The 72,089-nt window shown below is 38.6% G+C and overlaps 1 long non-coding RNA gene across 1 annotated transcript; it reads left to right on the top strand.

Annotated features, from left to right (window-relative positions):
- The first annotated feature begins 27,691 nt into the window (after window positions 1-27,691).
- On the top strand, window positions 27,692-58,726 carry LOC126948367 (uncharacterized). Its single transcript, XR_007723419.1, has 3 exons — window positions 27,692-27,975; window positions 29,180-29,271; window positions 58,682-58,726. It is a non-coding gene; the product is annotated as an uncharacterized LOC126948367 (long non-coding RNA).
- The last annotated feature ends 13,363 nt before the right edge of the window (window positions 58,727-72,089 follow it).

Below are 72,089 nucleotides of genomic sequence, written 5' to 3'. Positions count from 1 at the left end.
CAAGTGTGTGCCACAGTGTCTAACTGAGAATGTAATTCAAATTCTTTTCTTCCCCCGTGTGGAAGCCAGTTTACTGCTGCTATTTAGTTATCTGGGGGAGAAATCCATAGTTATTCTTCATTTAGGTTAGTGGTTCTCAATTCTGGCTGCACATTCAGATTACTGGGGGAGATTTTTTAGAAATCTCAATGCCCAGGCACCATCCCAGAATAATTAAATCAGAATCTCTAAGGATGGGGTCCAGACATATTATTTTTTTAAATTTAAATTTAATTTAATTTAATTTTTTATTTATTATTATTTTTCAAGACAGAGTCTTGCTGTCACCCAGGTTGGGGTGCAGTGGTGCAATCTCAGCTCACTGGAAACTCTGCCCCGCTGGTTTAAGTAATTCTCCTGCCTCAGCATCCGGAGTAGCTGGGATTACAGGTGTCCGTCACCACACCCAGCTAATTTTTGTATTTTTAGTAGAGACAGGGTTTCAGCATGTTGCCCAGGCTGGTCTTGCACGCCTGACCTCGTGATCTGCCCACCTTGACCTCCCAAAGTGCTGGGATTACAGGCGTGAGCCACCGGGCCCGGTCAGACACGTTACTTTTTAAAGCCTCAACCAATGATTTTAATGCATAGTCAGAGCCATGGAACAGTGCTTAAGAAATAAACTGTGTTTTCCTGCCTGGACTCTGTTTTGTTTTAAAGACAGAGTGGCCGGGCGCGGTGGCTCAAGCCTGTAATCCCAGCACTTTGGGAGGCCGAGACGGGCGGATCACAAGGTCAGGAGATCGAGACCATCCTGGCTAACATGGTGAAACCCCGTCTCTACTAAAAAAATACAAAAAACTAGCTGGGCGAGGTGGTGGACGCCTGTAGTCCCAGCTACTCGGCAGGCTGAGGCAGGAGAATGGCGTGAACCCGGGAGGTGGAGCTTGCAGTGAGCCGAGATCCAGCCACTGCACTCCAGCTTGGGTGACAGAGCAAGACTCCGTCTCAAAAAATAAAAATAAAAATAAAAAAAATAAAGATAGAGTGAAACTGTCTTTAAAACAAAACAAATTTCTTCTCTCTGTGTCCTCATGTGGTGGAAGGGGGAGGAGTCTTTCTGGGTCCTATTTTATAAAGACACTATTCCTATGATGGTGTTGCCTTCATGACTTACTCCCCTACCAAAGGCTCCACCTCAGAATGCCATAACGTCGGGGGTTAGGGTTCCACAAATGAATTTGGGGAGACAGAAACATTCAGTCTGTAGCACTGGAATTCTTGGATCCTCCCTCATATTTTTCCCCCCCCCCCCACCCCGCTTTTTTTTTCTTGAAACAGAATCTCTCTCTGTCACCCAGCTGGAGTGCAGTGACATAAAAATAGCTCACTGCAGCCTTAACCACCTGGGCTCAAGTGATGTTCCCACTTTAGCCTCCCAAGTAGCTAGGACTGCAGGTGTGTACCACCACACCTGGTTAATTTTTCATTTTCCTGTAGGGACTGGGTCACACTACGTTGCCCAGTCTGGTCTCAAACTCCTGTGTTGCCCAGGCTAGTCTCAAACTCCTGGGCTTAAGCAATCTTCCTGCCTTGGCCTCCCAAAGTGCAGAGATTACAAGTGTAAGCCACCATGCCTGGCTTATATTCTTATGTGTTAATTTTATTTTCTGTGGTTGTCAATCTGCTGTCTGTTGCCTTTGACAAGGTTTATAATTCTGTAGTTGTGTTTTCCATATAATCTCTTTCGTATTTCAGGATGTTTCTTTTTTGTGGGCACTTGCTCTAGTTTTATAAATATTTTATAAATTCAAATTTCCTTTGAATTTTGTTGAACATATAAATGAGAAATCTCTTACAATGTCTTGCTATTATTATCAGAACACATTTCTATTGATTAGCCATAAGGTAGTCTTTTGCATTTTACTGTAGTTTCACTTATGTTTAACAGAGGCTTGCCTTGACCACAATTTAGTTAGGCTCCAAACTCTCTTCTCCACCAGGTCCTGACTTTTGGGCTTCCGTGTCCCTCTCTGCATTGTCCAATTTTAGCAAGAATTCTGTTGTCAGTTTATTGAGGATCCTCTATTCTCAATAGGTGATGACCCATGATATCTGATTGGGTTCCTCATCTTCCACCATCTCCCAGGTGATATCTGATCATCTCGGCCTGCCTTTAGCAAGATTCCTGTTAGATTAGTTTTAGTCAGAATGTTCCCTTGCCTCTGATGTTTCCTCTTAGTAATCTTCTACCTACTCACCTGCACCGAGCTCCTTGGCTATACATTCCCACTTTTCCGTGTCATATTCTGATTTGAGCCAAATATCTCTTCCCTACTACAAAACTCCATTGTACAGCGCCCCCTTGAATAGATGATTCCTTATTGTTCTTTAGCAAGTGATATGAATAATTTTTTTCTGTAATATTTTCTCAGTTTGGGTGTTTATAAAGCAGTAAATATTGGTTCTGGGTCTTTTCTGGATTATAGACCCCGTTGAGAATTTGATTAATGGCCACATCGTAACATTTGCATATAACTTCATCGACAAACCGCTCAAAGCTCTGTGATGTCTACATGAAGGCCCATGGACCCCATGATAGACTCTTGATCTAAATTAACTTCTATCCTTGCTCAATATTGACTTATAATGAAATGGCAGGTGAGAGAGTGGCTCAGAAATTGGACGAGCGTTCCTGCTCACATCTTTCAAGTCCATGGTGTTATCGCCATTGTTCTGGCCTTGGTTTGGTGAAACCCTTCTAAGGTGAAGCATTTTAGTGGTATCCTGACAGGGTGTTTGTTAATTTCCAGTCACTCATTCTTGCTCTGTAGGTGTAATGGACTGTCTAATAGCTAGAAGAAGTCATTTGGATTTTCTAGCAAGTGGTCACATACCTCCATCTTCTAAGTTTTTACTTAGAAATTTAAGTGGCAATGACTATCAAGAAATTTAAGAATGTAACAATTCCATCAAGAAAGGAAGCATCACTCTTTTTCCTCGAGGTGCACAGCCCCCACCTCTAGACCCTGTGATGTCCGTGAGGTGATGTGCTCTTCCGTTCTTTTGCCTTTTTCATTCTGTAGATGCAGCTCCGTTGGATTTAGGGTTCTAATAAAGGAAGGAAGAAGTGTGAGACAAAATTATTTTCCTTCCTTTGCAGGTAAAAAAAAATTTTTTTTGTGCCTGGATTTTTACAGGAGACTTTCTTTTACCTTGAAATGCAGACTTTCCTCAGGATATGCCTAGGTGCAGAATTTTCATTCATTATTTTCTTGCTATCTAGAAAGCTATTTTGATCTGCAGAGTAAAAGGTATCTTCGGCTTATAAATGATTTCTTTATTTGTGGTCTTAAGTATTACTTCACTTCCATTTGTTCACTCTCTGTATTCTGCATCACATGTCTCTCCAACTGCATCTCTGTCTTATCTGGCTTCCCTTTTTAAAACAAATTTAATTTTTAATTTTTGTGGGTACATAGTAGGTATATATATTTATGGAGTACATGAGATATTTTGCTACACGTATACAATGCGTAAGAATCACATCCTGGAAAATAGAGAATCCATCATGTCCAACATTTATCCTTTGTGTTGCAAACAATCCGTACTTTTAGTTATTTTAATATGCACAATTAAATTATTATTGACTATAATCACTCTGTTGTGCTATCAAATACTGGATCTTATTTATTGTTAGATTTTTTCGAACCCGTTAGTCATCCCCACTTTCGTCCCACTCCCCTATTACCCTTCTCCAGCCTCTTAGTAACCATTTTTCTACTCTCTATTTTTAGCTCATACAAATAAGTGAGAACATGTGAAGTTCATCTTTCTATGCCTGACTTATTTCACTTAACATAATGACCTCCAGTTCCATCTATGTTGTTGCAAATGATAGAATCTCATTCTTTTTTCTTTTTTTGGGGGGTGGGTGGGAGACAGATACATATATATTATTAAAGGATTTAAAAAGACTTAAAATTTTTTTATTTCCGTGGATTTTTGGGGAACAGGTGATATTTGGTTACATGAGTAAGATCCTTAATGGTGATTTGATGCACCCATCACTCTAGCAATATACACTGAACCCAGTTTGTAGTCTTTTATCCCTCACCCCCTTCCCACCCTTTCCCGCTGAGTCCCCAAAGTCCATTGTATCATTCTAGGTCTTTCATCCTCATAGTTTATCTCCCACTTATGAGCAAGAACATACAATGTTTGGTTTTCCTTTCCTGAGTTACTTCACTTAGAATAATAGTCTCTGGTTCCATCCAGGTTGCTGCAAATGCCATTAATTCATTCCTTTTTATAGCTGAGTAGTATTCCATCCTATATATACACCACAGCTTTTTATCCACTTGTTGATTGATGGGCATTTGGGCTGGTTCCACCTTTTTTTTTTTTTTTTGAGATGGAGTCTGGCTCTGACACCAAGGCTGCAGTACAGTGGCATCATCTTGGCTCACTGCAACCTCCACCTCCTGGGTTTAAGCGATTCTCCTGCCTCAGCCTCCCACGTAGGTGGGATTACAGGCACCTGCCACCATGCCCAGATAATTTTTGCATTTTTAATAGAGACGGGGTTTCGCCATGTTGTCCAGGCTGGTCTCAAACTCCTGACCTCAGGTGATCCGCCCACCTCAGCTACCCATAGTGCTGGGATTACAGGCGTGAGCCACTGTGCATGGCCTTGGTTCCACATTATTGTAATTGTGAATTGTGCTCCTATAGACATGTATGAGCAAGTATCTTTTTCATATAATGACTTATTTTTCTTTGGGTAGATACCCAGTAGTGGGATTGCCAGATCAAATGGTAGTTCTACTTTTAGCTCTTTAAGGAATCTCCACAGTGTTTTCCATAGTGGTTGCACTAGTTTACATTCCCACCAGCAGTGTAGAAGTGTTCCCTTTCCACTGCATCCATGCCAATATCTATTATCTTTTGATTATTTGATTACAGCCATTTTTGTGGGAGTAAGGTGGTATTGCATTGTGGTTTTGATTTGCATTTCCCTGATCATAAGTGATATTGAGCATTTTTTCATATGTTTCTTGGCCATTTGTATATCTTCTTTTGAGAACGGTCTGTTCATGTCCTTAGCCTGCTTTTTGGTGGGATTGTTTGTTTGTTTGTTTTTCTTGTTAATTTGTTTGAGTTTTTTTGTAGATTCTGGATATTAATCCTTTGTCTGATGTATAGATTATGAAGATTTTCTCCCCTCTGTGGGTTGTTTGTTTATTCTGCTGACTGTTCCTTTTGCTGTGCAAAAGCTCTTTGGTTTAATTAAGTCCCACTTATTTTTGTTTTTGTTGCATTTGCTTTTGGGTTCTTGGCCACAAAATCTTTGCCAAGTCAAAGTCTAGAAGAGTTTTTCCAATGTTATCTTCTAGAATTTTTACAGTTTTAGGTCTTAGATTTAAGTCCTTGATCCATCTTGAGTTGATATTTGTATAAGATGAGAGATGAAGATTCAGTTTTATTCTCCTATATGGGACTTGCCAATTATCCCACTTGTTGAATAGGGTGTCCTTTCCCCACTTTATGCTTTTGTTTCCTTTTTCCAAGATCAGTTGCCTGTAAGTATTTGGGTTTATTTCTGGGTTCTCCATTCTGTTCCATTGGTCTATGTGCCTACTTTTATACCAGTACCATGCTGTTTTGATAACTACGGCTTAATAGTATAGTTTGAAATCAGGTAATGTGATGCCTTCAGATTTGTTCTTTTTGCCAAGTCTTGCTTTGGCTATGCAGGTTTTTTTTTGTTTCCGTATGAATTTTAGGATTCTTTTTACAGTTCTGTGAAGAATGGTGGTGGTATTTTGATGGGAATTGCATTAAATTTGTAGATTGCTTTTGGCAATATGGTCATTTTCACAGTATTGATTCTACCTATCCATGAGCATGGGATGTGTTTCCTTTTGTTTGTGTCATCTATTACTTCTTTCAGCACTGCTTTGTAGCTTTCCTTGTATAGGTCAATATACCTCCTTGGTTAGGTATATTCCTAAGTATTTTATTTTTTATTTTTGCAGCTACTGTAGAAGGGATTGAGTTCTTGATTTGTTTCTCAGCTTGGTCACTGTTGCTGTATAGCAGAGCTACTGATTTGTGTACATTAATTTTGTATCCTGAAACTTTGCTGAATTCATTTATCAGTTTAATGAGCTTTTTGGAGGAATCTTTAGGGTTTTCTAAGTGTACAATCATATTATCAGCAAACAGTAACAGTTTAACTTCCTCTTTACCAATTTGGTTGCCATTTATTTCTTTCTCTTGTCTGATTGCTCTGGCTAGCGCTTCCAGTACTATGTTGAATAGAAATGGTGAGAGTGGGCACCCTTGTCCTGTTCCAGTTCTCAGAGGGAATGCTTTCAACTTTTCCCCATTCTGTATTATGTTGGCTGTGGTTTTGTCATAGATGGCTTTTATCACATTGAGATATGTCCCTTATATGCTGATTTTGCTGAGGGTTTTACTCATAAAGGATTTTGTCAAATGCTTTTTCTCCATCTGTTGAGATGATCATGTGATTTTTGTTTTTAATTCTGTTTATGTTGTGTATCACATTTATTGAGTTACATATGTTAAACCATCCTTTCATCCTCGGTATGAAACCCACTTGATCATGGTGGATTATCTTTTTGATATGCTGTTGGATTCAGTTAGCTAGTATTTTGTTAAGGATTTTTGCATCTATGTTCATTAGGGATATTGGTCTGTAGTTTTCTTTTTTTGTTATATCCTTTCCTGATTTTGGTGTCAGAGTGATACTGGTTTTATAGAATGATCTAGGGAGGATTCTCTCTTTCTCTATCTTGTGGAATAGTGTCAATATGATTGGTACCAATTCTTCTTTGAGTGTGGTAGAATTCAGCTGTAAATCCATTGGTCCTGGAATTTTTTTTGTTGGCAATTTTTTTAGTAACAATTTCAATCTCACTGCTTGTTATTGGTCTGTTCAGGACTTCTGATGCTTTCTGATTTAAGCTAGGAGGATTGTACCTTTCCAGGAATTTATCCATCTCCTCAAGGTTGCCTAGTTTATGCACATAAAGGTGTTCGTAGTAGCCTTGAATTATCTTTTGTATTTCTGTGGTGTTGGTTGTAATATCTACTCTTTCGTTTCTAATTGAGCTTATTTGGGTCTTCTCTCTTCTTTTCTTGGTTAATCTTGCTAATGGTCTATCGATTTTACTTATCTTTCCAAAGAACCAGCTTTCCATTTAGTTTATCTTTTGCATTTTTTTTTTTTGTTGTTGTTGTTGTTGTTGTTGTTCATTTCAGCTTCATTTAATTCTGCTCTGGTCTTGGTTATTTCCTTTCTTCTGCTGGGTTTGGGCTTGGTTTTTGTTTCTCTAGTTCCTTGAGGCGTGACCTTAGATTGTCTGTTTGTGCTTTTTCAGACTTTTTGATGATGTAGGCATTTAAGGCTATGAAATTCCCTCTTAGCCCTGTCTTTGCTGTATCCCAGAGGTTTTGATGGGTTGTGTCACTATTATCACTTAAGTTTGAATAATTTTTAAATTTTCATTTTGATTTCATTGTTGACCCAGTGATCATTCAGGAGCAGGTTATTTAATTTCCATGGATTTTGCATGGTTTTGAAGGTTACTTTTGGTGTTGATTTCCAGTTTTAGTCCACTGTGGTCTGAGAGAGTACTTGATATAATTTAAACTTTCTTAAATTTATTGAGACTTGTTTCATGGCCTATCATATGGTCTCTCTTGGAGAAACTTCCATGCACTGATGAACAGAATGTATGTTCTGGGGTTGTTGGGGAGAATGTCCTGTAAATATCTGTTAAGTCCATTTGTTCCAGGGTATAGTTTAAATCCATTGCTTCTTTGTTGACTTTCTTCATGAAGACCTGTCTAGTACTGTCAGTAGAATACTGAAGTCTCTCACTGTTATTGTGTTGCTGTCTATCTCATTTCCTAGGTCTAGTAGTAACTATTTTATGTATTTTGGAGCTCCAGTGTTACAAGCATATGTATTTAGGATTGTGATATTTTCCTATTGGGCAAGGCCTTTTATCATTATATAATGTCCCTCTTTGTCTTTTTTAACTGCTGTTGCTTTAAAGTTTGTTTTGTCTGATATAAGAATAGCTAATCCTGCTTGCTTTTGGTGTCCATTTGCATGGAATGTCTTTTCCCAACCCTTTACCTTAAGTTTATGAGATAAGTGAGTCTCTTGAAGGCAGCAGATACTTGGTTGGTGAATTCTTATCCATTCTGCAATTCTGTATCTTTTAAGTGGAGCATTTAGACCATTTACATTCAATGTTCATATTAAGATGTGAGATACTATTCCATGCATTGTGCTATTTGTTGTCTATATACCTTGGGGTTTTTGTTGTTGTCGTTGTTGTTTGTGAGGTTTATGCTTTAAAGAGAGTCTGTTTTGATGTGTTTCCAGGATTTGTTTCAGGATTTAGAGCTTCTTTTAGCAGTTCTTGTAGTGCTGGCTTGGTAGTGGCAAATTCTCTCAGCATGTTTGTCTGCAAGACTGTATTTTTCCTTCATTTATGAAGCTTAGTCTTGCTGGATGCAAAATTCTTGGCTGATAACCATTTTGTTTAAGGAGGCTGAAGATAGGGCCCCAATACCTTCTAGCTTGTAGGGTTGCTACTGAGAAATCTGTTGTTAATCTGATAGGTTTTCCTTTATAGGTTACCTGGTGCTTTCGCCTCACAGCTCTTAAGATTCTTTTCTTTGTCTTAACTTTAGATTACCTGATGACAATGTGCCTAGGCAATGATCTTTTTGCGATGAATTTCCCAGGTGCTCTTTGAGCTTCTTCTTTTTTTTTTTTTTTTTTTCCCGAGGTGGAGTTTCACTTTGTTGTTGCCCATGGTCTTTGAGCTTCTTGTACTTGGATGTCTAGGTCTCTAGCAAGGCCAGGGAAGTTTTCCTTGATATTCTCCCAAATATGTCTTCCAAACTTTTAGATATCTCTTCTTCCTCAGGAATGCCAATTATTTTTAGGTTTGGTCATTTAACATAATCCCAGACTTCTTGGAGACTTTGTTCATTTTATTTTATTCTTTTTTTTTTTGTCTTTATTGGGTTGAGTTAATTCCAAAACCTTCCCTTTGAGTTCTGAAATTCTTTCTTCTGCTTGTTTGATTATATTGCTAAGACTTTCCAGAACATTTTGCATTTCTCTAAAAGTGTTCTCTACTTCCTGAAGTTGGGATTGTTTTTTATTTATGCTATCTATTTCACTGAAGATTTCTCCCCTAATTTCTTATATCATTTTTTTTTATTTCCTTAAATTGGAGTTCACCTTTCTCTGGTGCCTCCTTGATTAGCTCTATAATCAACCGTCAGAATTCTTTTTTTAGGAAATCAGATATTTCTTCTGGGTTTGAACCCATTGCTGGTGAGCTAGTGTGATTTTTTTGGGGGGGGGTTGTTAAAAAACCTTGTTTTGTCATATTACCAGAATTATTTTTCTGATTCCTTCTCATTTGGGTAGGCTATGTCAGAGGGGAGATCTGGGGCTCAAGGCTGCTATTCAGATTCTATTGTCCCACATTGTATTACCTTAATGTCTTCCCTTTTTCCTAGGGATGTAGCTTCCTGAGAGCTGAGCTGTAGTGATTGTTACTTCTTTTCTGGATCTAGCCACCTCGCAGGGCTACCAGGCTCTGAGCTGGCACTGGGGGTTGTCTGCACAGAGTGCTGTGATGTGAACTGGGGGTTGTCTGCACAGAGTGTTGTGATGTCTTCGCCATGGATACCAGCACAGTATTTGGGTCTGTAGGAGCAGTCCGCTTCCTTCAGAAGGTCTGTGGATTCTCTCGGCTCTCCTGCTATATTCCTGCAAGAGTTCTGGAGCAAAAGTTCACAATGCAAGTCCTCACACGCTGCTCTGTCCGTCTGAGTGGGAGCTGCAATCCAGTCATGCCTCCTATTCACCATTTTCCTTCGTTCAATTGATCTCATTCTTTTCTATAGCTGAATAATACTCCATTATGTATATGTACCACATTTTCTTTATCCTTTGATCTGTTGATGGACACTTAGGTTGCTTACAAATGTTGGCGATTGTGAATAGTGCTGCAATAAACATTGGGAGTGAAGATATCTCTTTGATATACTAATTTTCTTTCTTTGGGTTTTGTTTTCCCTTTCTTTTTCTTTTTACTTTTTTTTTTTTTTTTTTTTTGAGATGGATTCGTGCTTTGTTGCCCAGGCTGGAGTGCAATGGTGTGATCTGGACTCACTGACTGCAACCTCCGCCTCCCGGGTTCAAGTGATTTTCCTGCCTCAGCCTCCCAAGTAGCTGGGATTATAGATGCGCAACACCACACCCAGTTAATTTTTGTATTTTTAGTAGAGACATGGTTTCACCATGTTGGCCAGGCTGGTCTTAAACTCCTGACCTCGTGATCTGCCCGCCTTGGCCTCCCAAAGTGCTGGGATTACAGGCATGAGCCACTGTACCCAGCCTTGTTTTCCCTTTCTTATTTACTACAGGAAAATTAATTAAGATTGCCAACCATATTAATGATTCTGTTTTCTGCCTTGTTAATTCTGTTCTCCACTGCTTCTAGTTCAGCACACAGTCTCAGAATTGCATAATTATTTTGAAAATGTTCTTTCTTTAGTCACGTGGTTCTCCTTTCAGTCACCTGATTTCCCCTTCTAGCTTAGTTAATTCTTTTCTCAACTCTGCCTGTTATTGATTAATTTATCTTTTATCACTTATTTAAGAGTATACATGTATTTTGAAAATTAAGAGCACAATATAGATGCAATAAAAAATTTATGTTTCTAAAGTAGATGTGTTTCTACAGTCTGATCTTCCTCTACCTTTTGCATGCTGTGTTTTCTTTCCTTTATACTACAAATTCTCCTGTGGGGTTATGGCAGAATCTGCTAGTTGTCCCTGTGTGTTCCAGCCTCCTTGGTAGCTAGATGTGCTTATAAAACTAAGTTACAGGGGCTTACGCCTGTAATCCCAACACTTTGGGAGCCTGAGGCGGGCAGATCACTTGAGGTTTAGGAATTCAAGACCAGCCTGACCAAAATGGTGAAACCCAGTCTCTACTAAAAATACAAAAATTAGTTGGGCATGGTGGTTCACACCTGTAATCCCAGCTACTCAAGAGGCTGAGACAGGAGAGTAGCTTGAACCTGGGAGGCAGACATTGCAGTGAGCCAAGGTCATGCCACTGAACTCCAGCCTGGGCGACAGAGTGAGGCTCTTCCTCAAAACAAAAATCAAACAAAACAAAAACTAAGTTCCAGCCAAAGGGATATAAATGGATATGCTACATACAACTTCTGAGGAGTGTCTTTAAATAGAAGGAGGAGTGCCTCTTTGCCATATTTAATTGTAGCTGGAATTCAGATGTAATGACTATAGCTCAAGCAGCCTTCTTCCACAGTGAGGTAGAAGCCAACTGCCAAGGATGGCAGAATAGTAAAATAGAAGCATCCCAGGTCCTTGACACTACTGAGCACTGTAGCAGCCCTCAACTGCCTACTTTTGAACTTCTTTTAGATGACAGTGAACTAAATTTCATCTTGGTTAAGTTAGTATTATTTTGGGTGTTCTGTCACAGCTACACCTAGTCCTAGCTATGTGAGAGTTTTCTGTTTATTTATAATTAAGCAATGAAAATTTGTTCTAGTTGTCTCCCCCACAAAAGCAGGTGAAGGGATTTTTAAAAACCTCTTCTTCCTTTTTTGGGGGAATACTTTTAGGGATCCTTTAAATCTGAAAAGGAGGATTGTGACTAGTTTCTTAATGTAACAACTTCAGGGAGTCAGGACCATGTATAAACCTGGAGAGGCATCTCTTTCCTATATCTCTACCCGTTTTTAGCAAGAGTGTAACTTACATATCATAACTGTTAAGTGTATAGCTTATTGAATTTTAAAATATGTATATATTCATGTAATCACTATCCAGATATAGAAAGAAAATATTTTCTGCAATCCAACAGGGTCTCTCGCCCTCCATAGTCAAATCCCCATGCTCTTCTGACCTTTGTCACCTCTGTCAGATTATATGTGACAGCTTTAGACTTCATGTAAGGGCAATCAGAATGTACCTGTGCACAGAATGTACCTGTGGCAGTCATAGAGGAGTATCGTTCAGATCTCCTTCAAGAGAGAATCTGCTACAAGGGAGTGCATTTGGTTAACAGTCTCCAGATGTGTGAGCTTCAGCAGCTGTCTTGGCTTTTGAGACATGGCAATGCACTCTCTGGGTAGCAGCAGTCAATGATTGAGCATAGATATGGTATAAAGACTTCCCATTTCTGGCCAGTGAGTAATTCCTATATGGATAACTTTGTATTGAAGCTTCTCATTGCACTGGAAAAGACTTACCCAGAGCTTCACTGGAGGCTGAGGCCCTTTCTACCCAATTCTCCATCCTTCACCCTCTAAATGTCAGGCTTAACGGCTTTCCATGTCCACCTATATTCCCAGCAAATCTTTTGCACTTCTAACTCAAACTTGGCATCTGTTTCTTGAAGGACTCAATCATTATCCTAAGTTTTGAGTCTGTTTTCTCTTGCTCAACATTACGTTGATGAAATTCATCCATGGTTTTGCACATGCAGGAAGTTTGTTCTTGTTCTCATGTAATCTAAAAATGGTACACTTAGGCCAGGCGTGGTGGCTCACACCTGTAATCCCAGCACATTGGGAGGTCAAGGTGGGCGGATCACCTGAGGTCAGGAGTTCGAGACCAGCATGGCCAACATAGAGAAAACCCGTCTCTACTAAAAGTACAAAAATCAGCTAGGTGTGGCAGTGTCTGGCTGAGGCACTAGAATCACTTGAACCCAGGAGGCAGAGGTTGCAATGAGCTGAGATGATGCTACTGCATTCCAGTCTGGGCGACAAAGTGAGACTGTCTCTAAAAAAAAATAAGTATACTTGTTCTACTGTAAGCTTTTGACTTCATAAATAAAGCTCCTGTGACCATGCTTGTACATGTATTTTGATAGATTTAAACACTCGTTTTTGTAGGTTATATACCTGAAAGTGAAATTCTGGGTAATAGAGTGTACATATGTTTAGTTCTAGTCAAACATTTTTCCAAAGTTTTTAAAAAATCTGTTTACACTTTTATCAACAATTTTTGAGAATTCCAGTTGCCCTATGTCTTCGTCAGCACTTCTTACTGTCAGCTATTTGTCTTTCCCTGTGACTGGTGCTTATTCACTTATTGGTCATCCATCCATATGCTACCCACTTCTGTAAAGTGTCTGTTAAAGTTTTTTTTTTTTTTTTTTAACTCATTTTAAGTGGTTTTTAGTTATAGTCTTACTGATTTGTGGGAATTCTTTATATAGTCTGGGTATGAGTCCGTGGTTGGTTACATCTATTACAAATATCTTCTCCCAGTCTGTGGCTTGCCTTGTCACCCTCCCCATATTGTCTTTTGATAAACATAAATTATTCATTTTAATGAAGTTCAATTTTTTCAATCTTTTATTTTCTGGCTAGTGTTTTCGGTGTCCTATTTGAGAAACTTTGCCTAAACAAAGATCATAAAGACATTATGTTTTCTTCTAGAAGCCTTATTTATTTATGTTTTACGTACAAATCTATGGCCCATTTCAAATTAATTCTTATGTATTATGTGAGGAGGGGTCAATTATTTAAAAAAATATATTTATCTAAACTTCATCTTTATAGGGTTTTGTTTTTTTTTTTTTGAGATGGAGTCTCACTCTGTTGCCCAGGTTAGAGTGCAGTGGCATGATCTTGGCTCACTGCAACCTCTGCCTCCTGGGTTGGAGCAATTCTCCTGCCTCAGCTTCCCAAGTAGCTGGGATTACAGATGTATGCCATCACGCCTGGCTAATTTTTGTATTTTTAGTAGAGACAGGGTTTCGCCATGTTGTCCAGGCTGGTCTCGAACTTCTGACCTCGGGTGATCCACCCACCTCAGACTCCCAGAGTGCTGGGATTACAGGCGTGAACCACCATACCTGGCCTATAAGGTTTCTTTTTGTTTTTGGTGAAAGTGCTGGGCTAGTTGACAGATTTTGTGGTGAGCTTCCTATCTAGGGCTTCTAAGGGCCCCCAGGCTCATTTCTGGCATGTGATATAGCTGCCCTGCCCCTACTTCCCAGGCGAGGTCTCTAGCCAGGTGCCCACTGCCTCAGCATTCTTTGATGGCCCGCTACTTGGGGTAGCCACTTAGGCCTTGCCTTCAGGGCCTGCTCCACAGAGACTGAAAAATCTCCAAAGCTTTGGGAAATCATCCAATATTACAACTATTGCCACCATGCATGGGCTTTCTGCTTGAAATATTTACTACTGTTTTCCAACCCTAATACCATCACATTCTCACCATTTTCAAGAGCCGAAGGAATCACTGACGGGCTCCTGCTGTCGGCCTCCAGGCCTCATCCCTCCAGGTCAAGCTGCTCCTTTGGTGATGGCAAATTGGCCTTTGTTGTCCTTCTTTAATCAGGTCCAAACTGCACAGGATTTAAAAGAAATTCTTTGAAGTTTCTGGCATTTATATGGCTTCCTTCCCTAGCTTCCAGTACTGATTTAAGGTTTTACATATTTTAAATTTTCTAGGTCATTTTGGATGGAACTGGAAGCCAGGTGGTTCAAATATGTGCCCTCAGCCTCCAATATCTCCCTTAAAATGTAGTAAGATGTGTTTTACTTTAAGCCTTATGAGAATTGTGAAGAGAACAATGCTCTGTTAGTTCTAGGAGAAAATATTTATTATTAACAGTAAACATTATTCATTAATATTTTCAATTAGTAGTTAGTACTCATTTATTTATGTATTTATTATATATTACACTCTAGACTTTTTTCTTTTTTCTACTTTTGAAATGTAGTTGAGATCTTGCTGTAGTGTATCAAATTTTATGTTGCTTGTAAAACTTATTATTGTAAAGTGAACATTTCTCCATGCTATTGATAATTTTTCTTTTAAGTATGTGTTACAATCCGGTTTTTAAAAGTCTTCGTGTATCTGAATACATATCTGCATGTGTTTGTATAGACAAAGGAAAAATTATGGAAAGATACGCACCAGATTGGAAAGTCAGGGATATGGATCTAGAATAGGAGAGGAAGAGTATTACTTTCAGTTCATGAACTTCTATATTGTTTAAATTATTACCACAAAATGTTTTTTAATATAAAAATGCTCTCAATTTCTTGAGTTAATTTCTCAATTTCTTGAGTTAATTCAATTTCTTGATTTAATTTTTAAATTCCATGACTACATCATATTTTATTACCCATTCCATTATGCTGCATGTTTAGGTAGTTTCTATTTTTTTTCGTGACTTAAATGTCTTTATTCTGAAAGCTACACACACACACACACACTCTCACATACACACCACACACACACACACAATTTAGTTTTCTTAGAATTTATTCTTGGAAGTAGAATCACTCCAGTGAGAACATTACAAGACAAATGCTTAATCATCTTCCAAAATAATTTTTCTCCTTTTATTTTACTAGCAGAGCATCTGTTTAAATTATAATTAGATTTGGTAGCTTATAATAGAAAATTAGAACCAACAGCCTCTCAAATACCCAATTACAAAATTTCATATACAGTGCACAAAAAGCCCTTCGCAAAATTGTGAAGTCCAGAGGTAGCAATACAGGGGATATGGTGTCCTTTGAAATCAGTAGACACCTAGCTTCTCTTTGTTTCATCATGCTTCCATCCTCAAGGCCACAATATGATTGCTGAACTCTGACCATTACACCCCCATTCCAGGCTGTTGGAAGGAGAAACGGGGACACCAAAAGAGGAATACCTACTATTTGAGCCTAGTTTCTTAAAGAATCATATTTGGTGGTCCAGCAACATTGACATTTCAGTGGTTTTATCTTAGTCATATGGACATACCTTGCTACAAGAGAGGCTAGGAAATATACCTTCTGGTAGAGTACATTACTTCTTCAAATAAAAAAAGGATTATGTTACTGAGTAAAAAGAGGAGACGGACTTTATACAGAAAACTAACATGTTCTGCCACACCCAGTGGCTACCATCCTGTTCTCACCATAATTATGTTTTCTGGTTTAAATTGGAGCTATTGTTTGTCATTAGTGAGCTTTTGTATTTATATACCTATATATCACAAGCAGAATTCTCCAGAAAGCAGACTCTGAGATGGAGATATGTAAACAGAAAAGTCCCTGGGACCAATACTTGTGGGGCAAGGAATAAGCAGGACTGGACAACAGAGGACAGAGGAAAATGTTGGGCTGAGGGGCAGTCTCAACAAATGTCTCAACTAAACTATAGGGAACTCTGAAGCTGGGATGTCTCTTCAGAATTGTTCCAAGTTTGACTGAGGAGGTCAGACTTTTATACCCTGCATTGTCCAGTCACTGTATGAAGGTTGACTGGGTAAAGGAAGCATGCTAAGGCAATTCCTGAAGCTGAGGGGCGTAAGTTATTCAGTTCAGAAGGGTAATCTAGGTGGGGAAATTTTATTTCCTTTTGTGATTTGTCTGTTTATTTTCTTTGCTCATTATTATAACAACATTAAACTTTAAAAAGCCAATTTAAAACTTCAGTGTAAGGGCGGGCATGGTGGCTCATGCCTGTATTCCCAACACTTTTGGAGGCCGAGGCAGACTGATCACCTGAGGTCAGGAGTTTGAGACCAGCCTGGTCAACATGGTGAAACCCCGTCTCTACTAAAACTAGAAATATTAGCTGGGTGTGGTGGCGTGCACCTGTAATCCCCGCTACTGGGGAGGCTGAGGCAGAAGAATCACTTGAACCCAGGAAGCAGAGGTTGCAGAGGGGCGAGATTGTGCCACTGCACTCCAGCCTGTGTAACAGAGCGAGACTGAATAAAAAAAAAAAAAAAGTCAGTGTTACTTTTGTTTAAATATTTTGTTATTCTCTGTTCATTAAAATTTGACACTCAAGAATCTCTTACCCAGATTTCACACATTAACATTAATGGTATATTTGCTTCAAATCTCTGTGATCCTCTCTTTAATAAAAAAAACAAAACAAAACAAAACCAAATCTTTACCTACACAGCTAAAGTCTCACCTCTGATACTTTCTCACTCTTTCCCCCTCTAGAAATGGCTTTTATTTTACTTGTATCATTCCCATATATGTTTTTATACTTTTAGCACAAATATGTGGCCAATGATTAATTTTTACAACTTAATAGATTATTCACATTTTAATACATAAATAATTTGATTTTTTTTTTTTTTCTTTTTTGAGACAGTCTCACTCTGTCACCCAGGCTGGAGTGCAGTGGCACGATCTCGGCTTACTGCAATCTCCGCCTCCTGGGTTCAAGCAATTCTCCTGCCTCAGCCCCCCAAGTAGCTGGGAGTACAGGTACATGCCTCGACACTCTGCTAATTTTTTATTCTTAGTAGCGATGGGGTTTCACCACATCGGTCAGACTGGTCTCAAACTCCTGACCTCAGGTGATCCGCCTGCCTCAGCCTCCCAAAGTGCTGAGATTACAGGCATGAGCCACTGCGCCCAGCCAATTTGATATCTTTTAATGAGAATTCAAAATAAATAGAACATTATATTCATAAATATTATGCCTAAATTTTCTTGCAAATCATAATAAAAAGATATTTTTTCACAAAGCTGCCTTTGTTTATTGCATTCTTATTGTTATCCATATCTCTTTTTATTAGAAAATATTAAAAATCTTCACTTGGCAGAAGCACCAAAAGGAATGGAAGAAATCACTTTACAAGTCAATGAACAAATCATATTCAACCCCTTCCACAAAAATTCTTCTCAGTCAGACCAAGAGAAATTGGAATGAGGTGAAGTTCTGGGAGAACAAATTGTTCTGTATTTGTTGAAAAACAATGCCAAGTCTATGGCAAGGAAAAAAGAGACAATATTCAAATTACTAAAATCAGGAATGAAAAGGGGGACATTAATGTTGACTTTACGTAAGTATAAAGGGATTATAACAGAATACATTGAACACTCTTATGCCAACAAATTAGATAACCTAGATGAAATCAACAAATTCATAGAAAGACACACTTACCAAAATTGACCCAAAGAGAAACAGAAAATCTAAATAGACTTATAACAAGCAAAGAGATTGAATTAGTAATAAAAACGTTCCTCCCAAAACGTCTCAGGGCCAAATGGCTTCACTGGTAAATTCTACCGGATGTTTAAAGAATTAACACAAATCCTTCACAAACTCTTTCAAAAAGTAGAGGAGAAGGGAACACTTCCCAATTCATTCTATGAGGCTGATACTATCCTGATACCAAAACTAGGCAAAGATATCACAAGGAAAAAAGGATAAACATATCTTTTATGTATACAGATGCAAACATCCTCAATGATATACTAAGAAACAAAACTCAGCACATTTAAAAAGATGATACAACATGACTAAGTAGGTTTTATCCTAGGGGTGCAAGTTTGGCTCAACCTGTGAAAAGCAATTACTATAATATACCATATTAACAGAAAAAGTCAGATAATAATCACAATAATGAATAAAAGCATTTAATAAAATACCACACATTTCATAATTAAAACTAGGAATGGATGGGAACTTCTTCAACCTTACAAAGGACTTCTACAAAATATCCAAAGCTGACATTGTATGTAATGATGAAAGACTAAAAGCTTTCTTCCTAAGATCAAGAAGAAGATAAAGATATCTGTTTTTGCCAGTTCTATTCAGCATGGTACTTTAGGTTCTATCCAGAGCAATAAAGCAAGAAAAAGAAGGAAAAGAAGGCATTCATTAGAAAAAAGAAGCAAATCCATTTCTAATTGCAGATGACCTCAAATATAGAAAATCCTATAGGATCCACAAAAAAGCTATTAGTATTAATATAAACAAGCAATGTTGTAGATAGAAGATCAATACACAAAAATCAACTGTATTTTTATACACTGGCAATGGACAAAATGAAATGAAATGGAAATACTCAGAAACAAAGTTAACAAAAAACTGCAAGAGTTACATACTGAAAGCTACAGAACATCCTGAAAAAAAAATTTTTTTAAATCTAAATAAACAGAAAAATATCCCTGTTCCTAGACAGAAAAACTTAATATTGTTATGATAATATCTCCAAATTGATGTACAAATTCAGAGCAACGTCTTTCAAATTCTCAGCACTCTCTCTCTCTCTCTCTAAGGAAAAGCTGTGTAGTACTGGCATTAGGGTAAACATATAGATCATTGGTATAGGACTGAAGATTCAGAAATAAACTCACATTTATGATCAATTGATTTTTGGCTAGAGTGTCAAGATAATTCAATGGGGGAAAGATAAGTCTTTTCAATAAATGGTGCTGGTGCAACTAGAAATTCATGCACAAAAGAATAAAGTTGGATTCCTAACCTCACACCACATAAAACAATTAACTAAAAATAAATTAAAAATCTAAATGTAAAAGCTAAAACTCTTTAGAAACATAGCTGTAAAGCCAAAAGTGGTGGTGTATGCCTGTAGTCCCAGCTACTCAGGAGATGAGGCAGGAGGATCACTTGAGGCCAGAAGTTTTAGGCTGCAGGACACTTTGATGCTTGCACTTGTGAACAACTACTGTACTCCAATCTGAGCAAAATAGCAAGACCTTGTCAAAAGAAAAGAAAAGAAAACATAGGTGTAAATCTTTGTGACCTTTGATTAGGCAATGGTTTCTTAGATAAAATACCATAAGCATGAACAACCCTGCCCCTTATCCCCAAAAGGCAAGTTGAACTTAATCAAAATAAAAACTCTTGTGCTTCAAAGGAGATTATTAAGAAAGTGAGGTTGGGTGTAGTGACTCACACCTGTAATTCCAGTGCTTTGAGAGATGGAGGCAGGAAGATAGCTTAAGTCCAGGAGTTCAAGTCCAGCCTGGGCAATACAGTGAGACTCTGTCTCTACAAGAAAATAAAAAAAACTAACCAAGCATGGTGGCACACCTGTCATCCTAGCTACTCAGGAGGCTGAGGCAGGATTGCTTGAACCCAGGAATTCAAGGATGCAATGAGCTATGATGACACCTCTGTACTCCAATCTGGGTGACAGAGCAAGAACCTGTCTCTAAAATAATAATAATAATAATAAAAGTTTAAAAAAAGAAAGTGAGAAGAACATACAGAATGGAAAAAATATTTGCAAATCATATACATGATAAGAGTCTAGTGTCTAGAATATATAAAGAACTCTTACAACTCAACAAAAAGACAAATAGCCCAATTTAAAAATAAGCACAGCATCTGAATGGATACTTCCCCACAGAAGATATGTAAATGGCCAATAAAGTGTGAAGATGTTCATCATTAGCCCATCAGAGAAATGTAAATCAAACCCTTAATGATATACCACTTGGCAAATGCTATTTGATAGCTATAATAAAAAAGAAAGATACTACGAAGCCTTGGTAAGAATGTGGAGAAATTGGAACCCTCATACACTGCTGGTGCGACTTTAAAATGGTGCAGCTGCTTTGGAAAATAGGTTGAGAATTCCTTAAATGGTTACACATAGAGTTACAATATGATCCAGTAATTCTACTCCTAGGTAAACACCCAAGAGAAATGAAACATATGTTCATCCAGAAACTGGTACACAAATGTTTATAGCAGTATTATTCATAACAGCCCCAAATGGAAACAACACAAATGTTCATCAACTGATGAATGGATAAACAAAATTGATATATTCATACAGTGGAATATCACTCAGTCATAAAAAGGAATGAAGTACTCATAAATGGCTGAGCTTTGAAAACATTATGGTAAGTGAAAGAAGCCAGTCATAAAAGGCTGCATGTTGTGTGATTTCATTTGTATGATATATTTAAAGTAGGCAAATCCCTAGAGATTGAAAGTAGTTTAGTGTTTGCCAAGGGCTTACGGTAGAGGGGGTGGAGAGTGACTGCTATTAGGGATATGGAGTTTCTTTTTGGATCATGAAACTGTTCTGGAATCAGATAATAGTGATGGTTGCATAACTTTGGGAATATGCTAAAAACCACTGAATTTTACATTTTAAAAAGATAAATCTTATGGAATGTGAATTATATCGGAATTCAGATATAGTAGACTCCCTTGACCCTTGAGAGATGTTTCAAGACCTCCAGTGCATGCATGAAACTGCAGATAGTACTGAACCCTATGTATGCTATGCTTTTTCCTATGCATACATACATACCTATGGGAAAGTCTAATTTATAAAGTAGACATAGTAAGAAATTAACAGTAATAAATTAACAATGAAAATAGAATAATAATATACTGTAATAAAAGTTAGGTGAATGTAGTTTTTCTCTCTGAAAATATTATATGTAATATTTCTGCACTGGGTAACTAAAACACAGAAAGGGAAACTGGATAAGGAGGGAGTATTGTGAAAGCAAGCATCTAGCATCTAGGTGTTGTGAAAGGCATTCAGGAGCATTCTTTCCACAAGAAGCAGTCTTGTAATGCTCTATCCAATGGAATCCCAATTTTATTTAAAAATGGCATAGGAAAAATTAAAACTAGGACATAGTAAACAATGCTCACCTCTAGACTATTAATCATTTCATTTGTCCTTTTCACATTTATTCTTTATAATAGGTCAAGCTTAGATTACACGTCATGTAAAGAAATAGGAAAATAAAAATAAAAACAGACCAATTCCTAAATGTCATTGCTAGGAGCTTTTGCTAGCTGGTGGGAAGGGCAGTGGTAAGAAAATGTTTCACAGACCTTATTCCACTCACAGAGACAAATGGTGCAATAAAAATCCCTACCTAAAAATTCAAGTTGGCCTAAATCTAAACCTGTACATTCAAAGTGTCTGCCAGTATTTTTGTGTAGTTAAGGGTTAAGATCAGGGGTGAATGGGTTTTCTGTTTGAGCAGGACTTGTGATGGGCAGTGTCTTTATCATTAGCAAACCCTTAGGCCATAGTTTGGAAGGTGGAGTTTGAAGAAAGGAAAAGAAGAATGGCATTAGGTAATCATGTAAAGGTCTACTTTATTTTAGGATAAGTCTTTGTAGATTGTCAGAGCTGTTAGGAAGATTTTTCCATTTAATGTGATTTAGTTTAGACAGTATGATCTTTAAGAACTATTTGTCTTTCAGAAGTACGTGGGTGTGTGTTTTACCCACGGGGCACCTGCGTCAAGATCAGAAGATCTAAGTATATTCAGAAAGAGAATGAGGAGTCATGTCTCCACTTGACCCTGGCAGAGGGACCTTGAAAATTTTGGGAACTGGGTCACCAAAGGCCACTCTGGATTCACTTGTAATCTAGAGTGAATAGAAAATTCTGTAATTGCTATTCTAGATAAAATTATTCAGATTTGAGAAATGGATTCTTTTTAGTTATTATGTCCTATGGATTGTTCTGGTTGTTGAGACGAATTCTAGGGCAAGGCATGCCATTGTGGTGGTGAGGAGGTTGGGGTTTAAGTGAATGAAGATTCTCATTGTGAAGAATTGAAATATGACCCTGACTAGGAGAGGAAGGGACTAGAGGAGTTGTTCCAAGCCAAAAAAGCCAGCCCAAGCCGGGCACAGTGGCTCACGCCTGTAGTCCCTGCACTTTGGGAGGCTGAGGTGGGCGGATCATGAGGTCAGGAGATCAAGACCATCTTGGCTAACACGGTGAAACCCCATCTCTACTAAAAATACAAAAAATTAGCCAGGCGTGGTGGCGGGCGCCTATAGTCCCAGCTACTCTGGAGGCTGAGGCAGGAGAATGGTGTGAACCCGGGAGGCGAAGCTTGCAGTGAGCCAAGATTGTGCCACTGCACTCCAGCCTGGGCGACAGAGCGAGACTCCGTCTCAAAAAAAAAAAAAAAAAAAAGAATGAAGCTGAGCCACTGGGTAAGTGGCTCAAATCAAGATGGATCAAATCAAGAACCACTGGATCAAATTAAGAACCACTACACGTGGATTCTTGATCAAATCAAGTGGATCAAATCAAGAACCACTACACTCACCACAAACACATACAATAAGCATTTTTAAGCTGTTAGAGCCACGCAATTATTTGTTCCTATGACCTTTGACTTCTGTTGGATCTCCCTGTGCTGGTCCACTCTTCTTTCACCTCTTTCTCTAGGCTTCAACTCTGCCCCTTTATTAGGTCAACATGTGTACTTCCTGCATTATTGTATCATTTATCTTTACCACAAGAAGTATGTAATTTTAATAGAAAAGAGAGTTCTCATTTAACTCTCTAATGACACAATTTTGTGACTATTTAAAGCAAGTCATTTAGCCTTTCTGAACCTTAATTCTCACATCTGTAAAACTGATGACTACTTACGTATTTCCTAGGCTTGCTGAGTAAAGCAATTATAAAACACTCATCAATGTGAAAAATAACGTAGAAAGGTTCTGTTCTCCATGCTTCAAAAACCTTTGCTGCTAAGAAAGCTGCCAATACCTGCTTTGGGCATTGTGGGTGCTGCAGACTAGGAGCTCTAAGGCATGTTCCCCATGCAGAACAACCAGTCCCAGAGAAGATACACTATGGGAGATTCTGCTGGTCTTACAATAGAGGTGGAAGTCTAGAAGAGCCTCTTTCTTCCAAAAGAAAGAGAGAAAGAAAGAAAGAAAGAAAGAAAGAAAGAGAGAGAGAGAGAGAGAGAGAGAGAGGGAGGGAGGGAGGGAGGGAGGGAGGGAGGGAGGGAGGGAGGGAGGGAGGGAAATTAGTGCAGCCATTATGGAAAACAGTATGGCAGTTCCTCAAAAAACTAAAACCAGAACTACCACATGATCTAACCATCCCACCACCAAGTGTATTCAAAGAAAAAGAAATCAGTATGTCGAAGAGATCTTTACTCCCATGCTTAGCACAGCACTATTTGCAATAACCAAGATATGAAAACAACCAAAGTGGCCGTGATGTATATAACTGATATGGTTTGGGTCTGTGTCCCCGTCCAAATCTCATGTCAAATTGTAATCCCCAATGTTGGTGGTTTGGCCTGGTGGGAGGTGATTGGTTCAGGAGGCTAATTTCCCCCTCAATGTTTCTTTCATGATATGTAAGTGAGCGCTCGTGAGATTTGGTTGTTTAAAAGTGTGTGGCACCTCCCCCATCTCTCTTTTCCATCTGCTCCAACCATGTAAGACATGCCTGCTGCTTCTTCACCTTTCACCATGCTTGTTAAGTTTCCTGAGGCCTCTCCAGCCATGCTTCCTGTACAGCCTGCAGAACTGCAAGCCAATGAAACCTCTTTTCTTTATAAATTGCCCAATCTTAGGTATTGATAGCATGCAAGAATGGACTAATGCAATAATGGAACATTATTCAACCATAGAAAAGAATGAAATATTGTCATTTGTGGCAACATGGATGAACCTGGAGGACATTAAGTGAAAGAATCCAGGCACAGTAAGTCCCACATGTTCTCATTCATCTGCAGAAGCTCAAAAATTTGATCTCATAGAAGTAGAAGGAGAATAGTGGTAACTAGAGGCTGGAAACTAGTGACTGGGAGGGGAGATAGGGAGAGGTTGGTTAATAGGCATAAAATTATAGCTAGAAAACAGGATTAAGTTCTAGCGTTCTATTGCACTGTAGGGTGACTATAGTTAACAATAATTTATTACATACTTTCAGATAGCTAGAAGAGAGGGTTTTGTTTTTGTTTTTGTTTTTGTTTTGAGATAGAGTTTCACTCTTGTCACTCAAGCTGGAGTGCAGTGGCGCAATCTTGGCTCACTGCAACTTCCACTTCCTGGGTTGAAGAGATTCTCCTGCCTCAGCCTCCCAAGCAGTTGGCATTACAGGTACACACAACCACGCCCAGCTAATTTTTGTATATTTAGTAGAGACGAGATTTCACCATGTTGGCCAGGCTGGTCTTGAACTCCTGACCTCAGTTGATCCACCTGCCTCGGCCTTCCAAAGTGCTGGGATTACAGGCGTGAGTCTCTGTGTCTGGCCTAGTAGAGAGGATTTTGGATGTTCCCAACATGGAGAAATAATCAATTTTGAGGTGACGGATATGCTAATTACCCTGATTTGATCATTACATATTGTATACCAGTACTGAAATATCACTTAGGGACAGGTGCAGTGGCTCAAGCCTGTAATCCCAGCACTTTAGGAGGCCGAGGCGGGCGGATCACAAGGTCAGGAGATCCAGACCATCCTGGCTAACATGGTGAAACCCCATCTCTACTAAAAATACAAAAAAAAAATTGCCGAGCGGTGGTGGGCGCCTGCAGTCCCAGCTACTTGGGGGGCTGAGGCAGGAGAATTGCTTGAACCCAGGAGGCGGAGCTTGCAGTGAGCCGAGATCACGTCACTGCACTCCAGCCTGGGTGACAGAGCAAGACTCCGTCTCAAAAAAAAAAAAAAAAAAGAAATATCACTCAGTACCCCATAAATATATACAGTTTTATGTCAATTAAAATAATAATAATAATAAAAAGAAAATGGGGGAAAAGAGCTGAGGCCTTGAGGAGCAGGTCACTGGGAGGAGCAGAGCTACCTTGGGGTGGCTGCTGGTGGAAGCCAAGATTTGGATCTGGTCTGAGGTGGCGATGTGCAGCCAGGGATTCTGCACTGAGGCAATAGAAACAAATGCCTGACGATAGCCCGAGAACCCCTTTCCTGGAGTAACTGTGTGAGGTTAAAATCAAGGAACAAAAGTGGAAATCAAATCTGTACATTTGTAAATCACAATTTCATGTACTGCATAAACAACTTTTTATTGTGTATTTTAAATGTTCTATAGCGTGTTTGTATACTCAGAAAAAAATGACTTTAAAAAATAATTTGAAAATGAAAGAGATATAATAGCCCTAAACATAGAAATAGTAATATAATGATGGCACTTTAGGAATCATCAAAAAAGATACAATGAAGGCTGAAAATCAATATGAAAAATGGTATAATGATACCAAAAAAACAAGTGTGTGTATATATTGTACAATTAAAACTATATAAAATATATACAAGAAAACTAGAAGGGAATATATGAAAACACTGATAGTTGTGTTATGAAGGTTTTAAAAACGTTTGAGCAATTTTTAAAATTTTCCCCAATTTTTAAACCTTTAAGATTGTTTTATTAATTCAAATCTTTACAAATATCTCAGGGCTTTTGGGGACAAAGGACAGCTAGAAATAAAACAAACCCAGAATACAAATTATTCACACGGAATGCTGCGACTCTGGGGTGGTGAGATTTAGGGATGGCTTCTACCAACTGAAAGAAATGTGGGACCATGGATGGAAACTACAGGCTGTTCTCACTTCTTTCCGGGGGCTCACAAAGATGAGATGGGCCTTGTGATCTTCAGAGAGTGAGCTGTGTCTTAAGAGTTACCAGGATTCATGCTGCTCTCCAGATGTATTTACTTTGTGTAATCCTTGAGCCTTCAATAAACACTGGTTTGAACACACTGGTCTTGTTTCTGCTTGTTGTGGGCAAAAAGGGAAGATCATTGTGGCCATCTCACACTTCACTGGGACAGAATGTCGTGCAAGGGAATGGATTAGGAAATGGAGTCAGGGGCTCTGGACTCAGCTCTTCCCTTCCCAGTGAAGAGAGTGTCCTCCTAGTGACGCTCTGGAAGTTTCAGGGCTTTATTTGAGCTCTGGCTGGAGGCATTTCCCATCAGCTGTCAGGTGGCTTAGAGTAGAGGGAGTAGGTGGCTCAGAGCCACAGGACAGCTCGTCTGTGGCTGTTGCCCAAAGCTGCTTTGTGGTTGCTAAGTGGCCAACATTCATTAGCAGTCTTCGATTCTGTCCAGTTACAAAATGACACTCAAGATGCTTAATCTCCTCTTAAAACAGGAGCGCTTTCAAGCTGTGGCTGAAGATTGCATACATCAGGATAGTCTCAGCAATGATTTTTTTTTTTCTCTGAGAACCAATCATTAACTAAGTTGCTACCTCTTTAAAAATTTTGATCCACTCCTGCTTCTTCATCCCTGCTGCCGCTGCCTGGGTGCCCCCATGATTTTATGTCTATGTTACTGCAATTGTCTGGGAATTATTTCACTGCCTTTGTTCTTAGGAATCTCACTCCGAAATGACCAGAATGCTTTTAAACATAGATTTGACCATGTTACCCCAATATTTAAAACCCTTCCTTGATTACAGGATGCAGTCCACATGGCCCTTCATTGATTATAGGATACTGTCCACATTTCTTAGTCTGAAACTTTAGATGCTTTAAAATTTCTCCCCATTCACATTTCCAACCTCATTTTTTTTAAACCACTGGTAATATGTTCTAACTACACAATACTACTTAAAAGTCCTTTTTTCTTACTGTCTTTTTTCTTTCTTTACTTCCTTTTTTGCTCTGTCCTTTCTCTTCATCTTATTTCTTAAAACAACAGGAACAACAACAAAAATCTCCATAAACATGGGAAATAAAAATGAAAGAAAAATTTACAATCTAATGACCTCAACAAATAATTACTTTAATATATTAGATAGTAGTCTATTATTTCTTCTGCGCACACTAATTCTGGGTTCTAAACATTTTAATTATTCTTCTTTCGAAGAAGTGGAGGTTCAGAGAAATCCAGACAAATTTTCTTCATTTTTTTTATGTCACTCCTCATCTCTTGTTTTAATCACAGGTTAGGAGGTATAAAATTTAGTCCTTAAATGCAGAAAAGCAAAATACCTACTGCACTTTCCTCTGACTCCATACGTTGATTCCTGTTCCAAATTCCATTCTTGCCAAGCCTCCCCCACTTTTCCCTGAGTTGCATCAAATCCTCACCGTCCTCTAGCCACAGCGGCATCGGCTGAGACCTTCATCCTGATTGTTCCTTAGGTGCTGTTTAGTGCCAGCCACTGAAGAAAACCCCCTTGTTTCCACCCACGCGGCCCCATCTGGTTTCAGGGCCTCCTCTGTGCTATTTTGGGGTGTGAGGAGATCATTTTTCAACGCCCACAGTGTGCGGGGGCTGGGAACTCTGCATCCTCCCCAATACTTTTATTTCTTCTCAGAGGGGTCTTGCCTCCTTTCCCAAGCTCAGCCTGTGGAGTAAAGCGCAGACCCATCTCTCGGGTACCTAAAGACGCCACCGCCCTCTCTGCTTCTCCAACTCTCCTTTTCCAATCTTTTTCTAGTTTGAGTCTCCTAAGGAGACTAGGAGTTCTCCTAAGGAGCTAGACTTAAAAAACGTAGAAATCTGAAAAGATTCCTTTTTGGTGCTTGTTGCCATCCTGAGTTCTTCCTGAGATGAAGGTCTAATCTGGTGTTTGAATGAAGGCAAAGGTCAAGGCAGAAAACGAAACACTGGGGAGGCCTTTAATATTTCTAAAATACTCTTTTGACACAATAGCAGAGAGAAAATTTTGCTTTCTGCTTTTTTTAGTTGACCAAAAGTATCACCAAATATTATTACTTAGCCTTTAAAATAACTTTTAATACTTGCCTAATCATACATTGCCTAAATTCCAAGAGGCATGGGTTTTGGTTTTTTTGTTTGTTTGTTTGTTTGTTTTTGTGAAAGACTCTTGTTCCGTCGCCCAGGCTGGAGTGCAGTGGTGTGATCTCGGTTCACTGCAACCTCCACCTCCCTGGTTCAAGTGATTCTTCTGCCTCACCCTCCTAAGTAGCTGGGATTACAGGCATGCACCTCCATGCCCAGCTAATTTTTGTATTTTTATTAGAGATTGGGTTTTGCCATGTTGGCTAGGCTGGTCTTGAACTCCTAACCTCAAGTGATCCACGCGCCTCGGCCTACCAAAGTGCTGGAACTATAGGTGTGAGCCACTATGCCCGGCTTTGTTGTGTTTTTTGGTTGTGAGGAATGTTGAAGCTCACTGTGAGGGAGCCAGAGGTGTAGAGAGGACTCTGGGAGAGGGAATTTGTATCAAAGGCGACTTCAGGGTCCTCAGTTTCTGGCTATCACTGCCAGCAATGAAACGATAGAAACATGAACGTAAATTAGACACATTTATTTGAGTTTCTGTCTGTGTTTATATTAAACAAAGAAGTTCTATGGTTGTGGGCTCCCCAAGAGCCTAATGCTTTCTGAAAGATCAAATATGTACCTCATATCTTTTGGTTGTTGTTGCCATTGTTGTTATTGAGACAGTCTCACTGTGTCGCCCAGGCTGGAGTGCAGTGGTGCAATCATAGCTCGCTGCAGCCTCAACCTCCCAGATTCAAGTGACCCTCCTGCCTCAGCCTCCCTAGTAGCTAGAACCACAGGCATGTGCCACCACTCCCAGCTAATTTTTTTTTTTTGAATTATTATTTGCAGAGACAAGGTCCATTATATTGCCCAGGCTGGTCTCAAAATCCTGGGCTCAAGTGATCCTCCCACCTTGGCCTCCCAAAATGCTGGAATTACAGGTATGAGCCACCAGGCTCAGCCTACCCCATGTCTTAGTGCAGTTCACAATTGGGTAGGTAACACCAAATAAGAGCATCACAGATATATGGAGAGCTTGAGAAAATAAGTAAAAAGGCTGTTTGCTATTTAAAAATTTAGTCTGCTGGCCTTGATATAATATCCAGTACACTAGACTCTGATCCAATGGTTCAAGTTCAAATTTACTTAATTTTGTTTGCATATAACATGACATATTGCAAAGTACTTTCACATCTAGAATTTCTACATAGAATGAACCCCAAGGTAGCAAATTTGTTGGAAGAGAGATGAGAAGATCAAGTGAATTATTTTGAAGCAGGCTTTGCATAACAAACACAAGACTTTTTCCTTAGATTGTGTATTTGGGCCAATGGACATTGATCTCCAGCCACCCTAGGGCACAGCTACTGAAGGTAGGTACAGGCTTGGGTGGTCTGACAGTCCTTGTTATGTGATCTTGAGCAACTTACATAACTTCTTTAGGTGTTAATTTTCTCATTTGAAATATGAATAACCATATCTACCTATTAAGGTTATGATAAGGATTTGAGACAATATAAAGTGCCTGGCACACAGTAGGTATTCAGTAAAAAGTAGCTATTATTCATAAATATTATTCCCACAAAAGCATTTATGAGCACAAACAGGATAATTATGGAGGAAAGATGAAACTAAGAAAACAAAACAAAACTAACACCAACAACAAATTACTCAGCCTGTGATGATTGTCCTTTTGGGAGTTTTAAAAAGCTGATCATTGCTTGATTTCATGATATTATCCTTCCCCAGGCCCCACAAAGTATTATATGACATGTTTATTAGTTTAAGTGGTTTTGCTTCTTGAGACTTTAGAATTTTGTAACACCCTTTATGCTACTGAAGATTCTCTGGGGAGTTACAAAACCAGTATCGAGATTTCCTTTTAAAATATTAACAAAAAAGTAAATAAATTATCTCTCTCTAACACAGGCAGAGCCAAGATAACATCTAATAAAGGGCTGGCTTCATACCTAGGCTGACAACAGAATGCTATTTAACCACCTTGTCCCTTCCCTCTGTCTTGCTTCCCCTCGCCCTTCCCATAAATAAGCACTGGAAATTAAAAAGCTGCAATTCTACCCCAAAGTAATTACCTTGGTGCATAGATAGGACATTCCAAAGGGCAGAGAAGAGCATGTACTAACGATAAGAAAAGAAGAAAAACCAGAGAGTGAGGACCAGTGCGCATAGGATTCAAGGAGTAGCTCTGGACAAGAGCAAATAGGATGAAAACCCTAAAGAGGATTTGGGAGGTGGAACACGGCCAAGGAGAAACGACTACAATATATACAACCCAGTTTACCCTCCTGATGCTCATACAGCAATTGGGTTCAATAGTGTCCTGGAAAAAAAAAAAAAAAAGCTTCTCCTCCCAAATCTCTCCAAAAGCATAAATGCTAACTGCAGAAAGGTCAATGAGCTCTTACCTGAGAATATTCTAACCACGCTTAGAAATCAGTATTTCTTAGGAAACTTGAGTTCTTAGCCTAGTTCTGCTATTAATGATTTGGGAGAGTCTGAGGAAATTACTCTACCTATTTTGACCCCAGTGACCTCATTCGTATTCTTCTGTTGAACAAGTATTTGTGTAGCAACTACCAGAAGCCAGGTATTATGATACATGTTGATGGCAAAATGGAGAATGAGAGCGGCATGTTTTTTGACCTTATGGAATTCACTGTGTAGTGGAAGTAGACTAAACACAAACACAATGAATCCAATGAAAGGTGAAGAAAGAACATTAGGCTGAAGCTGCATGATGGCCAGGGGCACTGAGGCTGGCAAGACAGGTCAGCCTGAGGACTGACACGGGAGGGGCCCCAGGGAGAGCAGGCTGAGGCAAAGCCTGAAAGGCCACATGCTGCAGGGCTGTGGAGGCATAAGGAAGGCCAAACCATGGGTTTCATTTGAAACGCAATGGGAAGGCCCTGGAAAAACAAAAGCAGAGGTAGGATGGTTTATAAATATGTATGGTTTATAAATATGTCACATTCCTAGCAGTTTGAAAATTCTATTATTCTGACTATCCATCCTAAACACTTATGGCCCAAGTAGTCTCTTTAATGTAAGAGAAATTTCTCCAACCTGAAGAATAGTCTTTGGATTAGAAAATCTCTAGGTACCCTGTGACCTCTCCTCTCACCTTCTACATTCACCTGGCATGTTTATCTCTCTCTCTTTGTGACCATTCCCAGGTCTGCAATTTCTTGGCATCTTCCTTCAAGCCCCACATCCAAGTATACTTCTCAAACCTTATTGACATTTGATGAACTGCGTTCCAACTTGCCTTCAATTCCCTGTAAACCTGGAGTGTCACCTGACTGAAGCCTCTAGCTTTAGCATGCTAAGCCATGAGAATTCTTCTCCATGAAATCATTTACTTTCCCATAAAATCTGCTTGAGAACTGTTTAATAAGCTCCTTGTCAAGGAAGAGAGAAGGAACTCAACAAACATTTGTATTGTACCCTGCATCTCCCACAAAGATAAAGTTGTTGTCTCCAAATTACGGCCTCTGTAGACATCCTAAACCCTTTAGGCTTAAGTGTTTTAGGATATCCAGTGAGAATTCAACAAACACCACATGGCGGGGAACCATAACCACAATGTCTGCTTTTCAGCACTTTAACTCGTGGGATCTGAGGAAAGAACTGGCCTTTCAAGACTCCATTTCTCACAGAAGTACAGTCATTTCTGCCTCATGTGTTAATTTAGTTTGGCAATATATTGCAGCTATTGTGCAGCTTTTGTGTTTTATGGTTTGACAGAAGAAGGGACAGCTCTAATACCTTTGAATTTTGTATGGGTTGTGGGTGCCCAAAGCCGACATTTTCCAGCAGCTGGTAAACAGCTTTAAGATTGAGAATCTCTTCGTTTTGCTCTCATTTGCCTGGAGGGTCGTAAATGTCAGAGTCTTGTAACTTACGCACAAATAAAGCCCACTGGTAAGTCTGTAAAAGCAGTCTGGACACATGCACACAGTGAGCATATGAAGACACTTCATTATTTCTTTTCCTGGTGGCAGTGCAAGGAAAGAGCATGGAAGAGATACCCGCCCAGCTTCCAGATGAACTGCATGTTTAAAGCTTAGTTGAAAGATGTACTTAGCATTCAACTGAAACATGCAAGTCTGATGAAAGAGCTATTTTCATCAGGTTTTTCTATAGTTTAAACAATTTGGAATAAAATGATTGGATTGTTAGATCAGAAAGAAGGGCAATTACAATGCACAGACCATTTTCTAAGAATAGTTGTACTTATTAAGAATTTAAAAACAACCTCTTTCGTTGCCTTTTACGTTTATTCTCATCTTTTTAAAAAACTCTCACTCTACCTCTTTTTGTAGGATTATGTCTAACTACTGGTTATTTTTTAAAATTTCAGTTTCTTCAGAATTATCTGTTCATTTGTTTTCCAGAATGTTAAGTCCTCCTGGCAAAGTCTTACAATCTATTTTCCTTGAACCTATAAGAACCTTGTTAACTGTGTGATATGCAGCAAACCAAACATTTGTGTAGTATCTGTCTGCCTAGGAGATAAAGCTGTTCTTGCAATTAAAGTCCTGGAAGACATCAATAACCCCCTTTTGCTTTAGGCATTTCAGGAGAATTGCCAAGAGAGAAAGAGGGAGGGGAGACAGAGCTGGAGAGGGGGAGAGAGAGGGGAGACTGAGAGAGAGGATCAACTCTAGATGTATGAAGAACCTCAACCTCGATCTCTTGCAGTAAGAAAATGAATATACTAGGGCAAATAAACATCTTGAAGAAAAGACTTCATAGCAAATTGTTTTTAATTAGGTTTTTAAAATAAAGTTACTGCTTGATCTAATGCAATAATCTTGATTTTTCTATTTTAGTTCAATGTATAGCTGTGTGTTGAATTTTTCTAAGAGAATAAAAACTGCTCATTAATTCCAGTAAATTCATTGAAAGAAAAGTTAATTATAATAATGTCCTTAGTTTTCCCCAAAGATTATGGATATGATGGGGCCTAATTCCAAAATTTTTTATAGACCACTTTTCCAAATGCCACAAATCCAAATAAAGTTAAATTTTAAAGGCTTCCATACATTACAGAGTTTTCTTCAAAAGTTTTCTCCAGAGTCGAGCCAATTTGTAAACTGTCCTCAAAGCCACAGTGACCTACTTTGATGATTGAAATGCTTTGTTTGAAAAGCAAAAGATATATTTTATGAAAATGCTTACATTAAAGAACACAATTATTACAACAAAATGATTATCAAAATGACTGCTCTATTGTTCAGTGAATTATAGTTTTCTGTTATTCTAGAAATGAATGTTAGTTCCTTCATTTTCTAAATTAGAACCTTCTGTATGCATAATGTATGTTCGTGGTAACTGGTGTGCATGTGTGTGTCTGTTTCCCACCGTTCCCCTTACTTCAATACCCAGTAAGTTGACACGGCTGCTATTTGTGAATATAACATATCAGGAATCTAAAAGAGTCAACACGAGCTCTTTAGCACCTCAACTTACATTTTGGGTAATTTCCTATGCGAGTCCTTAATGAAAGGCATTCTCTTCGTTCCTTCCCTTTTCTCTCCTCTCCTGTTCTCCCTTGATGTCCCTGGGATAGCACTGGTGAAGACACTGCAATGTACGCAGCTAGTTTCTGCTGACCTGCAGCCTGCTCTTGAATTGGAAATTAGGTCTTCAATATGAGGCTGTCAGCATTTTACCAAAATACTTCATTGATGTGTAATAACACATTTAATAACACATTTAACAAATGGCAAAAAAATCAATCATGATCTGAGAGATTTAGGTCTCATTTCTGAATAGAGTAAGTTGAAGATTTCCCAGAGTTGTTTTCTTCTAATAGCATCAAAGCTATATTGGGATTGGCCCAGAAAGCTGTTAAGTTGTTGCAGGGGTCTGATGTCAAACTTGTTTCAGAGGAGCTAACCTAAGTGGCTTCTTGAGCTCCTTTTTTATCGGATTCTGGAATCTGGAGACCTAGAAGCCCTGGAATTTTTCAGAAGCAGTCACAAGAATTTCTGAGTTTTTGCATCCAAGGACTATTGAAAGCGACAGGTATTCCAATTCCTAAGCAGACCAGGGCTAAAGGAAAGAAGGAAGGAAAAGAGGGAGAGAGAGACAAAGGGGGTAGAAAAGGGAGGGAGGGAGGAAGAAAGAAAGGAGGGAGAGAGGGAAGGAGGAAGGGGCAGATGAGGGAGGAAAAACAGCAAAAACCTAAATTTGTTTAATATTTAAAGGTTAAACTTGTGGCACGTTTACCTCTGAACATTTTCTCTCCCACACACACACGCACAGTGTATGCATGTGTGTGTGTGTGTGTGTGTGTGTGTGAGAGAGAGAGAGAGAGAAAGAGAATGGGTACAGTTTGTTTATACTTTGATTTTCCTTGCTTCACCCAGCCATCTTCAAATTCGTTCTTCTCTTCTCACAAACATTTCTCCTACTCTTAACCACCTCTTTACCACTCCATTCCCCACTCTGCCACACTGCTTGCTCCAGTCCACCAAGATCCTGTGTTTATCCTGCTTGTTCAGTCTTCCCTGACCACCCTAGCCCAGAGATGTTTGTCCCCTTGGTCTCCCACTTACAGTCTGAACTAGCCATTTGGCCCGTATCAATGACAACCTGCTGGTGTCACTTATCTCGTCTCATGTATGTGTCTTATCTGTCCAGTTAGATTCAGAACTCTTAAGAGCAAGAATTATTATCTTTCTTTTTTTTTCTTTTTTTTCTTTTTAAAAATTGTATTGCACATAAGAGCTTACACATAGTGGTAGGTGGTCAATAAACATTAGTTGATTAATTGATCAATTAAACAGTTGAGAATATAATGTTTCATCAAGGCTACCTTGTTGGTTAAATAACTTGTCAGTTTAACAACCTTCATAAGCAAGAAAATTTTATTTGTGAACTAAACTTCAAGGTTCAAATTTGTGAAACTTCAGGATAGAAACAGAGGATAATTCTTCCTCTGTTCTTGTAGCAATGCCTTACATTTATTAAAATATCTACCCTAGCTGTAGTATCCATTTTGAGTTAGAATTTTTGAGGAGATATGTGTTGGGCTATATAAAAAGAAAGAAAAGAATCAGTTACTGGTGTAGCATTATTGTGATTTCACAACCCCTTTCAATACATCAAAATTTCTTCTCCAAATTTCTCCCTAGAAGTGCAATTTTCACAGTAGCCAAAGATCTACTTAAGACTAATTTCCCTTCCTGCTGTATTTTTGTCCAGATTGTACTGTTCAATTTAGATTGGAAGTCAGGGGGCATTTCTTTGTTGTTTCCTGGACAGGACTGAAAATAGAGTTTGTCACAACAAGAAGTAATTACAGAGCACTTAATATTTGTAAAGTGCTTTCCAATCTTGTACCAGTTTGTCTTTGAAGCAGTATTGTTGATGTGGGCTACTTATCTCCTGAATTTCCAGATGGAGAAAGGGGCAGAGAGGTTAAGTGGCTTGCCTGAAATTTAATAGTATGTTACTTGTAATGCTCCAGTATTCAGTATTAATGCTTCACAAGTCTTGAGTGAAAAAGGTTATCCATATTTTCTTTCTAATTTTGAAGGCAAATATAATTCTAGGGCTACCCATTAGCCGCTGTTTTGCAGGATAGTAGAAGTATTTGGTTTGTGATTTTTAGGCCTTAAGAGATTAGAAGATACTTTAACAAAATAAAATTAATTAAAGAAGTTTTAAGTAACTTAGTGCATGAAAAAAATCATTTTGTGGTATAGAGGTGCATAAAAAACTATATAGGATTTTTCACCACAGCAGCCAAGTAGTTGAAACATCAATTTAAAAGCTAACAATAAAGCTCTCTCTCACCAAATAGCTTTTAGGCAATAAGACTTCTATTCTACTTGCGATAATTTTATGCATTGAGAGAAGGGGTTAGGGCCAGCCTGCGAGTGTGAGGTGAAGGGTGTTGGTGCAGGTAGCCTGCTCTCACTGGATCTCAGCTTTCAGATGCCAACTTCCAGACCTGTCACTGCTAAACTCAGTGAGTGGTTTAGAGCCTTAGATTTTTTTCCTCTCTAGATTTATCGTAGACGTTTCATTGCCCACAATCACAGAAAGCCATCTTGGTATTATATTTTACTCTGACGGTTTCTTGTGTTGTGATTGGTTTCTTTCTTTGGAGATGGGGTTCAAAGGGAGGAGGGGAGCTGTTAATAAATCCACTATTACCCAGGTTAATTACTACCTTTGCTCATATATGTCCAGTTTTCAGTTTGAAACAAGATTAAATGCCTCTAATTTAAACATCATTGAGGAAGCGTTCTATGAAGCCCCTAAACAATATTTAAATTCTTGTCCCACAAGCCAAGTAGGGCCAAGGAATCTCACCCCTTTCAAGCCCATTAGCCAAGAATAACTTTTACCACGGTTTCAGGAAATCCCCTCTTTGATAGGGCTCTGGAAAAGTTGAATGAATAGTTACTGTTATCCTTACTTTATATATCAAGACACGTTTTTGAAGGAAGAGAGATTTGCATACCCATTAAGGTCTCCACAGCTCAGATATTCTTGGCCCCATCTTTGAAACTGATCATCAAGTAGATGTTGGTAATCCTGATATATTTTGGTGGGCATGTGGGGATCAAATCAAGTAAGCTATAAAATCTTTCAGAAGTGACTACTCAGAAAAAAAATAAAAGTAAGTTCTCTCATTTGAAGTGGTCAGTCTTTTTCACTCTCTGAGAAAAGCCTTTCTGCCTACCTTAGCTAAATAAGTTCACAGTAATCCCTAGAATTTATATAGAATAAAATGTAAAAGGTGTTGTCTTTAGTTCTTATGACAGCTACATTTATCTTCTGTCTGTATAAAGCCGAGTCTTTAGAAATATGGCCTTTGGCTCCTCTTAATATATCAATTAAAGTTGAAAAGATTTTATAATCTTAATATTGACTTATTTTTAATGAACTAAAATTCTTCTTCTTTTTTTCTACTATATCATTAAAGGCCTATTAAATTAGAGAGGATTTTTGCCCAAATGAAAAATTCATCTTGGAAGTGACACCCCAAAGCAATCTCACTACGAAAATCCAAGAATGTAACCACGGAACACATTTCTTTTTAATTTCACAGCTGGCATGTTTATTACCTATTTATTTAACTCTGTCCATCTCTGGAAAAGCCTTAACATTAAAGATGTTATTCATTTTTCAAAGTGTGCTTTTGGGGACAAAGGGGCAGAGCAAGAAGTTGGAATAGAAGGCCCCGCCAATCATCTCCCTGCCCTCCCTCCTCCCAGGAACACCAAATTCAACAACTATAAAAAGCTCCTTTGTAAGACTTACCAAAAATCAGGTGATTACTCACAGTACTTGGTTTTAACTTCATAACTTTGAAAGAGGCACTGAAGAGAATGGGAAAGACCCTATTGAATTGTTGACACCACCCCTACCCCATCCCTCTACAGTGGCTGCATGGCGTAGAGAAACCTGTGTGCTTGAAAGAAAGAGACTGCAGTGATCATGAGACTATACATTGAACTCAGTGGTGCCCTGTTACAGCGGAAAGCAAAACCAATCTGAACTCACCTGATACCTGACCATGGAGGGAGTATTTAAACAAGCCCTAGCCAGAGAGGAATCATCTACCCCAAAGGTTGGAACTGGAGTTCTAGCAAGCCTTGCTACCATGGGCTGAAGTGCTTTGGGGCCCTAAATAAGTTTGAAAGACAGTCTAGGCTACAAGTACTGCAAGTTCTAGTGCTGAGCTGGCTCAGAGCCAGTGGATTTGGGGGCACATGACTTACTGAGACACCATCTGGGGAAGCTAAGGAAGTGCTCATACTGCTACTCCCCCAACCCCAGGTGAAACAGCTCTCAGTTCCAAAAGAGACCTCTTCTTTCCACTTGAAGAGAAGAGAGGGAAAAGTATAGAGGACTTTTGTCTTGCATCTTGGATACAGCTCAGCCACAGTAGGATAGGGCATTGATCAGAGTCATGAGGCCCCATTTCCAGGCCCTAGCTCCTGGATGACATTTCTAGACATACCCTGGGCCAGAAGGGAACTCACTGCCTTGAAGGGAAGGACCCAGTCCTTGCAGGATCTATCACCTAATAACTAAAGAGGTCTTGGGCCCTGAATGGGCCTTGGGTGAGACTATGAGATGTTCTGGTTACCCAGCACATTTGCAGCTCCAGTAGCTATGGGGTGAGAATCCTTCTGCTTGAGAAAAGCAGAGGAAAAAATAAATGAGACTTTGTCTCACACCTTAGGTACCATCTTGACCACAGTATAATAGAGCACCAAGTGGGCTGTTGGAGTCCCTCATTCCGGGCCTTGGCTCTTGGATGACATTTTTGGACCTGTGCTGGGCCAGAGGGTAGCCCACTGCCCTGAAGGATGAGTCCCAGGCCAGGCAACATTCACCACAAGCTGACTAAAGAGCCCTTGGACCTTCAGTGAACATTGCTGGTAGCTTGGCAGTACTCCCCATGGAACTGTGGTGGTGGCGGCCATGGGGTAAGCCTCCTCTACCTGTGGAAAAGGGGAGGGAAGAGTGGGAAGGACTGTGACTTGTGGTTTGAAGGCTAGCTCAACTGCAACACAATAGAGCACCAGGTAGAATTCTAAGGTTGTTGACTCCAGACCCTAGCTCCTGGACAGAAGAATCTCTGGGCCTGCTCAGGGCCTGAAGGAACGAGCCTGACTGACTTCACTACCTGCTGATTGCCGAGCACTAGGGCCTTGAGTGAACATAGGTGAAAGCCAGGTAGTGGTGACAGCAGGCCTTGGGTGAGGCTCAGCGCAGTCCCAGTGACCACAGGGATGCTTGTGTCATCCCACTCCCAGCTCCAGATGGCTCAGTATACAGAGAGAGACTCCTTTTTTTTTGCGGGGTGGGGGGTGTGGGAGAAAGGGAAGACTACAAGTGTCTCTATCTGGTAATTCAGAGAATTTTTCTGAATTATCCAAGACATCAAGGCAATACATCTATGAGTCTGCAAGAACCACAGCATTACTGGGCTTGAGTTACCCCCTAATGCAAACACTGCTTAGATCACAATATTCAAGCCCTGTTGAGTACCTGGAAAGTCTTCCTAAGAAGGATGGGAACAAACAAGCCCAGACTGTGAAGACTGCAATAAACACCTAACTCTTCAGTGCCTCTTCAATGCCCAGATACTGATGAACATCAGCAAACATCACGACCATCCAGGAAAACATGACCTCACTAAACGAACTAATTAAGGCACCAGGGACCATTCCTGGAGGAACAACAGAGAATTGAAAATAGGTGTGTTGAGCAAAGTCAAGGAAATTCAAGATAACACAGAGAAGAAATTCAGAGTTCTATCAGAGAAATTCAACAAAGAGATTGAAATTATTAAAAAGGATCAGGCAGAAATTCTGGAGTTGAAAATGCAATTTAAACACTGAAGAATGCATCAGAGTCTCTTAATAGCAGAATTGATCAAGCAGAAGAAAGAATTAGTGAGCTTGAAGATAGGTTATTTAAAAATACGGTGAGAGGAGACAAAAGAAAAAAGAATAAAAAAGAATGAAGCACACCTACAAGATCCAGGAAATAACCTCAAAAGCACAATTTTAAGAGTTTTTGGCCATAAAGAGGAAGTGGAGAAAGAGATAGGGGTAGAAAGTTTATTTAAAAGGATAATAACAGAGAACTTCCTAAACCTAGAGAAAGACCTAGAGAAACCTAAAGAAAAACCTCACCCAAGCAGATCTAACCCAAATAAGCCTACCTCAAAACATTTAATAATGAAGCTCCCAAACCTCAGGGATAAAGAAAGGATCCTTAAAGCAGCAAGAGAAAATAAACAAATAACATACAATGGAGCTCCAATATATTTGACAGCAGACTTTTCAGTGGAAACCTTGCAGGCCAGGAGAGAGTAGCATGACATACTTACAATGCTGACAGAAAAAACTTTTACCCTAGAATAGTATATACAATGAAAATATCCTTCAAATGTGAAGGAGAAATAAGGACATTTCTAGAAAAACAAAAGCAGAGGGATTTAATCAACACCAGACCTGTCCTATGAGAAATGCTAAAGGGAATACTCCACTCAAAAAGAAAAGAACATTAATGAGTGATAAGTAATTACCTGAAGGTACAAAACTCACTGGCAATAGTAACTACTCAGAAATACACAGAATATTATAACACTGAAACTGAAGTATGTAAACTACTCTTAAGTAGGAAGTCTAAAAGGTGAACTAATCAAAAATATTAACTACAATGACTTTTCAAGACATAGTACAATAAGAATACATAGAAACAACAAAAAGTTAAAAAGTGAGGGGGTGAATTTGAAGTATAGAGTTTTTATTAGTTCTTATTTTGCTTATTTTTTTGTTTATGCAAACAGTGTTATGTTATTATCAGCTTGAAATATTGGATTATAAGATAGTATTTGCAAGCCTCATGGTAACCTGAAGTCAAAAAACATACAACAAATACACACACACAAAAAGCAAGAAATTAAATCATACCAGCAGAGAAAATCACCTTCACTAAAAGGAAGACAGGAAAGAAAGAAAGAAGAAAGAGAAGACTGCAAAACAACCAGAAAACAGATAACGAAATGGCAGGAATAAGTACTTTCTTATCAATAATAACATTAATGTAAATGGACTAAGCTCTCCAATCAAAAGATGTGAAATGGCTGAATGGATTAAAAAAAGACCCAGTGATCTGTTGCCTACAAGATACACACTTCACCTAAAAAGACATACACAGACTAAAAATGAAGGGATGGAAAAAGATACTCCATGCCAATGGAGACCAAAAAAAGAACAAGAGTAGCTATACATATATCAGACAAAACAGACTTCAAGACAAAAACTATACAGACAGACGGAAAAGATAAATGATGAAGAGGTCAATTCAGCAAGAGGATATAACAATTTTAAATATCAAGTGTCCAGATACATAAAGCAAATATTATTAGAGCTAAAGAAAGAGATAGACTCCAATACAGTAATAACTAGAAACTTCAACGTCCCACTTTCAGCATTGGACAGATCCTGCAGAAAGAAAACCAACAAAGAAACATTGGACTTAATCTGCACCTAATCTGTGCTACAGACCAAATGGACCTAATAGATGTTTACATAACATTTCATCCAATGGCTACAGCATACACATTCTTTTTCTCAGCATATGGATAATTCTCAAGGATAGACTGTATGTTAGGTCACAAAACAAGTCTTAAAATATTTTAAAATATTGAAATAATATTAAGCATTTTCTCTGACTACAATGAAATAAAACTAGAAATCAATAACAAGAGGAATTTTGGAGACTATACAAACACATGAACAGTAAACATTAGCCTCCTGAATGATCTGGGGGTCAATGAAGAAATTAAGAGGGAAATTAAAAAATTTCCTAAAACAAATGATAATGGCAATATGACACACCAAAACCTGTAGGATAGAGCAAAAGCAGTACTAAGGGGGAATTTTGTAGCTATAAATGCTTACATCAAAAAAGAAGAAAAACTTCAAATAAACAACCTAATGATGCATCCCAAAGAACTAGAAAGGCAAGAGCAAACCAAATCCAAAATTAGTAGAATAAAATAAGTAATAAAGATAAGAGGTTAGATAAATGAAATTGAAATGAATACAATACAAAAGATCAATGAAACAAAAGTTGGTTTTTGGAAAAGATACACAAAATTGCCATATCTATAGCCAGACTAACTAAGAAAAAAAGAGAGAAGACCCAAATAATTAAAATCAGAAATGAAAAAGGAGACATTACAACTGATACTGCAGAAATTCACAAGATCATTAGTGGCTACTATGAGCAACTATATGCCAATAAGTTGGAAAATCTAGAAGTAATGGATAAATTCTTGGATACATACAGCCTACCAAGACTGAATCATGAAGAAATCCAAAACTCGACCAGATCAACAACAAAAAACAAGATTGAAGACATAACAAAACTTTCCCAGCAAAGAAAAGCCTACACCGCAATGGCTTCACTGCTGAATTCCACCAAACATTTAAAGAAGAACTAATACCAATCCTATTCAAACTATTCTGAAAAGTCAAACTTATTCTATGAGGCCAGTATTACCCTTATACAAAAAGCAGAAAAAGACACATTACAAAAGGAAATTGCAGGCTAGTATCTCTGATGAATATTGATGCAAAAACCTCAACAAAATACTAACAAACTATAGCAAACTGAATTTAACAACGTGAAAAAGATCATATATTATGACCAAGTGGAATTCTTCCCACTTGGATGCAAGGATGTTTCATCATACACAAATCAATCAATGTGATATATCATATTCCAGAATGAAGGACAAAAACCATATGATCAATGATCATTTCAATGTATGCTAAAAAAGCATGTGATAAAATTCAACATCTCTTTATTATGAAAACCTTCAACAAAACTGGATATAGAAGGAATATACGTCAACATAATAAAAGCCTTATATGAGGCCCCATAACTAGTATCTTACTGAATGGGAAAGAACTGATGGCCTTTCCTCTAAGATCTAGAACACAAGGATGCCTACTTTCTCCTACTGTTATTCAACACAGTACTGGAAGTCCTTGCTAGAGCGATTAAACAAGAGAAATAAATCAAAAGCATCCAAATTGAAAAATAAGTCAAATTATCTTTATTTGTAGATGATATAATCTTATATTTGGAATAACCTAGAGACTCCGTCAAAAAACGATTAGAACTGATAAATTCAGTAACATTGCAGGATACAAAATTAACACACAAGAATCAGTAGCATTTTTGTAAACTACCAATAAGTTTTTTATAAGTTAACAGCAAACAATCTGAAAAAGAAATCAAAAAAGTAATTTCATTTACAATAGCTACAAATAAAAATAAAATATCTAGGAATTAATCAAAGAGGTGAAAGATCTCCATAATAAAAACTATAAAACACTGAAGTAAGAAATTGAAGAGGACACCAAAAATTGGAAAGAAATTTTATGTTCATGGATTGGAATAATCAATATTGTTAAAACGTTCATACTATCCAAAGCACTCTATAGATTCAATGCAATTCCTATCAAAATACCATTGACATTCTTCACAGAAGTAAAAAGAATCATAAAATTTATATGGAACCATGAAAGACCCAGAATAGCCAACCATATTCTAAGCAAAAAGAACACATTACCTGACTTCAGATTATACCACAGAGCTATAGTAAGCAAAGCAACGTGGTACTGACATAAAAACAGACACATAAACCAGTGGAACAGAATAAAGAGCCCAGAAATTAACCTATATATCTGCAATGAACTCATATTTGACAAAGGTGCCAAGAACATACACTCAGGAAATCATGCTAGGAAAACTGGATATTCATATGCGGAAGAATGAAGCTAGACCCCATATCCTGTGCCGTATATAAAAATCAAATCAAGATGGATTGAAGACTTAAATCTAAGACCTCAAAGTATAAAACTACTAAATGAAAACACTGGGGGGAGTCTCCAGGACGTAAGAGTGGGCAAAGATTTCTTGAGTAATACCCTACAAGCACAGGCAACCAAAGCAAACATGGATAAATGGGATCACATCAAGTTAAAAAGCTTCTGCACAGCAAGGGAAATAATCAGTAAAGTGAGGAGACAACCCACAGAATGGGAGAAAAAATCTGTAAACCACCTATCAGACAAGAAATTAATAACCAGAATGCATGAGGAGCTCAAACAGCGCTATAGGAAAAAATATAATAATCTGATTTTAAAATGGGCAAAAAATCTTAATAGACACTTCTCAAGAGAAGATGTACAAATGGCAAACAGATATAGGAAAAGGTGCTCAACATCACTGATCATCAGAAAAATGAAAATCAAAACTTCAATGAGCTATCATTGCACACCAATTAAAAGGGCTCCTATCCAAAGATGGGCAATAACAAATGCTGGCAAGGATTTGGAAAAAAGGGAACAATTGTACACTGTTGGTAGGAATGTAAATTAGTACAGCCACTACGAAGAACAGCTGGAAGTTCCTCAAAAGCTAAAACTGAGCTACAATATGATCCAGCAATCACACTCCTAAGTATATACCCAAAAGAAAGGAAATCAATATATCAAAGAGATATCTGTACTCCCCTGTTTTTTGCAGCACTGTTTACAATAGCCAAGATTTGGAAGCAACCTAAGTGTCTACCAATGAATAAAGAAAATATGGTGCATATATACAATGGAATACTATGCAGCCATAAAAAAGAATGAGATCCTGTCATTTTCAAAAACATGGTTGGAACTGTAAGTCATTGTGTTAAGTGAAATAAGTCAGGCACAGAAAATCAAACTTCACATATTCTCACTTACTTGTGGGATCTAAAAATCAAAACAATTGAACTCATTGGAAGTTCAATTGCAAATGGTAGTGGGGGGATTGGGGGTAGTTGAGGAAAGCTAATGGGTACAATACAGAGTTAGAAAACATGAATATGACCTATTATTTGCTAGCACAACACGGTGACTATAGTAAAATGATTTAATCATATATTTTTTAATAACTAAAATAATATAATCAGCTCATTTGAAACACAAAGGATAGATAAAAGGTGATGGATACCCCATTTATTTTGATGTGATTATTAAGAATTGCATGCCTGTATCAAAATATCTCATATCACCCATAAATATATATATCCACTGTGTACCCACAAAAATTTAAAAAACTCTAATTAAAAACAAACAAAAAATGAAGTGTGCCTTCTGGCTGTGAGAAAGAATCTTGAAAACTCATGGTGGGGCATTTGAGTATGTGAATATCAAGAAAAACCAGATAAAAACCAACATTTTCACCCTTTTGTGTAAGTTTTTTTTTTAAAGATTCTTTTTATGGAAGATCCTTAGAAAAGGGTTATTTAGTTGTGCTGCTGCATTAGTAGTAGAAAATAACAATTGATGACAGTTGTTAGGTGCTGTTTGTGAAAGGCAGTGAGACAATTACTTTAAATGCAGCACTCTAAACAAGAACCCTATGATAATACTAATAAAAAGCCTATGATAATACTAGGGTATTGTTAGTCTATGTGAGCAGAAGAATGTGACTGAAGCTTCAGATAGTAAGGGATTTGCCTGTGGTCACATCACTCATAGGAAACAGAAGTGGAGCCAGAACTTGGGAATTTTTATCCAAAGCCAGGCCCTTAGATCTTCTAGCTACATCTAGCTGCTTTTTGTGCTCATATAAACACTACCCCGATTTTTATTACCGGGGTAGTGTTTATTTAAAAAATAGTCCACAAAATAACATGGAATAAAATTTAATTTAAACAAAACTTAATTTATATAATTTAATATATGTATGGTGGTGGGCTGAAAAGACCAAAGACAGACATTCCTTATTTTGGTGGACAAAAATTATTTCCTCAGAATTTTGAAATTTCTGGTTAGGGAGGAGATTTCAATCTGAGAGTCTTTAACAGTGGCAATAAGGATGCATAATGGTCTCTTCCCACCTCTACCAGTAAAGTTATTTCAGGAAACCATGAGGGGTTTTTAGTGGTGGATTCCACCTTACAGTTAGTGGTTTGGGAACCTAGAAAATAATATAACCTCAGGGAATTTCAGATTTGGGAATTAATTAATTTATTTAATGGATCAAATTACACTGAGTTTCAATGCACATATACATTAGATACATATGTAAAAAATGAACCTTGATCCCTACCTCACACCATACTAAAAAAGTAATTCTAGATGGATTATAGAACTAAATGTGAAATGAAAAGCAATAAAACTTATAGAACAGAGCATAGGAAATTATCTTGGTAACTTTTGAGTTGAAAAAGATTTTTTAAACAGGATACAAAAAATACTCACAGTAAAGGAAGATTGACATACTGAACTTTAGTAAAATTAAAAACTTCTGTCATTCAAGACATCAATAAGTGATTTAGAAGGCAAGTCACAAAATGGGAGGATATATTTGCAATGCATAGAACTCACAAAGGACTCATAGCCAGAATATTTAAGGAACTTCTATATGTCAATAAGAAAAAGACATTTCAGTAGAAAATGTGCAAAAGACTTAGCAGGGAAGCTATAAAGGAAGATATCCAGTAGCTAATAAATATTAAAACTTATCAGGGAAATGCAAATGTGATTTCACTGTATCCTCATCAGAATGACTAATATTAAAACGACTGACCATAACAAGGCATGGCAAGGATGTAGAGTAACTTACACTTCTGGTGAGATTGTAAGTTGGTACCCTTGCTTTAGAGAACAGTTTGGCAGTATCTCCTAAACTAGAACATACATATATGCTATGCCAAATGATTTCAATTCTAGGTATGTAACTAATAGAAATGCATTAATATGTTTTTTAAAAAAAAACATGTTCATAGCAGCATTATTCATACTATCCCCAAACAACCCATTGTTCATCAACAGGAAAATGGAGAAATGAATTATTGTATATTCAGACAATGGTATACAATGGAGCAATGAAAAGAAGTGTACTGCAGATACATGCAGCAAAATGGATGAATCACCATAAATGTAATGCTGCTTGAGAAAGGTCACACACAAAAGAATACATACTATAAGGTTTCATTTATATGAAGTCTAAAGATAGGCAAAAGTCCAAAGATACCTTCTAATGGTAACGGTAATAAAAATCGGGGTAGTGTTTATATGAGCACAGTGTAATTTCACCTAGTCTGACTATATTTATATTTTTATACAATGTAAAAAATGTCACCTTCCCTCTGAAGTTTTACCTGATATTTTCCTTCTGTAATTACAAGGATATATTATTTGTGTTTCTATTTAGCATTTACATAATTCTATCTTGCTTCATGATTAGCTTTTTAAAGAGTGTCTGCTTTTCAAAAGAAGACATACATGGAGCCAACAAGCATATGAAGAAAAGTACAATATCACTGATCATTAGAGAAATGCAAATTACAACCACAATGAGACACCATGTCACACTAGTCAGAATGGCTGTTATTAAAAAGTCAAAAGAAGATGACAGATGCTGGAGAGATTGTGGAGAAAAGGGAACACTTATACACTGTTGGTGGTAATGTAAATTAGTTCAACCATTGTGGAAAGCAGTGTGGTGATTCCTCAAAGAGCTGAAGACAGAACTACCATTTGATCCAGCAATCCCATTATTGGGTATATACTCACAGGAATATAAATCATTCTACCATAAGGACAAATGCAACAAATGTTCATTGCAGCACTATTCACAATAGCAAAGACTTGGAATCAACCTAAATGCCCATCAGTGACAGACTGGTTAAAGGCAATGTGGTACATATACACCATGGAATACTATACAGCCATAACAAAGAATGAGATCATATCTTTCGTGGGAACATAGATGGAGCTGGAGGCTCTTTTCCTAAGCAAACTAACCTGGGAACAGAAAACCAAATGCCACATGTTCTCACTAAAAGTGGGAGCTAAATGATGAAAACTTATGAACACAAAGAAGGAAACAACAGACACTGGTGTCTACTTGAGGATGGAGGGTGGGAGGAGGGAGAGGAGCAGAAAAGATAACTATTGCAAACTGGGTTTAATACCTGGGTCATGAAATAATCTGTACAACAAACCCCTGTGACACGAGTTTACAATAAACCTTCACATGTACCCCCGAACCTAAAATAAAAGTTAAAAAAAAGTCTGTTTTGTTCTTCTATTACTAACTCCATTCCGTTATGTACATATGTACTCACACACTATCCCCTTTTCAATAAATATGTTCAGATAGTGATAAAGAAGACAAAGTTGAGAGTATGTAAGAATAGTACCAATAAAGTTTTAAAATTAATCTTTTTAGTGAGTATAGCATACATTAGTCCCTCCTTATCCATAGGGGATATATTCCAAGACCCCAGTGGGTGCCTGAAACCACAGATAGTACCAAACCATATATAGACTATGTTTTTTCATGCACACATACCTGTGATAAAGGCTCATTTGTAAATTAGGCACAGTAAGCGATTAACAACTATAACTAATCATAAAATATAACAATTATAACAATATACTGTAATAAAAGTTATGTGAACCTGATCACTTATTTGTTCCGTGTCTCAGAATTTTATTTTGTACTGCACTGTGGGTAACTGAAACCATGGAAAGCAAAACCAGAGGTAAGAAGGGCACTTCTTTATGCATAAAAATGCATAAATCCTAGGTGTAAAGATCAATTAATTTTCACAAATTGAACAACCTCAATGAAATAAATACACAGATTAAGATATCAAACTTTTGCAGTACCCCAGCCATTACAGATCCAAAAGTAACAGACATTTCCAAATTACAAATTATTGGGGCTATTTTTCAGAAGTAAGACAGACCCCCACCCAGACTTTGATTCCAGTATCAAGATTGACGACACCGCACACATTCAAAGAAGTGATGAGAAGGTTTATTGCATAGTGAGACTTTCTGGGGAGAATATGGTAGGCCTCCCACGCTCTTCTGAAAATGGTTTGGAGAGAGCAAGAAAATGAGACCGGCCTAAGGCGGTTGGGGTGGGACCAGGGTGAGTGTTTCTTCATGCAGAAAGGTGTTTGCAGGGTCTCAACCACGCACTGTTATCAAAGAAGGGAGCACCAAGATTTTTTAATCAATTTGGTCAGATGTGTGGCAGAAGGGAAGAAGGAAGGGCATGGTTTTAAAAATATCCACAATCGAACATCAAAACATAGAATCAGACTTTTCAATCTTTATTAATTTATTTTATTTTAATTTCATTTCATTTTATTTTGAGACATGGTCTCCCTCTGTCTCTCAGGCCAGAGTGCAGTGGCACGATCATGGTTCACTGCAGCCTCAACCTCCTGGGCTGAAGCGATCCTCCTGCCTCAGCCTCCCAAGTACCTGGGACCACAGGCGCATGCCACCACGTGGGGCTAATTTTTGTATTTTTTGTAGAGACAGAGTTTTGCCATATTGCCCAGGCTGGTCTCAGACTCTTGGGTTAAAGCAATCTGCTCATCTCAGCCTCCCAAAATGTTGGCATTACAGGCATGAGCCACTGTGCCCAACTAGAGTTTTTATTACACAAATACAACCAACGTTAATTTCTTGCTCATGCTTCATGTCCAAGATGGTTTGGGTGGGGGCTCTGGTCCATATCATCTTTACTCTAGATTGTCAGAGAAACTATTCTCTGGAGTATTGCTGACTTTCTAGCAGAGAAAAATGAAAAAATAGCCAGTTTCATGAAAGATCATAAAGCTTCTGCCCAGAAGTGACATGCGTCAATTGTACTTATATTTATTCACCAAAGCAAGCCACATAACTCTGCTGGATACAACAAGGGAAGAAGTATGTGATCCACCATGTGTTTAGGAGGAGCACCATGGTGGAAAGATTATCCTAACACAAAAATATAAAAATAAAATATAAAATGGAAGAGCACCAGAAAAAACAATGAACAACACTGTTGTCTACCCCAGGTTGACGTTAAAGGTAGAGTAAGGCATTGACAGGTGAAGGAAATAACACTGTTGAAATGGAAGGATTAACATGAGTAAAGAAAGATGTGAAGGGTACGTGGTATGGCCCAACCAGAGTACCTAAAATGGACACATGGAAATGAGCTTAGAAAGCCTTGAACATTGAGTATTTTGAATTTATAACATGCGATGGCAGAAATAATTTTTAGAGTATTAAAAAGTGTTTTCAGTAAGGTGATTTAGATATAGTAAATAAGAAATTGGAATTCTATTATAATAGAGGAGAGCGAATGGAGGTCTAAACTAGACAGTGGCAGTGGGGATGAAAAAGTGGAGGCTGCACCTCTGGAGGTCCAACGGATATGAGATGAGAATAAATAGTGATAATTATTCCATTTTCCTCTGCCTTGGTTGACTGGAAGAATGATGGTGACATGTCACAGGGCACAAAGAACCAACTGGGGTAAATTGATGTTTGCTTCTGAAAATGCTGAGTTTAAGGTGAAGGAAGTACAAGGAATAGAGACTCAAAAACTATTGTATAACACCTAAGAACAGAACCAAAACTGGAGTCATAGATGCTAAAATCAACATCCAATAGGTGACTTTTGAAGCCATGGAACTGGATGAGGTTGCCCAATGAGAGAGACTACAAAGTTAGAAGAAAAAAAAACTGGCTAGGTACGGAGGCTCACGCCTGTAACTCCAGCACTTTGGGAGGCTGAGGTGGGCAGATTACCTGAGGTCAGGAGTTCAAGACCAGCCTGACCAACATGGAGAAATCCTGTATCTACTAAAAATACAAAAAATTAGCCTGACCTGGTTGTGCATACCTGTAATTTCAGCTCTCGGGAGGCTGAGGTAGGAGAATTGCTTGAAGCCAAGAGGCAGAAGTTGCAGTGAGCTGACATCGCACCATTGCACTCCAGCCTGGGCAACAAGAGCAAAACTCCATCTCAAAAAAAAAGAGAAAAATGTTGAAGATGGAACTTCGGTGAACACCTACATCTGGGGACCATGCTGATCATATAAAAGCTAATAAAGAAAACAAAGAAGAGTCTGTCTGAGACAGGAAAAGAGCACAAGCTTCAGGAGGAGAGATTCAAGGGGAAAAAAAAAAAAAAGGAGTGGTTCACAGTGGCAAATGCTGCCAAAGGGACACATAGGAGGAACTGTGTCCGAATGTAAGATGAGACCTGCCAGTGGTCCTCTGACCTTATATGCATTGAATCAGCCTGAGAAAGGGGCCAACACAGAGGAAAACAGCTGAGTGAGACAGAATCTAGAGAGAAAAGCACACATCCCTGCCTCTAGCTGGGCTTGAAGCAAGATCTGAGTGTGCACTTTTCCGTTATGTGACCAAATCAACTCCCTCTATCAAAACTAGTCAGAGTTTAGTATTCCATCATTTGCAACTAAGAGTCCTAATACATAACATCACTTAAAGCCATGTACAGATCCTTCTATATCATAAGTGGGATTTTAAAGAGCTAACATTTGTTGAAATCTGTGAAGTCGCGACAATGAGAAGGAAATTCAGAATAGCATTGAATTGAACATTTGTCTTTCCTTAAATTATTAATGGTTTCACTATATGAATAGGAAAAATGTTGCAATAAGGTAAACATCAACTTTTGAATCATCAGTGTACAGTCTTCTTTGAGATACAGTTATGGAGATAATTAGTTGTTGTTTTCCTCAGCCTTTAAAAAAAAATGGCATTGCCACAAACGAAAGGATCGTATCTTTGATCTTTTTAAAGGAAAAAATTTCCATCTTTATGATATAACTGCAAGGTCCCAAGATCTAAAAGGATCTTTACCCACACGGGCTGCATGGGCTGGTCTTCCTTATTTGTTTTTGGATTAGTTTCCAATTGACATCAAACACAGCAGCAAGACCCTTTTCTCTTTTGTGTTACAAGCTGCATCAATTTGTGAATTGTAAATACTCAAACTCTCTCCTGAAGATTTAGCTTAACTAAATTGTCCTCGGGCAAGAGATGAGGAATTCATCCTCTACTTGCAGGATTAAGAAAAAAATTAGCTTTCAAAAGGAGCAGGAAGAAGCTTGTCCACAATAAATCACTAGCAAGCAAGTGTTCTGAAGGGGGAAAGGTTGATATTAATAGAGGCAGCATTTTTCTTTCAGTAGAAAAGTTCTTTCAGTGAATTTGGGACTGACAGCCTTCAAAACTAAGGAAGTTAAGGATTAGAATGGCACAAATTTAAGAAGAAATATTACTGTGTTTTATATACTTGAAGATGTTTTGTCCTCTAATTGGGAGGTAGTTACATTCAAATGTCCAAATTGTCTACAGCATTTGTAAACTCCACGTATCTAAGGCCACAGTTCACTTTTTATTATATGTAAAGGAGTTTGACTGATCCATTTAATTATCAATGGGAATAAAAGTATCAATGTGAATACAAATGTGGCTTGACAAAGAGATGGTCTTTAGACTTGGCATATAATTATACAGAAAATTTCTTAATGCATTATCATATATTAGAGAGAAAAAGGCAATGGCCCAGGGGCCAGAAGACTGGTTGCTTGCTACCAAATTAGAAACTTGGATAAATTAGCTAATCTCTCAGGATCTCAATTTCCTCATCTGTTACAGGTTATTGGGGAGGATTCTATTGAGACTTTGGCTGATATTTTAGCTACTATTGCTATGTAACAAATTATCACAAATTTACTGGCATAAAACAACATTTTATCATACAAATGTGTTCTATGGGTCTGATATTCAGGCAGGGCTCAGCTGGGCAATTTTTTTGCTTCTTGGGGCAATTGCCAAGGTCTTCTCAGTTGGCAGATGAGATGGTCCAAAGAGTTCAAGACAGCTTCACTCACCTTTCTTGGCAGAGATGAGCTCAGTCTGTCAACTGGAGTGCCTGTACATGGCTTCTTTAGCATCGTGACCTCTCTGACTTGCAGATTTTAGGGTGGTCATACCTGTTACATTGCAGCTGACTTCTCCCACAGCAAGCACCCCAAAAGAACCACATGGTTCCAACACAGCAACCTTAGAAGTCACACACCATTCTTGCTGCTCTCTGTTCATTGCAAGGCTGCTCAGATTTAAGGGCAAAGAATATCAATTCGAACTTTTGATGAGAACAACATCAAAGAATTTTACATCCACAGTTTAAAACCACCACACCTACTGATAAGGTTCCAGAGGTTATATCTCATCATCATTCTCCGACACACTGTGTCCACTCATGTATTTCATTCGTTCATTCATTCATTTATCAAGTGTTTTACTTCATACTCTGGGTCAGGAATAGTGGGTAGCCTATCAAAAAATTGACTAGCAAAGCAGAAACATAATCTCTGCTCTCATATAGTTTATGGTCCAATGCAGGACACGTATATTAATCAAACACAGGCAAATATACAATTATAAAATCTACTACAAGCCACAAAGGAAAAGTACAGGGATCCCTGGGTACACAGCAGAGAGACCTGGCTCAATTGAGGTAAAGGGGAGGCTTGCCTGTGGAAGGAATGTCCACTTTGAAGTATAAAGAATGGATTGGAGCTGGGTAGGTGAAGAGTATCAATATTGGCCCTAAATCTTGGTCTCCTAATTTAGAAGAACCCATTGTTTCCACCCGACTTCTTAGCAGTCATTCATTTCAGAAGGTATTGATATTTGATACTGAATATGTAGCCTCTGATTATTTGTTTTTGCCTTCTTGGACCTCTACTAGCTCCCTACTGTCAGCTGAAGAAAATCAGTAGGTTTAGTATGGCACTGAAAGCCCTTCATTTGCCGGCTGCGTCCTAACTTCTGGCCTCATTTCCTCCATCCATTTTGGATTCCATGCTCCAGCTACACCAGCCTGCTTGCTATTCTCAGAGCATGCATTAATTTTCATGCCTCTGCACTTTTATCCTCACTGACCTCTCTTTCTGAGATGTGTTTCCTCTTTGTCTCCACCATTAAAATGCTATAATCTTTGCAGGTCTTGATCAAGTGCCACTCCATTGTGAAGGCTTTCCTGATTCCAGGGCATAATTACTCTATCCTCAGCGTGTTCTCTATAGCTCTTTACTGATACATCTTTTCAATTCTGCTTCGCTGTCTGTTTCTTCACTCCTACCAGATTTAAAATCCTTGAAGACAGGAACTGTGTATGAAATAGGCCTTGGCCCTGCAAAGTGCCTATCACAGTGTTTTCCACATAGTAAGTGTTCAATACTTGTTTGGAGAATGAAGGAATGAATGAATCATGTATACTTGGCCCTCCCTTTTTACTTTCTACTTTCATGGATTCAATCAGGGGTTCTACTTTCATGGATTCAATCAACCACAGATCAAAATATTTTTTAAAGCAAATGAAAAAAATACAACAATAAAAAATAACAGAAATAATATAGTATAACAATTATTTACATAGCATTTACATTGTATTAAGTATTTTAAGTAACCTAGAGATGATTTAAAGTACAAAGGAGGATGTACCAAGGTTATAGCATATACCACTTTTATATAAGGAACTTGAGTATCTTCTGATTTTGGTATATGTGGGGTCCTAATCCTGCCCCCTTACTGAGGCACAACTGTATATCATTTTGAAGATTACAGGGCTATCAAGCGCAGGGCCATTTGCTATCTTTTTGCATGCTCAGCACTTAATGTCGTGGATGGTGTCCAATGTTAATATTCACTGTAAATAAGCTGGTAGTATTTCATATGTGCATATTTTAAAGACCACTGAACTTACTAGATATTTTTTACACAATACTGCTTACATTTTTATGCACTTCCACTAAATTAAGAAACTCTTTGGGTCAGGAATTGTGCCTTCTCTGTATTTGCACCTTTATTCTCCCAGATATTTGTTTTACATATAAATTACTGATGTAAAATAAAAATATTTGTTAGCTGTTTCTTAGATTCAAAAGTTACTCAGATACTCTCACATTTATTGATACATATCACTGTGCTAAGCAATATGGGAATATGGTTCATATATGCATACATAGTAGAATTGTGTAAACATAGTTTGTTATGCATTTGGATATGCTCTGACGGAAGTGATATATTTTGGGAAGTAATGACCACATCCAGCTATCCAGCAAGTCTTTGATATAACTCAATAATACTTAAGTAGGTCTCAATCTTGTCCTTCAGTATTGCCATTATACAAGTGTTTTTGCTGTCTTTATTTGCATATTGTTTTTATTGTATTTGAAGAGGATGGTAAGGGCAACTCTGGGTGGAGTGGTAGAGCCAGAAGGCTGAAAAGAGAATTGAGAGTCATAAAATCTAGACAATTAGAGTCAGAGGGGCTAGAAGATGACAGTAGTGGGTCCAACCTCCCTATTCCACAGATGAGAAAACAGGATCAAGTTCACGCGCTTGCCTTTGTACCCCATGGTGCTCAATCTTTGGGAGCCTGCAATCAAAAAGAAGACCTCACAGGTGAAAGGAAGCAGTTTTCCGGCTGTTTTCTTTGAAGGGTCTCTTCTGTTTGCACTGTTCCAGAACACACCTGTTGGATTCCTGTCAGAGCTTAGCAAGTGCATGCTTATTTATACCACCAATGACATCATTCATTCATCTTGGAAGCCACAGTGCTCTCCCCCACAGGTTCTCAGCAGTTACTAAGATGTCCCCTGATTTCATTGACCTCTGTGTGTCTTCAATCCTTGACCTTTAAGGCTCCCTGGTGCCAGAATGTCTGCAGCTGTAGGATCAAAGACCTTTGGGGGAAAAATCCATTCTCAAAAGAGAGGAAGATGGGGTGAGTTATTAGGAAAACCAGCTACATGCCCCAGAGCCTTTGTTCATCTGGAAAATGCCTGAACTGTATTCTGAGTATAAACATCAAGCCCTAAGACTGAAACACAACACAAGTCAGAAACAGAGTTGATATTAAAGCTCAGGTCTCCTGCCTGCCAATCCAGAGCCACATTCTGTCTGTCTTCTAAAAGAACTTGATGTGTCTCATACAAAGTACGTGCTCAATAAATATCTTTGAACTAGATGAATGAATGAGGTGGCATATAATAACAGATACAAATACAGCAAAATTTTCAAGATAAGAGCAAAAGACAAAGCGGTAATTTAAAAGTAAAAGACAAGGTTAGACCTTTTAGTGTACGTCCTAGAATTAAATCTAAATTCGGTTTCCAGCTTCCTGGCAAGCAAAGCAAAAAGGGCAATGCACTGGACTTGACCAAGATCTCATTGCATAAGAGACACAGCACTCCAGAGAATCACATGTTTTCCTCACTTTTCTATCTCTGGGAGAAATGAGTCTTGTGGGAAAACTTCTTACTATACCAAAGTGTTGTTTATGTTTTAAGAACATGTGAAGATTCTTCCTTGGTGTACAGCCAAACTGCTTCTTTGCAGCAATTTAGTCCCCTTCCCAAGTGTTGGTTGTTCAAAGAGAATAAGTCCATTTTGGTTACCATTCCCCTGCAACTGCTGTTTCCAAACCTCAGCCAAGATCCATTGTTTAAGTGGAACCTCAGAACATTCTCAAAATATTTGGTAAGCACTCTCTAGTTATAGATGTCCTTCCTCTGCTAGTCTTACAAAGCTAGATGCTAGGATATTTTTGCAGTCTATTATACTTAGCACAGTTTATAATCCTTGGCTCTGTTATCTCAGGCACCCCCTTAAGAATCCCTTAACAAATAAAGTAACCTGAGTAGAATAAAGTCCTGTTGATTGATCTGAGCTTTGCAGTGCACTCAGCCCAATCTCACTTTGCAGCTCTCTGCTCTGGCTCCCTCCTGCCCAGGCCATCCATTCAGTTTAGGCATTCTCTGCTATTTATGGCCAAGCTCCATATTTTTCCTCCTGCTTTTCACTATGTCTATGATAGTGTCCATCTTCGTATCTGAAATCATAATTCAACTTTGAGCATATTTTCCTGATGAAATTTGCCAAACAAAGCACGTGAAAGCTTGTACACATTACATTCACTTGAAACAGTGACACGTATTTCTTTTAGTCCCAGAATGTTACACATTCAATTAACTGGCTCCTTTGTTTTATGGGTGAGAGAATGGAAACCTGAAAAAGTAAAATGATTTGCTTTTCAGTCCTTATCCTGGTAAGTATTTAACCTGTTCAAACTACTTTGTAATGTTTACTTTTATAATATCTTTATTTTGTGGACTGGGAGATTTCATTTCCCAATTCATTGCATCTTGACCCCTGGCTGGCATCCTGCATATTCTTGTTTTTTGGGGGTTTTTTTCTTTTTCTTTTTTTTTTTTTGAGACAGAGTTTTGCTCTTGTCACCCAGGCTGAAGTGTAGTGGTGTGATCTCGGCTCACTGCAACCTCTGCCTCCCGGGTTCAAGTGATTCTCCTGCCTCAGCCTCCTGAGTAGCTGTGATTACAGGTGCCCGTCACTATGCCTGGCTAATTTTTGTATTTTTAGTAGAGACAGGTCTTCACCATGTTGGCCAGGCTGGTCTCGAACTCCTGACTTCAGGTAATCCACCCACTTTGGCCTCTCAAAGTGCTGGAATTACAGGCATGAGCCACTGTGCCCGGCATGCATATTCTTAATTCTTAATTCTTAATATATTAATGAACTAAGTGAAATTAAAATTATTTTATATTCTATTTCAACCTAAGAAAAAGTGAATGAATTAATCAATTAGGGTCACTTTAAAGTAAAAATGAAATATATAAAATATTTTGGTCACTTGGGTATTTCAAGGCAGAATTGATAACCTAAATTTTTTCATTTTTCTAAATCATTTTTATCATTATAACATGTCAATTATGAATACCTTTCTTCACCTACCAATTCTGACAACTTTTTCTATTGAAAATATCTATTTTTTTAATGCTATGATTTAAAAAAATCATCATAAAGACTCTATCCTCATAGGTAAATTATGTCTTCTAGGATGCCGAATGGGCAATGCAAGTCTTATTTTTATGAAGTAGATTTATAGAATAGAAAAACAATGCAGTCTTTGTAGGAGCTTCTACAAACAGGAGATGTGAGAAGCATTCAAAACAAAGATGGGGTCATCTTTAAAAATATAGGAAGTTTTGATCTTTCTCCTTGCCTAGAGCAAGGTGAAAGGGTAGAGTCTTAAACTAAGTCTGATCTGTATATTTAAGTTAAACAACACTTTCAACGTGTATGGGCAAGCAGCAGCATTATTCAAATGGTAAAAAAATACAGGCTCCAGATTTTGTAACTATACGAATATATCATTCAAAATAAATACCTTTTTCTCCCTCCTAGGTTTAACTATAAGAAAATGAATCCTTAAAAAGGAATGATTCGATGGTGTAAGAATGCAAATTTGGCAAAGTAATAAAACGCTAGTAATTCTGGACATTTTACATTCCTGCCTATAACTGAAAGTTCTGTACTTCTTTCTAGGGTTGGTATGCTTCCCAGCCTTATAACCACTGATACTTTTGACAGATCTTGGAAAGAGTGACTCATTTATGAAGACGCACAACGTTTAAGAAAACAACCACAGGATAATGAGGGAAAGGTGTGACGACTAGGCTTGTGTTTTGACTAATCTTGGGGAAATGTATAAGCCTTCCAGATATTTGCTAATTTCTCCAGGAGAGAGCATATTTCTCACTGCAAGGTCCATCCAGTTACTGTGAAATGATTTATAGAAGCACTCTTGATTCGTGAGGGCTGACACCTAGCCACTCAACTGCCATAGAGAGCTTAAATCTGTTTGGCAAACCTAGCACAATGACTAGAAACATTGCTTAGATATATAAATCTATCAAAGACATTAGGAATTTACATTTCTGAAGTCATAACCGTTTGATTTTTTTTGCAATAGAAACTTCTCACCCCTGCTTGCTCTCGTTCACTGAAGCAAAAGTGTCTCAGTATTTTGTTTTGAAATGGAAAAAAAGTGTTAAGGAGTTGTTCTCTTCTGTCATGTTTGCAGTTATTGCTTGATGGATTCTGCTAACTCCCAGGAGAATCCAAGTGGGAGGACAAGTAGAAGGAACAAAGAGTCCAAAGGCTGGAGCCCTCAGTTCATTGTTTATGGAACATTCCTGCAGTCCGCAGAAGGGGCACGGTAAGTGGACTAGACACCCAGTTTCAGGCAGCACTCATCTGGCACCCAGACGCTGGAACAGAGGTATGAAGCAGAAGCCCGGTTATCTAAACCCAGTGATAAAGGCAGAGATGGAGAAGCAAGAGTGGTTTGATGTAGAAGTCTCAGCATGTTGACTTGAGCCCTTAAACTCTTCTGGCTTTGATTCAGGTCTGTAAACTGGTTGTTAAGGGCTGGGGCAGGTCCATCTGCATATGGAGTCCAAGTCAAGGTCTACTTGACTTGGGAGGCCAGTAGTGTCACTACAATTGTGCGATTTGCACAAAAGCACCTGGCCAGGCTGAAACCTAGCCCAGAGCTCCTGTTCTCCACATCACGTGCTTCACACAGCCTGTGTTGTCTTATCAACAACACCTTTTCATGAATCTGAAAAGATTCCCTATGTGCCCGGAGTGACCTGCCAGGAGGCTCATTTTGGCCCAGGACTCACAATCAGGCAGCTCCCCAAATTTGTACTTCTGGAGATAACCCCAAGATATGTTATTCCTACAATCAAAGATATACTTAGGATTGAAAGCAGGAGACTGGTTCATTGTTCGCTGAAACCTATGCCCTATTGTAAGACCACCTATCACTTGTGGTGTAACATTTGTGTGAATCAGAAAAAGGCAGATACAGCCCTGCACCAGGTTTGGCAATCGTGAGCCAGATTTTAATCCCCACTCTTCCCCTTGGTCAACCTGCACAGTCATACCTGGTGACTCTGCCTATATGTCACTTTAAAAAAATAAATCTGAAAACTATTTTGTAAATTGCGAACTTGTATCATATATATTTTTTGTTGTGGAGTGTTAATTGCTTTAATAATGAAAAATCCTTTTTATAACTAAGTTTTAGCATACCTTCATTTAAAAATATACCAGGACTATAAAAAAAAAAATGGAAGTGGACTTGGTCTCTCTCTCTCTCTCTCTCTCTCTCTCTCTCTCTCTTTCTCTTTCACTTCACCTTTGAGAAGGCCCAGCCAAGGAAGAGCAAGGAAGGAGGTTGGAGCTGGAGGCTTGCAGGCTTGACACCTTCCACTCCAAATACTGGACCTAACGGAGGCTGCCTGTCATCTCTAATAACTTTTCCTCCAGGAAATGTCATTGCTTCATTGCATTGCAAGAAAATGATGTCATAGTATAGGACCCTGATCCGTTTCCTGACTTTTAACCTGAGTCTCATAACCTTTTTCAGCTGTACTGAACCCAGAGAAAATGAAACACATCAAAATGCGAAGGCCAGCACATCTCATAAAGGCCTTTGAGGCCCCAGGGTGGGGCTAACTTATGCATATATATTAATGATCAAAATACAGTCTTGTTTGGGTGTCACATCCTGGATATGGCATGGACCCAGTACCTAGGAAATGGAAAGGAAATAGGCTTCAGGATGTGTCTGTAATTTCTTGGCAGAAACCCTTCCTTTTCCTATATTGGGTTTAATTAGTAGTGACAATGTTAAATTTAATTAGGATGGCTTGCATGTTTTTTCTTCTGATGGTGGTTTTTGTTGTTAAACTCCATGTGAAAATTAAGAATGGCCCCTGAACTGATATTTGAAATCTTACATACTGCATTTGTGTCTCCACATCTTAGGACTGGTTACAAACCCAGCCCAAATGACATTATGGAGCTATTTCCTGGAATGTCAAGGGCTGAAATTGCCCTGTCAAGAATGAGTCTGTTCTTTCAGGGATTTCAGAAAGCAAGGGCTCAGATTGCATTCTTGCTCTGTTATTATAAGTTTTTCCTGGCAGGAAACCACTGGGTCTCAGATAATTTGCATATATCCAATGAGAGTGATCTACTGTTCTATGGAGGTTTTCAAGATTGCATGACAACACCGTGGAAGAATCTCATATGGGGAAAGGGGATTTTTTCCCCCTTTCCCTAAGCCCCATTTTAAATAGTTTCCTTCCCACAAGCTGATGTGTCCACATTCAAAGAGTTATAAGTAACCCAGCCCATTTTCCTGCCTTGGCCTCTGCCACTAGTTCTATAATATCAACAGCCACACAAAACTGGAAGCAAGTTGTTTAAAGTAAAGGTGCTTATTCCTTCCAGTCTGTAAAACAGACTTTTGTGGCATATGAAGGCAAGAAATAATCTTTTAGTTCTTCCAGGCAAGGGCATAGCTAAATGACTCCTCATTTCTTTTTTTTTTTTTTTTTTTTTTTTTTTTTTTTTGAGACGGAGTCTCGCTCTGTCACCCAGGCTGGAGTGCAGTGGCGGGATCTCAGCTCACTGCAAGCTCCGCCTCCCGGGTTCACGCCATTCTCCTGCCTCAGCCTCCCGAGTAGCTGGGACTACAGGCGCCCGCCACCTCGCCCAGCTAAGTTTTTTTTGTATTTTTAGTAGAGACGGGGTTTCACTGTGTTAGCCAGGATGGTCTCGATCTCCTGACCTTGTGATCCGCCCGTCTCAGCCTCCCAAAGTGCTGGGATTACAGGCTTGAGCCACCGCGCCCGGCGACTCCTCATTTCTTGTTAACTGTAAGGGCAAGAAATACTCCCACATATTTAGTGATATCTGAATATAATTTTTAATGTTATACATGGGATTTCAATTAACCTAAAAGACATGGTACTGGACTACTTCGCTTGGTACCATAAAAGTTTTGTATCTGTTTGGAATCCTCAGAACTGTGTACAAAAAGATTAAAATGTTCAGATAATGTACTGACACATTTGAAGTCCCTACTTGTGTAATCACCAGACCCAGGACTAGATATTTTATTACTCCATTAAAATGACAAATAAACATGTGTTGACTGAAGAGCCAGGGGCTGGGAGGCACTTACAGGACTTCCAGACACCAACAACAGGACTTCCTTTTATGTCACAGGAACCCAGTGGAGAATGACTTAAGTAACTGCATCATGCTCATATTATTTGAGCATTCCTTCCCATTATTGGGTGCCCTGGTTATTTATTTGCTTACATTTGCTTTCTTATTTACTTCCCACTCTGTTCTGAAGAAATTTAAGGTGACCGCTGGGCATTTTATCAAGAGTTGGAGCTCTGGCCACTATGGCATCAATTGTAGGACCAGCTGTGTGCCTTTGAACATATCACTTAGCCTCTCTGAATATCGGATTTTTCATCTGTAAAATGAAGGTATTTAACAGTTTCGTGTCTAGAGTGTTATACATAAATGTTTTTCTCAACTTGTTAATTATCAAATGAATGGACTCTATGTAGACTGTTATTCAAAGGCATCCAATAAATGCGTAGCATGACTCTATAACACTACATGCCAATTTTGAGTGCTTATGGTATGTTGGACTTTCTGCTCTGTGCTTTACCTATGGGGTATCACTGAATTCTCTCAGCACACCTGTGAATTAGCTACCCCCATCAGCTCCATCTGACCAGGAGAAAACTGAGGGGGTACCCTAAGATCACAGAAGGCCAGGATCTGGATTTCTGGGCCAGGGATTCCTCATTCCAAAGCCCCACCCACTTTCTACTATAGGACATCGGTGCATCCCAAACTTTAGTGTGCATCATTGTCACCTGGAGGACAACTTCCTAAACCAGATTGATGAGACCCAAGCCCACACTTTCCAGTTCATGCAAGTTCCCAGGTGATGCCAATGCTGCTGGTCTGGGGGCCACAATCTGAGAGCCACTGCATTATGCTATAAAGAACTACAGTTGCAGGACCAAGGCATGAAGAATGCAAGAAGCAGATCTTTAACCAAATGAAGAAAGAACCTGGACATTTCGAGCTACTCAGTAGCTGAATGGGTTGCCTCTTGGGAATGGCTGAACTGTAAGGGGCATATAGATCTTGGGACATTTGATGAGAAGTTGGCCTAATGGGCCTTGAAGGTGCCTTCTAACTATTAAACCGTCATGAGTGCCAAAGACAAGAGACAGAGAGTCTAGGAGGGAGGGTCACACTCCCCATGCAGAAGGCCCTTCTCATTACGGCACAATTCAGTGTTTTAACTGTGCTTTGAAGATTTTGAGTCACTTTGATAATGGCAATGAGGAAAACGAGAAAAACGTTTCCTCAATTTAGGTAATACAGAATTACAGTTTAATGAAACACCACACAAGGAACAAGAGAAACTTAAAGACAACATTCATTCACTGTACATTTATATTTCAAATTTTAACGTTTCTATAACAATAATATAATTTCAATTTTTATGTCATAATATATAAATCAGAAAAAAGTTAATTTCAAAAGGCTAAAATATAAAACTATTGAAATTTTTATTTTATAAGGACATAGAGGGAAAGGGTTTACAGATCAAAATGATTTCGTAAATATTTCAAAATAAATATCACATATAAGGCAAATTTAGGAGGAACACTGCTCCAAATTTACTGTCCATTCTTTCGACCCTAGGAAAAAAAAAAGAAGAAGTGTTTATTTCTATAGTTTATCAAAGAAAAGAAAGTGTCACTTCTGACATTTAATTTAGCCTTTTTTTTATGTCATAGGAACCCAGTGAAGGATGACTCAAGCAACTGCATCATGGTCTCACTTAAGGATTTAAGAGGAATCAACAGAGAACAAAATTGGTGGTAGTGGTGAGAGGGGGTGGCAGAAAGATATAAAAAAGAAATATATGTATAATAAAATAATCTGACATAATCATAAAACAGGAAAAACCATCACTTTTGTTGGTAGGCCTAAGGAGGTGGGAAAGCTCTCTGTTGAATGCTCTGTTGGTCATTTGCTGTTAGTTTTGTCTGGTTTGGATTGGGTTGGGGCTTTCCAGAAATTAACAGAAGGTTAAAGGGCACTGTACAAAATCTTTGACTGTGAGCCAAGAATTTAAATTTCATTAGGAGTAAGGGGAAGGAATATTTCTTGAGCACCTGTCAAGTGTATGCCCTGTGTCAGACTCTTATGAGAAATCATATCCTTTTCATTCTTGCAACATGTGAGGTAGGGGTTATCTCCATTTTATAAACAGGGAACCTTAGGCTCAGAGAGGTTTGCTATCAGTTTGCTCAAGGCTAGTCAGATGATTAGTAATAGAAGAGATAATAAAACCTCAAACTGTCTGACTTCAGACGTGCCACTGCACACCAGGTTCTCTATGTCTCATAAATAATGGTGAAAACAATTCTTCTCCAACAAACCACTGCTCTTCGGCATGGAAATGCAAATCCACTGTTTCTCTCTACCCTTTCCTGGAGAATTCTTAGATTCCATAGTACATTCCCTATGACATGTAAGTAGATTTTAGATTTGAAATACTCCTGCTGTAAGTTTAGGTAAGATTTAAGCTATGGCTAGGAAGACATAAAAATGAAATTTAATGTTGCAATCTGCTACTCTTTTGACCCCCCCACTCCCCATCTGACCTTTCCTGGTCTCTTTTTTATTTTACACTGCACTTACCCTCTTCTAATACACTGTTTAATTTTTTATGTTTATTGTTTATTCTGTGTCCTGCTGCTGGAAAATAGACTCCACATTTTTTGTGGTTTCTTCATAGATGCATATCAAGTTTCTAGAAAAGGGATCAGCGAACTTTTCTGTAATGGGCCACATGATGAGTATTTTAGGTATTGTGGGCTAAGCGACTTCTGTTGCAACTATTTACCTCTACCATTGTGGTGTTAAAGCAGCCATAGACAATGCGTAAACAAGTGATCATGGCTACGTTCTAATAAAAGTTTATTTACAGGCACTGACATTTGAGTATGATATAATTTTCATGTGATGTAAAATTTTTAGTTTTTTCTTTCCCAATTGTTTAAAAATATAAAAACAGGTGAATGGCAAGTTTGGGCCATTAGGCTATAGTTTAGCAACCCCTGGTCTAGAAAATCTTACCTGGTACATATTAATAGTATGTGCTCAGAAAATAGAATTTACTGAAGTTGCTCCAATAATAAACATTATATCCCATTATCTCCCTGAATCTGAGACTAGCTCCCCATCCCACGAAACAGCCAGCTCAGGCAGCACTCCAATGCATCCCCCAGGTCTATGGGAATGGCTGCTGCTGCAAAGCACACTGAATTTACTAAGACACAAACTGTTTGCACTAGACTAGACCTATGAGAGTACCTGACCAGCACTTCCCAACTGCTGTTGGCCACACCCCTGGGACACAGAGAAGACCTTCTACAAAGAAAAGTTATTGCATCGTTAAAAGCTTTAGAATGTCTTTTTAATTTCAATTTAAACGTTAATAATAAATCAATTTGCTTTTTAAGAATCCTTTGGGGCCGGGCGCAGTAGCTCACTCCTGTAATCCCAGCACTTTGGGAGGCTGAGGAAGTTGGATCACAAGGTCGGGAGTTCAAGACCAGCCTGACTAACACGGTGAAACCCCGTCTCTACTAAAAATACAAAAAATTAGCCAGGCATGGTGGCGGGCGGCTATAATCCCAGCTACTCAGGAGGCTGAGGCAGGAGAATGGCTTGAACCCAGGAGGCGGAGGTTTCAGTGAGCCGAGATCGCGCCACTGGACTCCAGCCTGGGCGACGGAGCCAGACTCAATCTCAAAAAAAAAAAAAAGAATTCTTTGGGAACATCAGGGTGGGTGTTGGTTTATTTCTTATCTGAACATTGTTTTATACTACAACTGTTTTAAACTATCGTTCATTTTTAACTGTCTTCTTTGCCTAAATCATATAATCATCATGGTATTTGTTTGTTTTGTGATGGAGTCTCACTCTCTGGCCCAGGCTGGAATGCAGTGCTGTGATCTTGGCTCAGTGCAACCTCTGCCTCCCAGTTCAAGTGATTCTTCTGCCTCAACCTCCCGAATATCTGGAATACAGGCATGTGCCACCATGTCCAGCTAATTTTTGTATTTTTAGTAGAGATGGGGCTTCACCATGTTGACCAGTCTGGTCTCAAACTCCTGACCTCAAGTGATCCACCCGCCTTGCCCTCCCAAAGTGCTGGCATTACAGGCGAGAGCCCATAATGGTCTTTGGAACTAGACTGATGGTATGTCGAACACTGATGTTGAAAAAGGAACATCGATGTTGAAACAGAAAGCATAAAAATGATAATAATTTTCCCAATGTTCCTCAAGATTATCTTCACCAAACCCTTATGTTGCATTCATCTGCTTAGCATTCAAAGTACATCAGAATGTATCTCACAGTTCTGTGTTAAAAAGAAAAAAATAAACTGGATATGGTGGTACACACCTGTAGTCCCAGCTACTTGGGAGACTGAGGACTGGATTGCTTAAGCCCAGGAGTTTGAGGCTGCAGTGAGCTATGATTATGCCACTGCATTCCAGTCTGGGTGACACAGCAAGACCCAATCTCAAATATATGTGTGTATATATACACATATGTATGTGTGTGTGTATATGTATATATGTGTATATATGTATATATGTGTATAAATATATAAATACATATATGCATGTATGAGTATATATATGCCTATACAAGTATGTGTGTATCTATGTGTGTGCATATATGTATATATACATATGTGTGCATATATGTGTTTATATGTGTATATGTGTGTGTATACACACACGTGTGTATATACATATATACATATGTGTGTATATATGTATATATACACATATGTGTGCGTATATATATTCAAAGTACATCAGAATGTATCTCATAGTTAAACACAAACTTTAATATATGTATGTGTATATATATACACACACATATATATACACACACACATATACATATATATACACACATACTTATATAGGCATATATATATACACACATACATGCATATATATTTATATTTATAGAAGATTGTATGTGATTTAGTTTTTCTTTTTTTTTTTTTCTTTTTGAGAAGGAGTCTCACTCTGTTGCCCAGTCTGGAGTGCAATAGCGCGGTCTCAACTCACTGCAAACTCCACCTCCCGGGTTCAAGTGATTCTCCTGCCTCAGCCTCCCGAGTAGCTGGGATTACAGGTTCTCGCCACCATGCCCGGCTAATTTTTGTATTTTTATTAGAGAGGGGGTTTCTCCATGTTGGCCAGGCTGGTCTTGAACTCCTGAACTCAGTCAGGCCTCCCAAAGTGCTGGGATTACAGGCGTCAGTCACCATGCCCGGCCTGATTTAGTTTTTCATTCATTATCACTGAAGTCTAGCAACATCAGCAATGTGCTATTTGCAGAGAAATGCTTACAAATACTAACGATACTTTTTCTCATATCCCTATTTGTTTATTGATAAAAACAAATCAAATGTGATAATTACAAACCTTAAATCATATAATATATTTTGGTTGATTTTTGATTGAGTGTAACACATGGTTAAATGTAATTCTAAATTTTAGTATATTTTGTCCTCCTAAAGTATACAAAATCCTAAACATAATACAATGTAACTATAACTATAACATTTGTCCAGAAAAATCATGTTTTTATTACACATTCAGTTTAATCTTAATTAAGTAGAATGGCACTTGTTAAATGGAAAAAGTACAAATTTACCTAACTATATTATGAATATTATAAATATTATATTAAATTTTGTGTTACAATCTTTTAAAACAACTTTATACCATAATAAAATGATGAAATTTTTTAACTAAGAGTTTTTATGAGATTATTATTATGAAAGGGGCTTTAAACCAGAGAATGATGGGAAATACTGATCTAGTCCACTTTGTTTTATAGATGAGTTAACCAAGACCCTGAAAGGGAGGTGGATCGCTCAGTCCGTGAAAATTAAGCCCAGGTTTCTTGACCAACTAGCAAAGCTTCATATTATGTAACTCTAGGGGGCGCTGTTCATATTGTTGTGGTGCCATTTTCATAAACTAATGAGATCGGTGGCCTCCAGAGTTGTGCAGTGCAATGGCCTTGGCTTTTAGTTACTCAGTGCTTAATCCGTGAAAATCCCAGTTGTTAAATCTTGCTTATTTTCCTGAAGTTTTCAATATATTATTTGCAAGACCTCTAAGTTCTCAATTTCTTTTTTCCAAACTGAGTCCCACATGAGAAAAGGCAATAAAGAAGCATTAGCAGCTGGGCACGGTGGCTCATGCCTGTAATTCCAACACTTTGGGAGGCCGAAGCGGGTGGATCACGAGGTCAGGAGTTTGAGACCAGCCTGTCCAATATGGTGAAACCCCATCTCTACTTAAAAAAAAAAAAAAAAAAAAAAAAAAAAAAAATTAGCCAGGTGTAGTGGTGCGTGCCTGTAGTCCCAGCTACTCGGGAGGCTGAGGCAGGAAAATCGTTTGAACCCAGGAGGTGGAGGTTGCAGTGAACCGAGATCGCACCACTGCACTCCAGCCTGGGTGACAGAATGAGACTCCGTCTCAAAAAAAAAAAAAAGAGTAGTTCACTTGACAGTTAATCAGATTCTATTTTTCTTTTTAAATCAGGCCTTATGCTGGGGGCTACAAATCAGAGTTGAACTGTTGTGCTTTCTGCCCTCAAAAAGTTTGAAATGGGTCAAGAAGCAATAATATATCAAGAAAATGATAAGGGTGCACTATTAGGGATGTGCCGTAGACTGCAATGCTGGCACAAAGGAAGAAGTGATCTGTTCTGTCCAGGGATGGTTGAAAAGAGAAAAGCCTCACAGAGAAGGTAACACTGTTTGCCATGGGAGATTTAGTAAAAGAAAAGCAGAAGTTAGTTGTAAATAAAATTGGCCTAGATTAAAACTGTCTTATAACCCACACCCTTCAGTGCTAGATTTATTATAAATTCAAAGCAAGGTATCATTTATATCTGATATGTGACTAGGATTAACTAGAGAGTATTCAGGGCAAGCTTCAGTACCTCTTTGCCTAGAGTGATAGGAAGGAGGCCTCTAATTTCCTCTATTAAGTTCTTACAATGCCTTTTGATTAATGATGAGATGTGAAACTGAGTATTTACCCTCAGTGATGAGAGTGTGACCCACATTAAATCCAGTCACTTTGTCTGGGTCTCTCATAAGCCTGAAACTTTCAACATCTTTCTAGGTTCCTCTCTTGTCCCACATGCTGTTACAAAGTCCTGTGGAGTCTACCTTTTAAATATCTCTCAAAGATTTCACCTCCTCTCCATACCCACTGCTGCTGACTAATTGAGATCCTGTTATTCTCCATCTGTTCTCTAGGTCCTCTTGACCTAAGCCTCATTTCCCTTTAATTCCTGTAAGTCAATGGTAGGCAGGATGTGTCTTGCTCATATTTCTGTCTCTAACCTTTAGCTAGATATCAGGCACATAATATATACTCAATAAATGTTGAGGAGCAAGTATGAATAATAAATATTGTATTTAAGCTTTGGGTTCACAATCTGACACATGACAAGAGAAGAGTCATGCTGTAATGAACAGAAGATACTCCTCTTGTCAAAGGAATTAATTTCAGTCCAGCATCTTGTAATTCCATTGCTCCATCAGCTTTTCTTTTCAGCTATCACATTAGGTTTGTTATATGATGTAAGTGAGGAGAAACACTTAAAAACATTTTTTTTGACTGGGCGCAGTGGCTCACACCTGTAATCCCAGCATTTTGGGAGGCCACAGCGGGCAGATCATGAGATCAGGAGATCAAGACCATCCTGGCCAACATGGTGAAACCCTGTCTCTACTAAAAATACAAAAATTAGCTGGGTGTGGTGGCGGGCGCCTTTAGTCCCAGCTCCTTGGGAGGCTGAGGCAGGAGAATTGCTTGAACCTGGGAGGCAGAGATTGCAGTGAGCCAAGATCATACCACTGCACTCCAGCCTGGCTACTCCATCTCAAAAAAATAAAAGATTTTTTTTAGTAAATAAACTGAAATTTTATGTGTAAATAATATAAAAGTTTTCTTTTTTTAAGACTGCAATTATCTTGTTATGACAGATTGAATATTGAGCAAAGAAAGATGCTGCCCTAAAGTAGTTAAAGTGATCTGGGAATCTGTGATAGATCTCACATGAGTAGCATTCCCAGCACGTACTGTGTCTTGAGCTAACATAGCAACACGATGATGTGTAGACACCAGGGACATATCAGCGTGGCTTAGGACAGGTAGAGAGCCAGCTGTTCCATTCTTTAAAAATTGTCTTTTTCACTTGCTTTACGTAGTTCCTCCTTGATGCTAATCTACTCAAATGGAATGAAGTTTCATTTCAAAGTCACAGATTAGGATAGATCTGGAAAGGTCCTTGGAGGTTGTTTGGGGTCTGAGAGATGAGGAAGCTCAAGTCCCCTATACTTGATTTGGGCAGCAGTGAGCTGCCAGCTTGTCTACATAGTCCCTTCTGGCTTCTCTGGCCAGTCTGGGAGGGGAAGTGTCATTGTGTCATTCCTCACCCCACACCCCTCCATTGTTTTCACCCTAATTACTTCCTCTGTTTCTCTCTCTTCTTTCCTATGGGAAAACCCAGGCATCCAGCAATAGGCCTCAAGTCTTCTCCTCTTTAATTAGTAAAACCTACAGTATCAAACCAACATTGTTACGTTCTAAATGGTATTGTATTCACATGTTAGCACCATTGTAATCATTGAGATATATTGATCAATATACATGCCATTTTCTCTGCATTCTTTCATGGTTATAGAAAATGGAGACTTCTGCTTTTTACTCACGTTTCTGCTTTTTATAAAACAAACACTTTTTGTTTCAAATATATTTCTCATTTGTTTAAATATGTTGTATTTAATATCTATTCAAAAACAAACTTATGGCCAGGCTTGGTAGTTCACGCCTGTAATCCCAGCCCTTTGGGAGGCCGAGGTGGGCGGATCACCTGAGGTCAAAAGTTCGAGACCAGCCTGGCCAACATGGTGAAACCCCATCTCTACTAAAAATACAAAAATTAGTTGGGCATGATGGTGTGCACCTGTAATTTCAGCTACTTGGGAGGCTGAGGCAGGAGAATCGCTTGAACGCAGGAGGCGGAGGTTGCAGTGAGCTGAGATGGTGCCACTGCACTCCAGCCTCGGTGACAGAGTGAGACTCTGTCTCAAAAAAAAATATTAATAATAACATTTTAGATTAAGATGGGGAAGCAAAGAAAAAAACCCACTAGAATATGTTATATTAAAAGATTGACTGCATGTCAAGAGGAAAATATGTTGAGCCTCATGATAATTTATAAAGTAAAAAACACGAAAAGCAGTTCTCAGGATCCTGACCCCTCCCCACCTACCACTCCCTCTGTGACAAAATATCAAACTTACTGTAATACATTACAATAAACACTCCAGTCTCATTTCCTCTCTGGGCAAGTTGCTATCACCCTTGGTGTGGTCCCAGTGATTAAATGAAATGCAAATATCCTGGAAAAATAGCCTTCATTTCTAAAATATGAATGTTAGTTTTTGTTTGTGAGCAATGTAAGAAAGATTTTCCAAGAGAAGTATGAGATGCCAGGTCAGTAGGTGGGACTCACATGGGACTGCTGATATACCACCTAAAGGAGGTGACACAGTGCGGCGGCTGGGAGCCTGCACCCCAGACTTTGTGAGACCTGAGACTGAATTCTTAGTTCTACATGGCTGTCTCAGTGTCCTCATCTGTGAAATGGGCATCGTGAACTTTGGAGTGATGTGAGGAATAAAAGAGGTACAGCACCTGACAAACAGTAACTGCCCAATAAATGACACCTACAATTCTTCCTCTATTACCCAGTTTTATGTCACTGTTATTACGCTAGAGAAACAGAAGTAGTAATGCCGTACATTGTGATTCTTTTTCCAGGTTCTGATTTCTCTCCTGACCAATGTGAGGAGACTTCCTAACACAATTTGTGACAAAGAAATACAATGAGTTATTATTGTTCTGTGGTCCTGCATGAGTTCTAATTGGATCTACACAAGGGGGATTAGTTCCAGGAGCATCAGAAAGATCTTACTATAGCCGAACCTGAGGCCCCAGACCTTTAGGGTGAGAATCATAGATGAATTCATTTCAGAGCATATTCATATTGCAATGATCCAGTATAAGTCCTTTGGAAGATTTGGGGCCAGCATGATGCTGCTCAGTTTTCTTCTGTCGGATGCCAGAGGGTCCTCCACTGACAAATACTCTGCCTCCGTATGTTTTGGGATTGCATTTCAAGGTTTAACCACATCTCTTATGTGAAGCAAATATTTCTCAATTCATTGAAAAAAGTAACACCACTGTATCACATGACAAGAAGGAAATATTTTCTTTCCCCCTTTCATTAAAAAAGACACAAAACACAACACCGAATAATGAAAGGAAAACAAACAGGGCCATTCCATTCTGTGGAGGAGGGGCTGAGTAGCCGCAGGGGACAGCTGCAGTGTGTCTGGCATCCCAATTCTTTCCTTTCCCATCACTTTATTACTTATTGGACCAAGAATGTAGACAATT

Source organism: Macaca thibetana, chromosome 2 (assembly GCF_024542745.1).
Source record: "Macaca thibetana thibetana isolate TM-01 chromosome 2, ASM2454274v1, whole genome shotgun sequence".
In the NCBI taxonomy this organism is placed as follows: Eukaryota; Metazoa; Chordata; class Mammalia; order Primates; family Cercopithecidae; genus Macaca; species Macaca thibetana.
Note: the sequence above shows the minus strand (reverse complement) of the source record. Positions and strands in the feature narration are given on the sequence as shown.